At 29.8% G+C, this 60,011-nt stretch overlaps 3 protein-coding genes across 4 annotated transcripts; all 3 read right to left on the minus strand.

Annotated features, from left to right (window-relative positions):
* Positions 1–8,762: 8,762 nt before the first annotated feature.
* Positions 8,763–10,826, minus strand: LOC137806412 (Arabinanase/levansucrase/invertase). The gene has a single exon (XM_068606526.2). The coding sequence runs from the start codon at positions 10,378–10,380 to the stop codon at positions 8,917–8,919; it is 1,464 nt and encodes a 487-aa protein (XP_068462627.1). The 5' UTR covers positions 10,381–10,826; the 3' UTR covers positions 8,763–8,916.
* A 3,720-nt stretch (positions 10,827–14,546) lies between these two features.
* Positions 14,547–18,711, minus strand: LOC137806413 (uncharacterized). 2 transcript variants are annotated; one of them, XR_011080341.2, is made up of 5 exons: positions 18,503–18,711; positions 18,160–18,282; positions 17,858–17,960; positions 17,419–17,762; positions 14,547–14,770 (listed from the first exon to the last, which is right to left on the minus strand). XR_011080341.2 is itself a non-coding variant. In XM_068606528.1 (4 exons), exons 1-4 carry the CDS (start codon positions 18,595–18,597, stop codon positions 17,520–17,522), a joined length of 564 nt encoding a protein of 187 aa, XP_068462629.1. In that variant the 5' UTR covers positions 18,598–18,711; the 3' UTR covers positions 17,315–17,519. The 2 variants fall into 2 exon arrangements, 1 of the variants encoding a protein (XP_068462629.1); XM_068606528.1 differs by lacking the exon at positions 14,547–14,770 and having other exon boundaries at positions 17,315–17,762.
* Positions 18,712–41,125: 22,414 nt separating this feature from the next.
* On the minus strand, positions 41,126–46,429 carry AGO7 (Argonaute family protein). The gene is made up of 3 exons (XM_068606529.2): positions 45,677–46,429; positions 42,885–44,121; positions 41,126–42,755 (listed from the first exon to the last, which is right to left on the minus strand). Exons 1-3 carry the CDS (start codon positions 46,062–46,064, stop codon positions 41,297–41,299), a joined length of 3,084 nt encoding a protein of 1,027 aa, XP_068462630.1. The 5' UTR covers positions 46,065–46,429; the 3' UTR covers positions 41,126–41,296.
* Positions 46,430–60,011: the final 13,582 nt, after the last annotated feature.

Consider the following 60,011-nt stretch of genomic DNA (forward strand, 5'->3'; position numbering starts at 1 on the left):
TTAATATGAGTATTTTAAATTATATTTAATTAAATTTTTTTTCCTATTCTTTTAATGTTGAACAAGATGAAATTCTTTGATTTTGTTAAATAGTATTCATTTATATTTTGATCTCAAAAAAAATAACTTGAAAAATCCACCAATATTCATTGGGTTTTGTCACTATCCTTAAAATAGAAATTTACTAAGGTCATCTCTGTTTGTGGGTAACATTGTAGTAGGATATGATTACAGATTGAAACATGCAAAAATATGCACACAAAAAAAAAAAAAACTTCAAAATTCATTAAAGTGTTTTGATAGAAAAGAAAATCGCATAACTGTAGCAGGGTTTGATGTCGTGGACTTCCGACATAAATGGAAAACCCTAAATTAACTACTTAGCCTAAATAGAAACCCTAAATTCACATAGAATCAATGCTTATTTCAGTGTTTCAAACAAATTAATCTAACCCAAAATTGGGAAGAGACTAGGGATAGACTTGCCAAAACTAAGTCCAATAGGCGACACTGAAAGAAATCAATTATCAAGTGACGAAAAAAATGAGGAAGAAGAATTTATGAAATTTAAAGTTTAATCATAAAATTCGTAAAAGTGAACAAATTTAGAAGTGAAATTTTTCATTAATAAAAAATTAAATGAATGATCAATTTTTTATATATTTAATAGCTCAATTTTATTTTGTGTTCTTCATGATGAATTGAATGTGTGGTAAGGAATTCCCTAATTGTTAAATGCGACATCATGAATCTGTGTTGGTTGGTATTGTGGCACACCTAATCATATTTAACACAAGAGTAAATATATGATGGGAAAACTACACAAAAATGTAAAAATTGCAATTATGTATGAGGACAAAAACTTTAAAGAATCTGTGAGAAGAAAGAACACAACTATATTAAGAGCACATAATTTTAATTATAGCAAACTATCACACTATAATATTAAAAATTGAAAATTAGATTTAAGGGTAACTCAATTTTATAAAACTGACTTGAGCTATAAAGTGAGGTTTGCATATACTATGAAATAGTCTTATTTTTAGTTAATGTGAGATCTTCAACACGAGATCACAATAAATTCTAAAATGGATATTAAGAAGTGAACTTTTAAGTTTAATTCAACCTTACAAAACTAACTTATAAAGTAAAGTTTGTATTCACTTATATATTATAAAATATCGTTATCCGTAATTGATGTGGAATCTCCAACACACCCTCCTCCCGAGATCTGACAACTCGTGAGTGAGACTATATAATGGATAGTTTGATAGCCGCGATAGTGGGTGGTTTGATAAACACAACAAACTCTCACTAGAATATACTAAATGTTGATATCATATTAAAAAATGTACTTGTATATAGATTTGAATACCCTTGAAGTGTCATTTTTTTATTTATTTTATTTTTTACTGATAAAAATGAACTTTAAACTAAATCTATCTTATAAAATCGACTTATAAGATAAAATTTGCACATAAAAAATATACTAATAACTAGAGGGGTGAGTGCAAATATTAACTAATGAAACAAATTAAAAAAGAAATTGTAAAAGATAAACAAGATGAGAAGAACTCTATAAATAGAACTGTTGTGGAATGACGTATCTCATAATTCAAACTTCTTCTCTATCATCCAACACGTACAAATAAATAATCAGACATTCCTAAACTATTATCCAAAAATAAGATTAAAAATAACTTCTTATTTTACCAAATTTCAATCAGTATAGTATTGTCCTTTAGATTATGTTTCTCTTCATCTAATAACTGATAAATCCAAATATTCTTTAATGGTTAGTTCATGGCTTTTACGGAATTTGACACTAATATAATGAGAATGTGCAATTTTAAAACAAATTTACAGATTTGATCAAACAATTAAACGTGATTAACTTTTTTTTATACTGAAGTCTTCGTTTCCCTGTGAGAACTTCAGTTTATATATTTTTATAAAATGATAAATATATTTTTTTAAATGAGAATACTTTATGTAATAATAATAATTTTTTCACATATAATTTTCATTTTATGGTATATAATTCCAAATTTCAGTTTTAATTCATTTTTAATTTGGAATTTTATTTTAAATATTAATTAATTTTGTTATAAAGTTATTTTTTTAGTTTTTTTTATAAGGTTAAACTATTCATGTTTCAAGATAATTAGACATATTTAGTCGTATTTTAAAAAATATATACATAAACTATTTTAATTATAAACATTTTTATTATTATTTTATTTAAATTATTAATAATAAAATCCAATAATTAAAAATAAAAAAAATAGAGAAAAACAAACTTACCTTAAATCAAATTTTGATCGAAATACTAAAAAAAGTATATCTTAAGTATTATAATTATTTTTAAATAAATTATATTAAAAATAATTTGTGAGATAAATTAAATACATTTTATTATTTTATAAATGTTATAAAATAAAAAATATTTGAGTTTTTTTTTTAAATTAAATAATGCGATTGAAGTAAAATTTAGATTTATAGAATTGTAAATATATAAGATAGGATTTATATAATTATAAATAAAAATATAAGTATGACTTTAACATTGATTAAAAAATACAAACCTAGCCAAATATTCTCATTCATTTAAATAAAGTATTTATCATTTTGTAAAAAGAAAAATTCTGAAATTTAATTATAAAATAAATAATTATATTTAACTATTTAATCAAAATTGTATCTATAATGAAACGACATTTACAAAAATTTATTAAAATCAGTTTAACAACTTCAAAATAAATATTATATATATATATATATATATATTAATTAGTCTTAGTTATATCTATGTATAAAATGAAGTCCTGTCAAATCTGTGAATAGTTTTTGGAATTATCATTCTCGTGACATTGATGTCAAATTATCCTATTTATGTGTGAATTTTCCAACTTTTACTTACTCCAAGTTTCAATACATGTCTTCTACCCCTCTTGTCCCCCACTTCTTTAGTTAGATATCTCTTTTTTTTTATATATAAAACTTTCATCTTTATTATTATTATTATTATACAAACTTAACATTTTAATTATGCTGAGATTTTAAATAATAATAAGTATCTGTCATTAATTTTTTTTATTAAAAAAGAATACAAAAATAATTAAACTAAAACTTATAAATTAATAAAAATAATACATAAATAAATTATATTTATTTATAAAAAATTCTAAAAACAAACTAAAAGAAAGCTTATTATATAAAGGAAATAATTTTTTACAGATAAATCCTATATTAGAATAATCAGACATCTCTTTTGCATGAAAAAAAAATGCTTCAAACATGTTTTACAAATTACACCAATTTTCATTTATTATCAAAGTTCTAAATATTATAATGCACATAATGTGAGTATACTTACATTTAAAATATTATTTAAAACCCAAATCAAATTTTAAACTAACCTTATTTTTTAAAATTAACATTTTAAATAATGCGTGAATAAATAAATAAACTATCAAGTTTTCTTGTCAGAAATTATCATAAGAAGACGAAATAAAAAAAAATTATTCAGTGACAAGATAGTAGTTGTTAATATGCATAATCATTGAATTATAATCCCTAAAAAATTAGATATGTATGGTCTTTAAAAATGAACATTGCTAAAAAAATATATAGCTTGTCCTAAAATGATTTGAATTCTTTGAAATAGAAATATTTAGATTTCATTATTCTAAGGGGTTGAATATGCTTATGAGAATTCTCTTAATAATAATTATATATAATTATAACCATTTTGTAGCATTCAGAACTGTTCCAATTTAACGTAGAGAACAGAATATAGGTAAGAAATAAATATCATCCTCTGACTCACTGCTAGCTCTCTCAGATCTCTGTTGCTGCCCTTCTGCTTCAGGTCCCATCCTAAGAATAGGTTATATATATAGGTAACAATTAAGAAAACAAAATAACATTCATCGGAACCACCTTTTTTTATCAACATCAACCACTTCACAATTGTTATTTATCATCAAATATTATAATAAAATTATAATTTAAATGTAAAGAAAGATAGAAATGTTGTTATCATTCATAAGAAAAACATTATTAATAGATTTCTTTTTCAAAAATAATATTTAAAAAATAAAAATAGTTAGATTAGAATCCAAAGTACACTTTAAGTTTTTTTTTTTACAAAACTTCATATTGTTCTGAATTTTTTATAAAACTTCATATTAGCCGTTCTTATGTTACATAAAAGTTATAACAAAACTCATACATAAAAAAAATCATAGATAATCAAAATATATTTTATCACCTTCTAGAACTTAAAAAAAAATCTAAACAAAACCAAAACATTACGGAGATTAAAAAAAAACAAAAACTCATTTTTTATTAGCGGACATTTCAAAATTTATTTTAGGACGTTAAAATCTCTTATTAATTTTAAAATCATCATATCAATTTCATTATTCAAATATTTAACAATAATTTTATATTGTTTCATTAATAAAGCACTCTGCAAAGCATCACATAACTTATTATTATAAAGAAATAAATTTTGAGTTTAACTCAATTTTACCATATATAAATAAATGTAAAAAAATATTTACATTTATTTATATATTATGAAATATTCTTTTTTATCTATTACTTTATATAAAACATACAACGTTTCAAATACAGAAATGGAACCAACTCTTCAAAAAAAAAACTAAGAAACATAATCGTGATAAATGTGGAAACAAAATTCGAGAATTCTAGAAAATTGAAAACTGAGAAATTGTTAACAAAATATAAAACACAATATTTTTTCAAGATCTTTGGAATAGAAAAACCTATAAAATGATACAAGTTTCAAGGAAAAATCATCAAGCTTCAGAGTTTGACAATGGCAGTAGAAAAATATAGCATTAAGGTTTTCTTAGTTTTCTACTTTCTTCGTTGTACTGATTTCATTTTTTCCTCCATATGGAAGGCTAAACTTCTTAGGGTTTATTCTCTTGTGATTTTGATGTGAGTTGATTTTAGATGGTTCTATTTTAGAGGTGACACTTTACTTATGATTGAGATTTTAACAAGTATATGGTGAGACCTAAGGAAGATCTCCACTGGACACGAACTTAACCAAGTGGTTAAGTAAGTGTGAGGGTTCACTTCCAAAGGCCAAAAAGAAAATTACATAATAAGGTGAACATGATGTATGGTGCGGAATGTAAAGACATGAAAGGAAACACAAGATATGGAAGGAAATCGAAATGGAAATGAAGCAAACAAGAAATACTAACACAGAGATAAAAGTGTAATGGAAAATGGAAGAAAAGATGAAGAAAGCTTATGGAGATGAAATGAGAGTGGACACGCCACTTGGAGTGTAGAGGGTCGCCACTTGAGAGCTCTAAACTCATTCAAGATAAGACCTAATGCTTAGAGCTAACAAGCCTCACACAATTTGTGCAGAGTTTTCCTTCTTCTATAAAATTTAACATGAAAATAGTAAGACGCCCTATTTATAGGAATGGGTGTCTTGGTGGGCAAGAAGGGCAAGGGTAGAGTGGTAAATGTTTGAGGGGCTGCCTTTAGGGTTTGACTAAGTCAAAACCGCACCCTAGGTTTGTCCTTCTAGAAACTAGGTCAAATTTCCTTCCTAAAGGATTAGGCACAAGCTAAAATGATAACTACACCCCCTATTATGCTATAGGCACCTATTCTAGCCTATCTTGCTATTTTGGACCCCCAAAGTGAGCCCAATTTATTTACATAACTTTTCTCTTGTGGAAAAGATCATTTCTCTTGTGGAAAAGATCAGAAAGAAGAACTTGTGATATTCTGGTTTATGGTTTTCTCGAGGTTTAGTGGTGTCCGACTTTGTATACAAAGATGACTGACCTTTTTATGAAGTGCTTGATGTTTCCTTAGTCATTTGCTGGTTGCTTTGGTTTGTATTAGATTTCACAATGATTTTTGAGTTTTCTGTTTAATAAAATCTTATTCTTAAATTCTTTGTAGCAAATTGTGTTTTATCGTTGGTCTTTTTGAAATATGGTTTCTGTCAAAAGAATTGTTTTAAATCCTTGTTGAGAATTCAATTCTTTTTTTTTAATTGGAGTTCTTAGTTAATTTGCTTAGACTTAATCAAAAATTTGTTTGCTTAATTCAAGACGTAGAAGATAAACATCTCATGAGTAGACCTTGGAACTAGTGAAATGTTGAATACATCCGAGGACGATTGTTTTGCCAATAAGATTCTATTGAATTTAATTGACATTTTTTTGTTGACATTGTGTGAGGATTGATAGAGTGAAAATCTTAAGAAAAACAATTATGAATTCCTTGTTTGAAATTCAACTTGCCTCTTTTACTGTTTTCAATTATCTACTTTATTTTTTTTTTTTGCAAAACAATCTCAATCCCCAATTTATTTTCATTGTTATTTCTAACCCTTTTGACTACAGATAAGTTTTAAGTACTGATTTAACTGAATTTACTATTTGATTCGTTGAGAGATAACTTTGGGTCATCTGATAACAATTATGTTATAATATCTATTGTGTTAGACGGTCTAACGCCTTTTTCGACGGTCTATGATGAATATCATTTTAATTTGAAAATAAAACGGAAACTATCAAATTTGACGGTATTGCCTGAAAATCCAATTTAAATTTAGTTATCAGTTTTCTTCTTTATCTGCATTAGTAAAAAAAAACATCATTTAAGACATCTTTTGTAGTAGTGAAAATATATGTTTTTTGTATTCCTTGGTACGACACTTAACATACTCTTTGAAGAATAATTGTCTTTACATAATTTAATAATTATTTAGTAACAACATATAAACAGAACTTTCCACAAGATAAAGAAATAGTATTCTTGTTCATCAAGGAAAGGAGCACAAAACATGAGCCAATCTTTAGTTTTCCTTCATGCCCTTTTTGGACCACTTTATTCACTGGAGCACATCTCCAGGCTTGTTTTCTCACCCACATAAAAATATTCATTTCTTTTGAGAAACTTGATCCTTTTTTTCAAATTTTATTTTTCTTCTTCAATCTTTAAATGTATAGTATCATTGATTCCAAAGAATTATAAACTAATGACTCATCAAAATGGTGGTTCATTTTTTTATTCTATCTACAGATTTGGTTTTGATTTAATACCTCCCTTAGTTTACTGGATTCAATACCCAAAAGTTTATTTACTTTTACTCAGTCATTTTGTAAGTCCAAATTAATCCAATTGAAGGCAATTTTTTTCATATTATTTTGATTTGGCCTAAGTGTCAAAATTGATCCAGTAAAAAAAATTAACCGACAACATTTTATTTTCCTATTACCTTTTGAATCATATATTACTTTTTTTTATTTATTTCCATGTGGCTGAACTAGTCAATGAAAATGGAAAAAGAGAAAAGAGATGTTAGAAATAATGTACATCTGAGATAAATAAAGAAGAAAAGATAAACAAAGTTAATATGAAAAAACTATTCAGACAAAAATTCACATCACAGGAAAAGCTAAACTCAAAAATGAAAGTTGATACAATTGTATACCAAGAAAAAGGTTACTATAATATTAGTGCACATAAATAGTAAAAGAATAAAGGTCAAACAAATCTCATAAAAAACTATTCACCAGCAAGAAAAATCTCTATCACTGAGAATAAGAATTCACAGTTAAAAAAAGATCAGTGATTATTATTGGGAACACCAGTAAAATTATGCAGAATTTAAAATCTTCTACAATGACATAACCATAATATGATTAACTTGGTGATTTAAGTGCATGTTAGAAACACAACTGATTTAGAAAAATGACAGAACACAAGATAAAATGTTTACCTGAATTTGCCACAAAATAAAATAAGCTCTTTATTGCTACTACACTAGAATCAAGTGCTGGTGCATAAAACTTTCATTCATGATCATGCGAGTGAATCTATAAAATCAAACCCAAAAAATAGCAAATCAAACGTACTGAAGGGTGTAGACCAAAGACTGCAAAAATGAATATGATAAACATCTCATATCCTTGGTGCATTTCAAATTATTCAAAAAATGCAATGCACATGTGCTACTTAAACGGGTGTTGAAACAAAAGTAAAAAACTGTTGCTGCTTCTTAAACAACATGTGCTACTGGGTGCACAAACGATCTAAGACTTAAACGAATTAACGAACATCCAGAAAGATAGCATGTTGGGTGAAATTGGCCTCACTAAATATAAACCCAGAAAAGAATTCCAAAATGTCTCAAGCAAAAACAAGAAATCAACTTGAAATGACAATAACATGGGACAATGAAGCTAACACACTTTGTTAACATAAACCCAAATTGAGGGATACTGAACGAGGAAAAGAGACCAACTGTTACTTTGATTATGTAATCAAGAAACAACCAAGTTTACAAGGTAGGTGCAACGGAATCAACATGAAGAATTACATGGGAATTTGATGTAGAGTCCAAACATTAGTTACAATCAACCATTAAATTATATTTAGTATCAAAAGAAACATTTCACTGATAAAGTGGCAAACATAGATGCAATTCTTGCAGGAGCTCGCTTAAGAGACAAGGATTATAGATTTAGTGACCATTCATTGAGGTGATTACTACAGCACAGTTACTAAACAGAGTCAATTCTCAAGCATGGCACCCCTTTAGGAAGTTCTTGAGGAGAAGAGATTTTGTTAGATCAAAAACCAAAATACCAATCAGAGGACAATTAAACAAAAATAGAATGTAATAGGTGAGAAGTTAATTTTATGCTTGGAGATTCCTGCTGCTGTTCGGACAATAAATCGATATCATATTCACAAAAATTAGGACAAATTCACAACTTATTGTACAATGACAAGGCTGAATACAAAACTACTCAATACAAACTCAGCAAAAAAATCCAATTCACAAAGAATAGAGACCATGTTTAAATAATTGAAAACGAAACATTGCATACACCTAGCTTATTATACCCGGAAACCTTTCCATCTTCTAAAACTTCCAATGTTCTTCCCTTCTGAAACAGCCATTCCTATTCCAATTCTTCCTCCTTTGGAAACACCTCTATAATACAACCTCCACTCATTTCCTTCATTATCCATTTCAACCATACATGGGGATCCAACATCCTTATCATCCCAGCAACCTTGGTCTGAAGGCCATAAAATTGCCTCATCCTGAAGCCTCTTCCATTCCTTCAATCCATCAGGAGATACAGCCATGCCAATGCTCCTCCTTCCATCAGCAGCAACACCTTCATATGCCATCACATAGTTCCCGCCACTCCGGTTCCTTGTCACACACGGATTCATTGCCCCAAACTCATCAAAGGACCCATCTCTCCCTCCCCCCATTATTTTCCCCAACTTCACCCACCTAATTCCATCCCTTGACCTGGCAATGCCAATACCAAAATGTCCCTTTTCCACATCAAATGAGTGATAATACATCCTGAGGTCACCATTCCCATGGTAAACAACTTGTGGGGAAGAAATAAACAAAGAATCCCACTCTTTTTCAGACCCAACATCAATCAATGCTCCACTGTGATGCTCCCCCTCAATCCTAGCCCAATGCCTCCCATCCTGACTAATAGCCAAACCAGGCAAGGACTTCAAAACCTTCCCATTACCACAACTCACATCACCATTGACTCCATCCGGGTTTTCCACATTGAACTCCAAAGATTGATCAGAAAACTCCACCCTATCAGAAACATAGCCAGTGTAGTAAAGCCAGTAAACAGCACTGGAAGCTCTAACCCTGGAACTAGACATGATAACCATCTCAGAAGGCCTAATGCCACCAGTGTCAAAACCCCACCAATCCTTACCACAACTCATCACAAACCCCACATCAGAACTTGACCTAGCAGGCCCTCCCCCACGCTCCCAATGAACCCCGTTTTTTGAAATCGACAACCCTATCAAATCAGAAGAAGGGTGCCCTTTGGCTCTCCCATGGTACCACATGTACCATCTCTCTTCTTCGTCACTCAGAAACCTCTTCACCACTGGGGACCCAATATCTGCACTGTCCCAAGCGTTTGAAGGACCCAAATCCAACACCAACCCTCTGGAGGAAGAGTAATGTGATGATTCTAAAGGTGGTGAAGGAGAAAAGGCTTCACTTGCTGCTAAGTCTGATTGTGATACACTTTGGGAGCTGGAAATTGAATTAGGTTCATTGTTTGGCTTGTTGTGTTGCGTCTCGCTATTGGCGCTGGTGTCTGGTTGTGTGGAGCAACGAACGAAAAACGGGACCTTTGAGGACACCGGAGAGAGGGTGGTGCTGGGTTTGGTGGAACATGCCCATGATGGAATTAAGGTTGTCGGAGGGGTTAAACGTTGGAAGATTGAAACTTTTGAAAGGGTGCTATGGGGTTGCAATGAAGGAAGTACCATTGATGATGACGATGATGCTATATCCATGGTTGTGAAACAAGCAATGTGGGGCTGTTGAATAGTATTGCACGGACGGAACACTTTGAGGAGCAATTGAATGGATGATGACAGGGGAAGAGCAATTGAATGAATGATGACAGGGGAAGAAGTTGAGGAAGGGAATTTGAATGAGACAGAAAAGGATGTGTGTTTGTGTGGTGCAAGTTTAACAAAAAAGGGTGGAAAAGAAATGCAGTGAATGAGAGGGTGTTCTTTAGTTTGATGTTAATGACAACTCATTGGTGCTGAGTTTGTAATCTCTGAAAAAAATTGAGTTTGTGCTATTGGCAAAGGACTCAAAAGCGTGGTGATGGTGGTGGTGTGCATTTACCCGAAGAAAATGAGGATTTATTTTGGATGATGGTTCAGACTTTGTTCCACTTTCCACGCATCAGGGAGGTAAACTTACTGGTGCGGATGATTGTGGATATGTAAACGTGAAAATAGCCTCAAATAGATTTTCTTTATCTTCATATGTGCATAAGGATTTAAAAAAAACATATAAATTATAATATTTAATCATATTTCCCCAAAAAGAAAATTTAAACTGTCAGTATAAAAAAATTAAAACAAAAATTAACTAAAAAAAATTAATTATATTATATATAATTAACTATATTAATATATAATCAATTATATATATAATATGTATTATTATATAATCGATTGTTAAAAATAAAAATATTAGATATTATATGAATTTATGTTATAAAAATATTTATTAATGTTCTTAATAATTAATTATAATTTTAAAATAAAAATAATAAATTTCACTTTTATATATATTTTTTTTCAAATCACTACTAATTGACTCTTTCGAATCTTACACATCTTCTCTCTTGCCCGAACACTACATAGTAAAGGAAAGGAAAATGGTATTGTCTGAAATATGATCCAATTTTGCACATCACAAATTCAAAGCAGGGTTGGAAATGACTTTATTGGGTCTCACTTCTTTTGGAATTGGATGCAAATTTGTGTGGTGTAGTTTGCAGTACCAATAAAATTGTGAAGAATTGCGTACTTAATTTAAGTATCATTTTCAATCAGTTTATCCTCCCATTTTAAAAACATAAGGATCAATGTTTTGTCCTGATATTATTGAATTTATGATGATAAGTTTGAAGAAAGTGACGTATGTGCACAGAAGCCGCAAGGTTTTTCCTTGGGGAGAGGATATAAATCCAATCATTTCTGTGAGCTTCTTTTCGTTTGATTTTGCTGCAGTCCAGACATTTTGTAAAACCAGAACTGTGAAAGTGTCCACTAATAAAAGAATATCTTTACGTACAATAATATTTCTTTTATATTCTTTAGCTCATATAATAGTTCTTTTGAGCAGCAGAATAAACAATGCTTGGAAAGAGATAAAGGAATGGCATCACTTTCCTTCCAAGAAATGTTTGTAGAAACGAACAGTAACCAATCTTTTAGTGCTGTTATGTCTTTCTCCCTTCACACTTCACACTTTGCATAGCACCTGCATATTATATTAGTATTGTACATTTGTTTTGACCTTCTAATAACACTTCATTTTCTATGAGTGCCCTGCATAGTTGATGCGGTTTCACCCACACTCACATCTGCATATTGATTCTTTTGAAGATCTTTGTAGTTGAAGACTTTGACTGAGTTTTATTTTTTCGGTTTTGGTCTTCATTACTTTCCTTTTTCAAGTACAATTTGTTTGATAGACTGATGCATTAGGCCGAAAGGTTCCACCGACCAACCCAACTTATATCATCTTCGATATCATAAACTAATCAAATGGTTTATTTTTTAGTTTTATCTTATATATGTATTTTTTAACTTAGAATCTACTTGTAATATCTCCAAAAATTATTGCTTAGAAGGGTATATGTTATAATTCAAATGGAATCAATCCTACGAAGTAGTATTGTAAAGAATGGTCCATGAAACTTTTGTCTTTAAGGTTTATAGACCGTCTAATATTATTAGATTGTTTCATTAAATTATCCAGAGTGTTACAGTGTCTATTAAGATTTGAACTTTTTGATGAAATCGTTTAGTGGTTGTTCAATTTTGAAAAAAGAAGCATTGTTCATCGTGTCTTTATCATTCGTCTTGGGCATGTTTCATGTGTGTTAGCTATAATGATATTTTTTTCTATAAATTGGACCTTGTATCTTCCGTAGAAATTAAGAAGTTAGTTCAGAGTTACAATATTAAAGTTATATTCGGAGTGAAAGTTTGTTGAAAGAGAATGTGTTAAGTTGTAATATCTATGTTAGAGTAAATCCTCTCGTGACATAGGTTGAAGTCCATTAATACTTTAATTGAACCACATTAATTTTTTGTGTAATTCCCTAACAAACTGGTGTGATCAACATGAATTCAACCATCATAATTTTTGCAAAGTATTAAGTTGAAAAATTCACTAGTCTAAATTATAGGTGTAGTTCACTCCAGAAGGAGGAGGGTCTAAATGGAGCATTAGACTCTCTTTTTGCAATAAATAATTATATTGTCAAGTTAGATTGTTTAATGAATCATATAATGAAATTGTCTAACATATTGTTTAGTAAGATCGTCTGGTAGATAATCCAATACTGAGAGTTAAAACAAAACAAAGAGTAAAGAGATATCAACACAAAAGATTTATATTGGTTCACCCAAATTTGAGCTACATCAAGTTTCCCTTAAGCAACTGCTTAAGAGCTTCCACTAACTAACTGGTTATCATAAAGTATTCTCACCACTACAAATTTACAACCAAATAGTCTTACCTCTTCAGTTGACACCTTCTTAACCGTCCCTTGAGATTAAGAACTCTAGAAAAAAAAAAAAACAAAGCTCACATGTATAAATTCACAATGTGAAAATTAGAATGATTTCACTCATCACCCAAAAAACTAAAAGTGTTTTGCAAAATAACTCATGGATTTTGTTGTTAGCTTGTGTCGTTATGCTCCTTCAATCTCTATATATCTCTTTTAATTTGACATTGATCTTGAATTGATTAATGTTTAATTTTGCATTATCTTGTATTTTTATCTTTCTTGTACACGATCCTAGAAAATAATAAAAGTTTGGATTTGCAATCTTTCCATTTTTATTTTTATTTTGCTTTGAATATATTTAACAAAACTAATTTGAATGTATGGGTTAGTAAAATACAAATCAAAACTTAAATTGATAATCTCCTCATTCCAGATTTTTTGCGACATTATATATTTTAAGTTGTTTAAAATATTTATGTGTTAGTAAAATACAAATACAAATCAAAACTTAAATTGATAATCTTCTCATTCCAGATTTTTTGCAACATTAAATATTTTAAGTTGTTTAAAATATTTATGTTTAGAAAATATTCAGATATATGCGAAAACATGATAAAAGATAATTGTAAACATTAATTTGATCAAATTTGTTTAAAAAAAATAAACCTTAGAGATATCAGTAAAACATGGATGATCAAAGTGATTTTGTGATTTCAAATTTTAATGTTTTTTTTAGTACAAAATCTCTTTGAACACATATATAATAGATATGTATGGTACACAAAAATAAGTATAGTATAGAATGATCCATCCATCAATTAGGCCCAAAAGCTCACCAAGGTTGACTATATCACAAGATTCTGATTGTAGTGATTCAAAAACCAACCTTATTTAGTATTTATCAATGAATTTAAGTCACATAAATCAAGAAACCAACTATTTAAGAATAATGACATTTCCAATAATTAAAAGAAATTCTAAATTATCACAGTTGTAGATAGTTTATAAGAAATTTAAATCAGATCCTAGATCATCTACTGCAAGGATTGAGTCCTAGACCGTCTATACTACATGTACCTAGTCCTAGATTGTCTATAATGCATGAACATGTCCTAGACTGTCTACTGTAACAGAAAAATGCAATAACAATAACCTTTAATTATCCTTCGATAAAAGTCATGCCCCAAACGTCTCTTAGACAATTAAATCTCTCTTCAACAAAAGGTTTTGTAGAAATATCAGCAAATTGATCCTCTGAAGATGCAAATGCAAATTGTAAATCAACATGACCCATTTGCACATGATCTCTTAAAAAGTGGTGTTTTATTTCAATGTGCTTAGCCTTATAATGCAAAATAGAATTTTTGGATAAACTTATTGCAGCATTATTATCACAGAATATAGGGATTTTGCTTTCTTGGACACTGTAATATTCTAACTGATTCCACAACAATTGTGTACAATAATGAGTATCTGATATGTATTCAACAATAAGGCTATTGCTCCTTGTTTCTTACTCATCCACAAAATCAGAATACTTCCAATTAAATGACAACCATCACTCGTTCTTTTCCTTTCCGACTTGTCTCCAACATAATTCGCATGACAAACCTTGCAAATGACAACTTTATCTACCTCTGTAACATAGTTCAACATTAGTAGTACCTTTCAAATATCTAAATATTCCAGTATTTAAATGATCTTCCTTTGGGTCAGATTGAAAGTGAGCACACAAGCAGAGACACTGAACATATCCCAAGATTAGTAGTACCTTTCAAATATCTGAATATTCATTTAACAACCATTAAATGATCATCCTTTGGGTCAGATTGAAAATAAGCACACAAGTAGAAGCTAAACATTATGTTGGGTCTAGACGTTGTAAGATAAAGTAAGGAATCAATCATTTGTGTATATAGAGAGTTATCCATTAGTTTTGACTCCTTCTTAAGTCCAAGAGATGTAGTTGGATGCATTGGAGTGTTTATCTCTTTGATAGAGTTTAGCTTGAATTTCTTCAGCAACTCTCCTATCATACTCATTTCAAATTCATTCTACATAAGCTTAGAAAATTCTCCACATAGACGTTTACCAGTTGCTCCAAAAATAATATCATCAACATATATTTGAACAATGATAGTTTTTTAAGAATAGTCTTTGCGAAACAATGTAGTATCTACCACATTTAAAGTCATTTTTAATTAAAAATGTGCTTGGACACTCATACAATGCTCTAGGAACTTGTTTAAGTCCATACAAAGCTTTGTTCAATTTAAAAACATGATTTGGAGAAGCATAAATTGGTGAGGCAATTAGAGGCAAAATTGAATTCAAAATGTGGTGCCACTTATAACTCAAACTTGCCATGTGAGTAGGCATGCGTGACTTAAGCTTGGTACGCAAGGAGCATCTAGAATCGGCCTAGGGTTTCTCTTGGGCTAAGATAAACCCAATTGAAACTATATGTAGGTTTAGAAACTCTCTCTTAGTCTATCATAGGCCCAAATACAAGCCCAAAAACCTATACTACTTGGCTCAAACACAAAGCCCAAATTATTTAACAAATACAAACTCAAATAAATCATATTCTACTCTATACATTTGCATAAATTAAAGCTTGGCTCAAAATGAAAAGAGTTTGACCCTGTTTAGCTCATTTGAGTGCCACTCTTCATGTATTCTTCTAGTCATAGCTCTAGTGGTTGATCATTTGCTTAGGGTTCTTCCATCACTCCATGAACAGTCTCAACGACTCTTTTTTCTCTTGTCATATGTTTACCAACGGGATGGAAATTAAATGGTGAGGTCAGCTTGTCACAAACTACTTCCCGACTTTGGTCACTAGCGTGTTGAAAGAGTCAATCAAGAAAGGGGGAAGTCATTTAAACCAACTTAGCATCATCCCCTTCACGTATGTGGGGAACACGCAACACATCATGATGTCCTCTAGGTAACATAGACGTCAATGTGTTCATCTAAGGCAGTTGTACCATCATATCGATCAATCATTAAGCCCTTCTAGCTGGGTGGGAGAATGGCCTCCATTATGTCATCAACGAATGTGTCGTCAAGTGCCTCTTATTGTCACTAAGGTGTTGGTCAATGTGTGCAGTTGGGTTTCAAGTTTGTGGCTTTCAACTTTCAATGCTCATGTTACTATCATGGGAGGCAATCTCAAATAAGGTGAAATTGTCATATCTTTTGTAGAGGAATTGGTGTACATGTATAAGGTACTTCAATACTCAAGTTTGTTGAATAGAATCATGAATAATAAATGATATTAAAAACGTAACTTGCATGTCCAATGTCAATTATATTTACTGAGTTGTACTGAACTTTCACATGAATGGTCTAGATTAGTACAAACGAGGGTGTTTAACCTCGTTTTAACATAATAGTTTAGATAGTTTATTATGTTTATGAGTTAATATCATATTTGATTAAAAGTTGATCTCGTATTTTTGTCATATATTGCATCAATTTTTCGACATGTCAACGACATTCATTCCTAGATTGTTTCGGTTGAAAGGTGAGTGCAGTTATGTAGTCAGGCAAGTAATCAAAGTGTGTTTATCAAGGTGCAGAGATGGTCTATGACTTAAATTAAATAGTAAGGCAAGTAATCAAAGTGTGTTTATCAAGGAAGCACATTCCAGTGATGACAAGTGCAAAGACACTCCAAGAAGAACTGATTAATAATCAAATTCAACGAAAGAGAGATCTTAACACAAGACTTAGCTACCAACAAAACTTGGGTAGCCTTGAAGAAATGACCTTCACGTGAATTTTTGTAAAACTTATTGTTCCGATATCTTTTTCCTCTTTTCTTTCTTGGAGACACACTATTATCTCCCTATTCGAACCTAAGAGCAGTTTTCCTGTCTTTGCCATTCTCCGTTTAAAGACAGGTAGGATTTCCATTTCTTCAAGGTATCTAGCCAATGCCTTCATGGCAGCAATACGCCTCAAGAGGAAGACATTGTAACTATTACTTGACACATTCTTAAAAAACAAAAGGATGAAGTAACCATGATAAATAATTATTTCAGTTCACTTATGAAATCTATGTATGTGTTTATGAAGGAAACACATTTTAGTGATAGCATGTACAAAGACAATCCAGGAAAAAGTGGATAAGGTTCAAATTCAACAAAAGAGAGAGCTCAAAGACAAGGCAAGTATTTGCTGCTAACAAAACTTGGTAGCCTGGAAGAAATGAGCTTCAAATTAAATTTTGTAAAACTTTCTATTGCAGTTTATCTATTACAACAAATAAATATTTCACCTCATGAGGAAAGATGTAGGCAGTTTTGAGAGGATGAATGAAAAATATTATTGTCAGTCAGAGGCAAACATTGAATGCAGTGTAACTTTCCCCCATAAAAGTCACCAATCACCACCACCACGCCCACTGAATCTCTCCATAGCCTCGGCTTTCTGTTGCTTCACAATTTCGAGTATCTTGGGATTGAAGAAACGATCACGAACATATTTCCTCTCCTCAGCTTGTATCTCCTTGATAACACAAGGATATGGGTTTGGAGGAAGTCTCTTTCCTTGAAGACGTGCAATTTCCTTCAAACGGATATATGCTTTCTTCTTTGCCTTCTTCTCTGACAGATATTCCATCTAGAAAGGTGGAATCAAAGAAAAACAATACAACTCATTGTTAGAGGAGCAAATTGCATAGATAACTTATTCAGTAACCAAATTAGGTTGCATACATCAGCTATAGCCATTGCTCGCTCCTCACTAACACCATGCTCTTTCAATTCAAGAACCCTCAACCCAAAGATACGAGATGGAGGGGGGTCAATAGCATTAAACCTGTCGAAACATTAATCATGTATCTGAATCAGTTATTAATGCATTTGATGCTTCAACTGCATTATCTCCATCAATAGGTAGACATGGGTATGCAAATGGAGGCAACATAGGAAAAAAATTAATCCAGAAACACAGAAACAAGAACAGGCTCGAACATAGCAAATGGAAAAAAACTAGAGACGAGGAAAAAGGACAATACTTGATGGCGTCATCAGATTTGGATTCCGGATACTTTTTATAGAACTTCTTCACATAAACATCCTCAGGAAGAGTGATGGTCGGAATTTTTTCTGCAACTGCAGGAAATGTTGCAGGTGGCGCCCTGGTAACAGAGTAAAAAATAAAATCTTAGACAAATTTGAAGCCTTATAGAAAAAAGAAAAATTGATTGAATCCGCAAAATGATTAACATAGATAACAGGGAGAGAGTGTATAAAGGTAGGGTTTTGGAGAAAAAGAGGGGTGGGTGAGAAAAACCCAGAAGAGGGATTTTGAAATGGAAAAGGGAAAAGGAAAAGATGAATCTGAATTAGGAGACTAACTGTTCCATGGCTTTCAGCCATACGGGTTCTGCCTTCGCCAAACCCTTCACCACCTTCCTCGTTCGACGAAGCAAATCTCCGCGCATAAACGACATCGTTTAGGTTCTGCTCTTGGGTGTTGCAGTGAGGAGGAATATGAATATCGACCAAGAAGGAGTTTAGAAATGTTTAGGTCACTGAGTATCTGCTCCAGCAGTTCAACTGGGGTTGAATTTTATATTTATTTAAGATTTAAATATGTTTTTATTCTCTGAAAAAATTACGATTTTTTCATTTACTTTCTAATATTTTTTATTTATTTTAACTTTGAAATATTTACAAATTTTGTATTTTTGGTCTTTAAAAAATACGTATTTATATTTTATTTTATTAATTTTTAGATAATTTTTTAATTATTTTGTTTTAACAATCAATATATATTTTTAAAATATAATGACATATCACGTTGATAAATATAATATACTAAAGAGGACTAAATACAAAAAAGAATTAGAATAAAAATCAATAAAATATTTATTAGACATTAAATACACAATTTTTAAATTTTACAGGAGTGACAAACATATTTAAGTTTTCATTTAACATATTACTAAATATAATTAATTAATTAAACATAAAAATAAAAAATTAAATATATGGAAAATTAAAAGTTAGACTAAAATTATTATTTTTGAAAATCACAATGCAAAAAAAAAATCTAAATCACAAATTAGAAATTAGAAATAAAAAAAATAAAGATCAAGATTATAATTTAGCACTAATGCAAAAATATATTCTTAAAATTATTCAAACGGTTGTTTTGATGGTATGGTTAGAAATTCCTTTAATGTATGAATAAATTCTGATTGAGGGTTTCAGTATGGAGAAAGTATGTCTTTTTTGGGGTCTAATGAAGTTAATTGAGTCGAGAATAAAGCTATTAATAGTGCAGGTGGGGTTCTAACGATGTGGAGTAATAAGTCGTTCCAGATGTCTAATTCGGTAAATGGAAGAAATTATTTTGTGATTGAAGGATTGTGGAAGTTAGGTAAAGGGGTATCCGTAACAATCGTGAACGTTTACTGTTTTGGCTCTTTGCGAGAAAAGAAGGAAGTATGGAAAGAGATTAATGTTGTAAGGCTTCGTGTGTTCTTGGAGATTTCAATTCTATTAGGCGTCAAGAGGAGAGGAAAAGTTTGATATCAGCGTCAGATTACTCTAGAGAAATAAAAGGCTTTAATGATTTCATTGAAAGTTCAGAACTGGTTGATATCCCGCTGGTTGGTAGGAAGTTTACTTGGTATAAGCCCAACGGTTTGGTAAAAAGCATAATTGACAGGGTGTTGGTTTCAAAGGAATGGATTGGCTTTTGGCCTAATTGTCAGCAGTTTGTGTTTAGCATATCAATATCAGATCATTGTGCAGTTATACTTAAAGAGGTGTCTGTGGACTGGGGACCGAAGCCTTTTAGGTGTTTGGATGTGTGGCAAAGAGACAGTAGGTTTAAGGAGTTTGTGAGTTCAAGTTGGTCTTCCTATGTGGTAGTAGGAGGTGGGATACATACCTTCAAAGAAAAGCTGAAAAAGCTAAAAGCGGACCTAAAAGTTTGGAATAAAGAAGTTTTCGGCAATGCGAATCTTGCTTGTAAGGAAGCGCAAAAGAGGATTGAGGAACTCGACGAACGAGATGATGACCGTGGGTTAGCTGAGCTCGAAAGGGAAGAAAGAAAGGCTCTCCTTGCTGAACTAAATAAAGCTAAGTATAAGCAAGAGGCAATATTGTTTCAGAAAGCAAGGCATAGATGGTTAAAACAAGGAGATACTAATTCAAAGTTTTTTCATTCATATGTTAAATGGAGAAGGGATAGGAATCAGTTGCATGGAGTTTTTGTTGGCGGTAAGTGGTACGAGGATAAGGACATGATCAAGAACAGGGTTCGTGAGTTCTTTGAAGAAAGGTTTGCTAGGAATAATGCTTGTCAGGTACGTCTGGATAATGTCAGGTTTAGCTCTATTTCGGACTCGGAAAATGCTATGCTGACTAGTGATTTTTCTGAATATGAGGTTAGGGCAGCGGTCTGGAGCTGTGACAGCTATAAGAGCCCTGGCCCTGACCGGTTCAATTTTGGTTTTCTAAAATTTTCTTGGGATATTATTAAAAATGATGTGATGGCGACAGTGAAGGATTTTGCGGTCAACGGCCACTGGCTTAGGGGTTCAAACGCTTCGTTCCTCTGCTTAATTCCAAAAGTTGAAAATCCCCAGCAACTCGGTGAATTTAGACCTATTTCTTTAGTTGGCTGCTTGTATAAAATTATTTCTAAAGCTCTGTCCCTTTGTTTGAAGAAGGTGATTAGTAAGGTTATTGACGATAGGCAATCGGCTTTTCTTGAAGATAGAGGATTGATGGACAATGTGCTGGTAGCTAATGAAGTTTTGGATGAGTATAAAAGAAAGAGAAGGAGTTGCGCTTTCTTCAAAGTTGACTATGAGAAGGCGTACGACTCGGTCAGTTGAGAGTTCATTTATTACATGCTTTGGAGGTTGGGTTTTTGTGATAAGTGGATTCACTGGATAAAGGGATGTTTAGAATCAGTGTCTGTTTCAGTTCTTGTGAACGACAGCCCTACTAAGGAGTTTCTCCATATGAAGGGACTACGTCAGGGTGATCTGCTAGCTCCGTTTCTTTTTCTTATAGTGGCAGAGGGGTTGGTTGGGGTGTCAAGGATGGCTGAAGAAAAATCTTTGATTGACAGGTTGGAGGTCGGCAGGGATAAAGTGAAGGTTAGTATGTTACAGTATGCAGACGATACTTTGTTCTTCTGTGAGGCTAATACCAAAAGCATCTTCAATATTAAGGCGATTTTGCAATGTTTTGAGCTATCTTTTTGGCTTAAGGTTAATTTTGTGAAGAGTAGAATTGGCGGTATGGGGTTGAGTCAACTTTCGCTTCGGCGCTTCACAGCTATCCTTAATTGTGACGTGATGGTTTCTCCCTTTGTATACTTGGGGCTGCCGGTTGGTGGGTGCAATAGGCGTTGTGACTTTTGGAATGGGGTGATTGAGAAAGTTCAGGCTAGGTTAAGCAAGTGGAAAGGGAAGTGTCTGTCGCTAGCTGGGAGGATTTGTCTGATCAAATCAGTCTTATCCGCTATCCCATTATTCTTTTTGTCTCTTTTTAAAATGTCGTTCAGGGTGGCAGATAAGTTAGTAAAGATTCAAAGAAATTTCCTCTAGGGGTGGGGCGTTGAAGGAAGGAAGATTGCTTGGGCCTCTTGGAATAAGGTTTGTAAGCCTCGTGATTTCGGGGGCCTGGGTATCATTGATTTAAAGGTGTTTAACCTAGCACTACTGGGTAAGTGGATTTGGAGGTTGGGTTCAGATAAAAGTGGTCTTTGGAAGGAGATTCTAATGTCCAAATATGGCAACTGGAGAAGTCTGAGATAGAGGATGGAAAAAGTTGTAAGAGCTCTCTCTGGTGGAAAGATCTAAAAGAGGAGTGGGCTTCAAAGGGGTGGGGTAGAAACTTTGAAGATAGGGTCGAGTGGAAAGTTGGTAATGGTAAGGATATCTATTTTTGGGAGGACAAGTGGCTTGGGAGCGACGCGTTTCGTGATTGTTTTCTTTGTGTTTGGTTAAAGGTGCAAATGTGGTTGAGCTTGGGTCATGGTCAGTTGGCATGTGGGTTTGGCATCTTGCTTGGCGTAGACCTTTGTTCTTCAAGGAGAAGCTTTTGGTAGAACAACTGTGTAAGGCTTTACTTTTGGTTAGGATGATTTCGGGAGAGGAGGATAAGTGGGTGTGGAAAGGTGAGGGTCTCTTTTTCTCTGTCAGCTCTGCTTACTCTCTTGTAAGGAGAGATTGTGAAGCGGATTCCTCTCTAGTTTTCGGTAAGTTATGGAGTTGTAAAGCCGCACCCTTTGCCTTACTTACTGCTTGGAGGGTGTTGGAGAATAAGGTCGCTACTAGGGCCAATTTGGTAAGGCGTGGGGTGGTGGTGGATAGCTCTTTGTGTTGCTTGTGTGGGAAGGAGGAAGAGCACTATCGTCACCTGTTTTTCAAGTGTAGTTTTGCATGGCGGGTTTGGTGTTTGTGCTTTAAGTGACTGGGTGTGTTGTTTGTGTACCACAGAGATCCTTTGTCAAATTTTGTTCAGTTCAGGATGAGTCAGTCTTCTGAGCTGATTAATGAGATGTGGAGATCTATCTGGGTTGGGGTGGTGGGAGAAATTTGGAAACACAGGAATTGTATAATTTTCAACAGGGGAGTGGTTGACGCGTCTGAAGTGTGCGCTATGATGCAAGCTAAGGTGTGGTCTTGGATTTCTGCAAAATCTTGTTCTGCTTCGTTCCCTTTTTCCAGTTGATGTTTGGAACCTTTGGAATGTATGAGGTTGGTCGTCTGTCTGAGACTGGGCGTTTGTTGCGACGTTTGGTTTTCTTGTATGTTAGCAATAAGGGGTGTTAGGCTGGGTTTGAGCTAGTTTCTGTTATTGTTTTATTGCTATTGTTATTATGTATAATGGTTGAACCACCCCCTCAAGTAGTTCGCATTTTATATTTAATTGTCATTGTCGATAAAAAAAATATTTTGATTTTGATAAACTAAATAATTATATATATATATATATATATATATATATTAATGATTTCATACCTAATTAAAATCAAAATCCTAATAACATCAAATCCTAATAAACTCAACCCCATATATATATATATATATATATATATATATATATATATATATATATATATATATATATATATATATGCCTTGGATATAGAAAAAAAAAATGGAGTAAGAAATAGAAAAGAAGAATATATTAATGGTTTAATTTTAGAAGGAAATTATTTGGCGAGGAAATATTTGTAAAATATGTAGTAAATTTAATTTTTATATATTTTAGTTATTATTTCCATAATTTTTGTATATTTAATTAAGAAATTAATTATAGTTTATTTTAAGGACATAATTAATTATATTATATATTTGATTCTGTTGTATTTGTTTTGTATGGTAAAAGAAATATTTGATATTTATTGTATTTAATTTTTTTTGTTGGCGGTGTTTTGTTATTATTGTTGTTAGTGTGGAGTTATGTTAATGTAAAATTATTGTTACTGCTAAAATAAATTATTGTTGTTGTGGTTAATATATATAAAGTTGAGGTTAAAATATATATAAAATTGTTGTGATTAATATATATTAATTTGCTGTGGTTAATATATATTTAGAATTTTGGGAGCTGATATTTTAAGGATGAAAATTTTATTATTGGAGAGAATTCATAATTTTTATGTAAGAAGTCCATATGTTGTGTATGACTCGATTTGATTAGAGAAATATTGTGTGGAAGATCTTTCAAATTAATATAGTGAGAGAAGAAGTAGAATGAATAAATTTTATATAGGATTTTACTTAAACCTTGGTTTTCTTAAAATCAATAAATTAATTAATTTATTAAATAGTTATATTGATTGAAAATTATATGTGTATGGTGATTTTTCATATATTTTTTGTGTTTGATTTTGGACTTGTCTTTATTTTCATTGTTAGAGATTATTGTAATGATCTCGTAAATAAATTACGTGAAAAACATGTTAAATTATAGATGGAGAAGAATAAAGTTTGTACTGTAAAAAAAATTATAAGAAAATCTTAAGAAGCTTAGTGTTTGATAAAAAAAATATAATAATTAATTAATAGAAATAGTTGATATGTTCACATTTTGTTCTGAAATTTATATTTGACATTTTGAAAACCTTTTAGACATTAAATAAATGATTTCGTGTGCATGTTTGTGAAACATTTGGATGTCAAACTGAAATATGGTGGTTATATACAAATTGCAGACAGGTCTATTTATTGTTATATATAGGTTAAGTTATGAACATTATTTTATATTGGTGAGATGTAAGTATTTTCACAATTATTAGGACATGTATATAAGCAACAAATTATGGAGTAACAATATTAAGCGTTACATTTAAAAAAAAATATTTATTATTTGTATTTACTTGACAAAAGTAAAACATTTTCATAATCAATTAATGGAAAGAAATGAAAACTTTTATTACACTAATGTAACAATCCTTAACTTATGTAAAATAATTGAATAATCAATTATTCTAAAGGTAACTAAAATCATGTCATGCACTTACTACTTTGTCCATGAGGCTTTTCATGTACAACACGTGGTCATCTAGTGTATAATACTTCTTCTTTGTCACCCCCACAAAGCTAGTTGAACTATAGCATGAGTTTCTTTCCATGCAAAATTTCATTTGGAGATTTGGCTATAGTTAATTCTCTAAAGTGTTTGAACGATCTATTTGAATATACTTTATAGTGATTACAAACAAAAGTGTTAAAACAACAATTAAAAACCAACATTTAAATGCAATATAATAACTTATCGGAAAAATATGTGCTTGTTGTGAGATCGATTGTGTGTTTGAACGATCCAAAATATAACGGTGACAACGAGGTATTAGACTAGGTCGATCTTTCTCTGCCATATGAAGTAGGTATGGCTATGATACAGACCGATACCACTCCATGTATTATCCACCCATGCAACAACATACAATCTCTGTCAAGGTCCATAACCAAGGGGGTCTACAAAGTGCAACCACTTGTTATCCCAAGTGGTTGTGGGTCCATCTTTCACCGTAGTCGGGGTTCGATGAATGGTCTGAATGTACCCATCCAATGACAAGTCACGTTGCGAAAGATGAAGACATCTACAAGTACCTAGGCAGATGTACCCAGAAAGCATTAGGATCCTCCAAATGGTCTTATGCCGTAGTGCTCTTCATAAGGTGTCCAATTGACCCCAACATGGGTCAAACCATCAAGCTAGACCAACATTATGCCAATTATACAAATAACTTGTCCAATAACATGTCGCGAAGTCCATGAATGCTCTTCCTCATAACTGGAATTCAAATTCATAGGATTCATGTTTGGGAAATGTTCGTATATCCATGTTTGTTGCAATTTTAAAACAACATTATTTGCAAATTAATATAAAAATCTATGTAACTTTCATATATGCTTAATTTAGTTACCTATAAAAGCGTGACATAACTTATTAGCTACTTCATCTAGGCAAATCTACCATTTGGAACTTGCTCACAGATGTGTGTTAGTGTTACAACTCCCTAAGAAAATATCCTGAATACATCTACAAGTCAATGAAGAGGCCTAAGTACAACACATTGATCATTGTCACACTTTTGTCTGCAAATATTGTGTTTACAATAGAGAACAAAGGATCTTTAGAGCAAAACTGAACTTACTACCCAATTAGAGTTTAGAATCTGAAGGGTCACATTGTAGTTGAGGAATTAAGGATTGTGGCTCGATCAGATAGAATGTTCCTTAACTCCTTAACTACAACGTGGCTCGATCAGATTCTAAACTCTGATCGGGTAGTAAGTTCATTTTTGCTCTATTGTTCTCTATTTTTCCTTAGGATTTAGTCATCATTTTTGGTGGGGTCAGTTGAGAAGAGTAATCCTCTCAACTTATTCTACTACGTACTGAATTTTTGTTTTGTTTGGATAACTTGCATTAGGCCCTTAAATCTTGAAGCTTATCCAGACTAAAGGATAAAATTCTAGAGGTTGCTTGGAAAGCAAACAATTAAGATAAGGGAAGTTAAATTTAATTTTTAATAACACCCTAGGCTAGAAGATCTAAATGTGGAAGGGACGTGGTCCCAATATTCAATTTTTCTTGCAAGGATGTTGTGTGTTTATATATTGTGTTGTTTGTTTATATATTATTTAAACTTGTAGAAATATTAGATTTTGATATTTTAGTATTTAAGTGTGTTTTTTTTTATGTTAAATAGGATTTTGAATATTGTGGATTGCGTTTTGAATGATATTGTATGATGAAATGCTATGGAATTAAATTCATACATTTGAGATAATGTATGGACTGATGTTTGTTGTGTATTAAGTATTGATGTCTATGTGGTAACAAAGATCTCCGAGCTTTACTAATGATCTAAGTCACATAGACTAAAACATCAGGTGGTGAGAAGCTGATGGGGAAGGTTCATGCACACCGTGACATATGAGATGCACGCCTTGGGTTGTATTGAACTTACCCTGATCTTTGGATTAGGTGTTGGTCTCTGGTAGGACTTACTTAATACAAGTCTTCTTGAAGGCGTTGTTTGTTTAATATCCTAGATGTGTAGATTCATGTGTGATCTATCTGATTGTTTACTTAATACAAGTTTTCTTTTTTTATTTAATTGTGTATATTATAAAATTTTATTTTCACTAGCTTACCCTTATTTTTCTTGTTGTATTTGAACTGCGATGACTGTACTACATACACAAGAAGATAATCTTACAGATGTTTGAGGGTCTGGAAAGCTTTAGGGTGTTGATTTCAAACTTATATTGTAAATATTTGTATTTCTATATGTCATAATCACGTATTAGGAATGTTTTGAAAAATTCTAAACTTGTATAGAAATATGTAGAACCAGTTTTATAATAGTTACATGTATTTTTGAGGTGTTACATAGTTAATTAGAAAAATAAAGCAATAAAAATAAGGATTTTTGCATTAGTTTCTCATAAGAGATATTCCCCCAACTTATTTTTCCTTGCATTTTACGAAAATTTGAAAGATTGAGTGCATGTTTATTGAAAATATGTTCAACGACTGTGGGAATCTACAATTATCTACGTGGAGGGAAGATATCTTTGACAATTATATGAAAGAGTATATAGTATATACTCATGGCTTTTGCAGCATTTATTGACTGGTATTTGCTTCTTTTTTCTTTAAGATAAAACTTTCAATAAAATTCTATCAATTTTTCCAGAAAAAAATTAAAACATGCGAAAAATGGTTTAGATGCTTTAGAGGGAAAATATGTGAAGCATTTTCAAAGCACCAAATGTATGTTTTCCATTATTTTTTATATTCTAGATTGTAAATTATACAAATACAAATTTAATATTTTAGATTGTAAAATTTAGAATATAAAAAATTATAGATTTTAATTTTTGAATATATAAGTTGGGAGTCTCTGAATTTCATATTTTAAAATTAAAAAAGACATTCAATAAAAAATATCAAAAGATAATTTTACATTTTTCAATGGAAGTGGAAGAAAAATGCATGAAAATGTTGAAAGAATTTCCCGTCTTATTATCCATGCATAGGTTAGCCCATTTGAAAAGTGAGCTATTGTTTGCCAGTTTCTTCCTGCACCCCTACATTTTTCTTCCTGCACCCCACAATGTTATGCAAAGATTAAATTGTGCTTATTATTTTTTAAAAACCCTAAAATGCACTTGAATTGGGTTTATTTTTTGCATTATGGATTATGAAATCCGGAAAAATTTCGGATTGGCACTTCCGGTAAAATTTCGGATCCACCAATCCGTAATTCAAAATATGCATTTCACATTTAAAAATCCATCATTCAAAAAAACTTTCCGGATCCACCAATCCATAACAAAAATATGCATTCCGGATTTAAAAATTCATAATTTAAAAAAAAAGCATTCCGGATCCATGAATCCATAATAGAATTAGGCTTCCGGATTCAGCAATCTGGAAATCAATAATTTATGTAAATATTGCTTCTGGAACACCCCCTCATCCAGAAAAAAAATATTCAGTTCCGGATTGCTGAATCCGTAGCATACTTCCAGATCCCTATTTCCAGTAACCACGATGTCCTTTTTTCAAATAAAAGATTAAGGCCAGTTTTGGGATTTAGAAAATTGTGGGGTGCAGGAAGAAAAATGTAGGGGTGCAGGAAGAAGAAGCCTAATGGACTGGCCTCAACCTAGTTGGGCCTAAAATGCTGGTAGTGTTTAAGATTTGGAAATTACTTCCTGCACCATGCACCCAATTTTAATATGAAAAGACGAAAATGCCCTTAAGTAAAATGGACGTTTTTTTTTTTTTGGAATGTTTCCAGATTTTCTTTTCCATAATGGATTTTTAGTATTGTGGATCTTTTTATAATAAGATTTTGATTTATTTTTCTGGATTTTTATTTTCAAAACAAAATAATTTCTTCCAGAATGTATTAATTTTAATTCTGAATTTTTATTTTTAAAATAAAAAACATTTTCATAAATTTAAAATTATATAAGGTACAGGTTAAAAAAATTAGGTGTAGGAAGAATTTGTCTTGAGACTATTCATACTAACCAAGGATTGAATTTTGAAAAATTCTTCTTACACCCAATTTTGTTTTAACTTGCATTGAACCTGCACCTTATGTATTTTTAAATTTTTAAAAATTCATTCATTTTATAAATAAAAATTCGAATAAGAAAAAATGCATTGGAAAAAAGGAAAATTAAAATAGATTATTGTGTTTTAGAATGTATTTTTTTAACTATATTTCTTTTATATTCCTTTTATTTAAAGATATTTTTATTATTTCATATTATAATCGAGTGTGGATTAAAATTTGATAAGTTAGAGAAAGTAATTGCCTTGAATTTTCCATCAAGATATTTCAGGAAAATTGTTATCTACTTCTATCCAAATAAAAAATATTTTACTCTAAAAATCCATGAACTATAAAGTGTTACAATGTAGGTTTGTGTAGGGATTTGAGAACTACTTAAACTTTCAGCTGAGAAATCTTTATCAGAGCGGATATTTTGATATTTACTAAATAGAAAAGATTTATTTTACATCACATACAATAAATATATATAGTTGACATCACATTATAATAATATAATAATATTTTAAATTAAAAAATATATTAAATATGATTAAAATATTATTTTATTGATTTGTTAAGTGAATGTTGTTTACTTTGTGGTATATCACCACCTTGGTAAATATATACACCATGTTGCTAATATCTTTCGCCATGATTCAACCATGTAAAGAAGAAATGCACGTGAACAAAAACAGTTATATTTATCCACCCAAAATATTAAATCTCTTTCTGTAACCTTGTACCTAAGTACATGAAGATATATATAAAATGATATATATTAGGTCATAAATATTGTTTAGTATGATAGTTATAGACGTTGTCTTGCTAGACAATTTTTTTTACACGTGGGTGATTAAAAAAAATTAAGTTTTTATTTAACTTTTATTAAAAATTTATTATTAGTGTTTCACTAGTCTAATAATCTCACATAGTTTAAAAGTTGAAGTTAATAATATTTTAAATATTTTTTTCTTAACTAAGTCTTTTAAAGATAAAATTGTGACGGAGTCCAATAGTCTCACATCAATTCAGAGTTGAGGTTAAGAACACTTTAAATACACTCTTTTCCCTTAATCTTTTGAGGCGCTCCGAACTCTAAAGTGAACAACACCTCACATGACACCTCCATACCTTCCCCCTGCCTCCATATTTTTTTTTAATTCCAATAATACTTTTTTGAATATGGTGAAGAGTTTGATGTCTTCTTCTTTGTTTTCAAGTGATAATGGTTGGTAATGAATGTTGTTGATTGAGGTAAGTTTTATGGTGATTTTATTGATGATTCTGTTGTTGTTCTTTTATTTTTATTTTTATTTTTATTTTTGAAACCATAAAACCTAAAAAAACAACGAAGTTCAAAAATAGAATACAAAATAAATAAAAAAATATTTGCACACTGGAAAATGTTAAATATAACAAATTTTTTCGTCAAACCTCTCATTTACGCTCAAAAAATGAAATTGTTCTCTTTAAATGTTACGGTTAGAGAAGAATAAAAATATTGTAGTTGAAAGGGAGTTATGGGATATGGAATGCAAAGATGCATTATACTTTATGTATTTAAATTTTTAAGAAAAAATAAAATTAATTTTTCATGATTAATATAAAAGTGCAAGGAGAAGAAGGGTAGGGAGTTGCATCAAGAATTTGTCTTTATATAACTTTGTTTGAAGAAAGAGGCAAGCCATATTACCATAATGTGTTTGTGGTAAAATCATGGACAACTTTTTGTATCCATTCATTGAATTGTGAATTCATGGTAAGCAAAGGAGAGATAGTATCATATTGCAAACTGCAACAAATGGAAGAATATCTGATTACTACTTACTTAATAAGGGTTATGAGAAAGAAAGTAATGAGATGGTTGTGATTGATGGCATCATGATTGGTGATTGATCATAAGGCTGTTACTATTTTTATCGGTTGGTGTGTTGTGACATGAAATGCATCTGATTTAACACAACCATCAACGTAGGTTCCATCACTGACAATGCTTTATATTCCTCTCACATGCATACATCCAACACTTTCTCACTTTTCTTTTCACTCTTTCTTCTTTCTTTTTTTCTGCTACTTCCTTTCTTTTCGCACCTTCCAACCTTTTTCTAATCATAATATCTATGCATCAAATGTCAAGGCCAATGGGAAATTACACCCCCAAAAAATGGGATGGATGTAAGAGATTTCATAAAAACAGTGAAAGAAATAACCAAATAAAGGATAAATTAGATACAAAATAATGAAAGCAAAAATTAATATATATTAATCATATCTTGGTGACCAAGATGATATAGATTGTGTTTATTTTTTTTTTTTATAAAAGAGAGGAAATTTTTTTTTATCAGCAATAAAAAATAAATAAATGGGAATTATTTCAGGGGTAGTCCAACCCTTATACATAAAGAGTTAGCGTCTTACCAACCTCCAACCAAGGAACACCTTCAAACTTGAATAAGGAACAACCAAACCAACTCAAGAAAACATTAAACAACCAGCCTCATACAATCCACTGGGTTCAAAACCCAGTTGGGGTACGTAAAAGAATTACAACAGGATTTTGCACAGATCCAAGACCAAACATTTACCTGTACCAATGCAAATACCTCGAGCGCATCTACCAAGCCCCTGTCGAAGGTCACCGAGTTTCTATGTCTCCAAATTCCACTCACAACACCAACCCAGATCGTCCCCCAAACGTCATTAACCACATCAGAAGCCGAACACAACCTGAATTATTGGAAGTTTACCAAAGAGTCCTTATGAATAACAAACGACACTCCAAACCACTCAAAACAAAGACATACAAAATCATCTTACAGTTATGCTTTTAATCTGAAGATTGTTTTTAAAATATTGGGTATGAAGAGTCTTTTACCTACAAATTTATAAGAAACTAAATTTGTTGTTAATAATTTTATTTATTAAATTTATAACAACAATTAAGTATATTTTTTTAAAGGATAAATTATATATATATTAAAAGATAAAAATAACTATATATATATATAATTATTATTTTTAAAAAGAGAAGTTATTTAATTATTTTAAAATAAAAATGATTATTCACTTATTTATTCTATTAAATAAATTAGTGAATTAATTCTTTTAAAAGATGAACAATTACATTTTTTGTTTTGACAAATTATTATTATTATTATTATTATTATAACTATTGAAATAGAAATATATTATTAAATTATAAAATAATTTTATTAAAAATTATTATGAAATAAATAATATTTTTAATTTTTTTATGTAAAAATTGTAAGAAATTAGATTTTTTGTTTTTTTTTTCAAATTAAAAAATTTTCTAAATTTTTTAAATTTAAATTTTTAATTTAAAATAAATAATTATTATATTTTAATATTATTAAAGTTAAAATTAAAAAAATATGTGTAAGAAAAGGAATATATTGTTATAGATTAATAATATATATTAAATTATATATATATATAATCTTTGTGTCCTTATAATTTCATTCTCTTTTTTTTTTACTTTTTTTTCTCATATTTCATCTATTTCAAAATCTGATCACACTATAGTTGTAAAGTATATTTTTACTCGATTAGATTTTCAAACAGAGTAAATTCATTTTTATTCTAAATATCCTTTATATATATATTCTTTTATTTTGCATCTATATTACATAAGTCAAAACAAATACAACGTAAATAAAGAATATAATTTTATTTTTTTTAATAAATTATTCCTTTTTCACTATCTTTTCAGTTTCACTTTAAATTCCTCCTTTCCCTCATTAATGATACGGATTTTTGTACGAATAATATCTTCCCTACATCGATATTTAGAATAAAAATGAATTTACTCTGTTTGAAAATCTAATCGAGTAAAAATATACTTTACAACTATATATATTCTTTTATTTTGCATCTATATTACATAAGTCAAAACAAATACAACGTAAATAAAGAATATAATTTTATTTTTTTTAATAAATTATTCCTTTTTCACTATCTTTTCAGTTTCACTTTAAATTCCTCCTTTCCCTCATTAATGATACGGATTTTTGTACGAATAATATCTTCCCTACATCAAAATTCATTGATTCGTAAATTCACCATCACTTTCAAATTGTTACATGGAGAAGTGAAACAAAGAAAGGTGTTCAAACATCATTAAAAACATAAATAGTTACATTATTGAAAAAAAGTTGAAAAGTGATTTAAAAAGAAAATAGTGATAATCATAGACAGCTAATAAAATTGACTTGACATGAAATAAAAGTGAGAGGAATTAAAGAGACATAAAAAGGGCATAAATTTAACTTATACAACTTTAAAACTTCAAATTAAAAAAGGGTTACTATCTCACTTTCAACTTCTACAAATTATAATAATAATGCACCAAAAAATACACAATAATAATGAAAAAGAAAATAAAATAAAATTTTCAAATACAAGTGAAAAACAAAACGTATTTTTCATTGAGTTTTAGTTATACGTAATTATAAATAAAAATCAAGTTCAAACATTATAAGTCAACCCTCAGTAGATGATTTGAATTTGCAAGATAATATAGTTGTTATTACAAATGAACTTTAAGTCTAACTCAACCCCATAAAACTAGTTTATGGGGTGAGGTTTGCACCAACTTGTATACAATGAAATGTCCTAATCTCTAGTCAATATGGGATTTCCAACACACCTCTCACGTCGAGAGCGACAACTCGTGCATGGGATAACATATTATGGGTGGTCCGATAACGGTCCGATAGCGGGTGACCTGATAAGCCCAACAAATACTCGTTAGGATAAGCTCGAAATGACTCTGATATCATATTAAGAAGTGGACTTTAAGCCTAACTCAACCCCATAAAACCGGCTCACGGGGTGAGGTTTGCACCCACTTATATACTATGAAAGACTAATCATACTTCTACTTCTGCTGCAAAATTGTAATAAATATAATGTCTTATCAAAATATTATATTCCTATCTACAACGATGACGATGATTGAAATGTAATGCGTTAGACATTATAACTCAATATTGCCAAATACTCAATAAGTTATTTTTTTTCTTATTTATTGCTATTTATTGTAATTTTTTTTTCAAAAATTTTATGTAATAATTATTAAATTAAAATAGTTAATTCAATTATTTATTTTTAATTTGTTAATTAAATAATATAATGAGCTTTAAAGTAAAAATGGAACATATATAACTATACGACTATATTTAAATCTTACGTGAAATATTATTGTTTCATCTAACTTTCACTTTTATTTTTTATTTATTGTTGCATTTAATTTTAATTTTTTATTTATTTATTACATGAGTACTTGCAAGAATGATGTTAGATTGCATAATCTATTTAATTTATTAATATTATAATAAATATAATATTATAATTTTTTATTATTGTCTTTCTTTTATATAAAATACTCGTGTTGTATACTAGTACATATATAAATGCATTTTATTTGTAAGACAATTGATAGTTAAACTTTTTTCAGTTGACTTTTTCACATCTTCATACATTATATCTTATCTACTTATTTTTACTATCAAAGTTATGAAAACACAAGATGTTTAAATAGAAAAAAATATTTTTGGGAAAGTATTTGTAAATTAGTCTATGTATAAATTAATTTTAACTTATAAAAAATCATTTATATTCTTTATTATTTTTTATTAAAATTTTATAAAGAGAAATTTATCCAAATATACTCATTATAACAAATAATCAAAAGTAACATTACACTACAAGAAAATCATGAAATAGAAACCAATTTTTAGAGATCAAAATAATTAGTTGCAATAGTAACTAAATTAGAAACAATTTTAGAAACTAAAAAAAATTGGTTTCTAAATTAGTTTATATTATTGTTAAATAGTTTCTAAATTTGTATCTAATTAGCAACAAAGGTTTTAGAGACCAAATTTAGAAATTAAATAATTGGTAGTTAAAACCTTGGTTGCTAATTAAATACCAATTTAGAAACTATTTAACAATAATAGAAATTCATTTAGAAACCAATTTTTTATTTAGTTTTTAAAATGGTCTCTAATTTAGTTACTATTGCAACTAATTATTTTGATCTCTAAAATTTAGTTTCTATTTCATAATTTTCTTGTAGTGTTATTTGAATTCACATCACTATTTTTTTTCCTTTTTTTCATACTGTTCCTTTTTAAAGAGCTGTAAAATAAAAAATCAAGGCATATATGTAATGATTTGTATTGTATTTGTAAATTTTTATGTATTTAATATTTATAGAAAAAAAAAAAAAAACCTTTTTCATCATGTCAATGATTGGTTCTATCTATCCACACATTAATTATAGTGTGCAACAATTGTCCCAGATCTAGTAGAAGAAGAGAACGTGACCACAAATGCATTTACACTTCGATTACAAGTTTTATAACATAGTATTGGTTGAATGAATCATTGCATTTAATTGGTGCCTATCACAAATTTGTTTTTATAAATGTCCTATTATGTTAAGGGAAATTATTATTGATTTTGACTTTTAACATATAGAAGATTTTAGGTGTATTACAGAAGACACATAGAAAATGAAAGATAAATATAAGAGAAAATAATAATGAAAATGAAAATAGAAAATAAATTTAATATTTATTTTAAATATTAAAAAGTGCACTTTAAGTGATTTTAATCAATTAAAACGATGAGACTATATGAGTATGAAATATTTGAGTGATTTGAATTGATTAATTTGTATTTTTTAATCCATTAAAATATTCTTCCTTATAAATCCAACACATCTAAAAATATTTTAACATATTAAAACAACTTTTAATAATTAAAACATAACTTAACATTTTAAAAAGACTAAAACTCTTACAAATAAATTAGTTCTTAATCAAAATAAGATCAAGAATAAAAAGTCACTTACAACACATTTAAATGATAGACTACAACCAAAATCATATTAAACACAAGATTAACTTCTGCTACACTTTTCAACATCTTTCACACAACTTATCATATTGTGGTTGAAAACATAAAATCTTCAAGTTTGGAGCATCAAATCTTTAAACTTCAAATTTCTATATGAACAAACTTTCTTTATTTGACTATGACAACCATTGCACCTCTCCATGCAATATACATTTATTTTGATCTTTATAATGATTGTAATTATTTGAAAACAAACACAATATCTCTTTCCCCCTCTCTTTATCATATGTTATAAAAACTTAAGGTAAAATAATTGTCGTAGATTTACATATTTAATATTGAATACATTGCAAACAAACATTGAACATATTCAAACACACTTAAAAAACAAAATAAGAATTATAAGAAGACAAAATCAATGAAATAAGTCAACAACAACATACTCCTTCTAAGTATCAACTTTAACACAAAAAAAATACAATGAGAAAGCATGTTACCTTAAAAGACTTTTCTGAAGCAACTATAATATCGTAGAACCATGTTAAATGCAACGACAACAACAATTAGATTCCCTTTTCTACACCATAATCTCATCAAGCCACTATTAAATCTTAAGAAAAAAAAAGAACTATGGATATATAGGCTAACTCATTCGTACTCAAGCAAAACACAACAATACAAGCAAAAGAAAAGTGAAAGTAAGAAACAAGTTCTATAGGGATTATAATTGAATAAGATGTTTTTAATTTGATAAAGCACAGAAAATTGATTTCATTTTGAAAACAAATTAAAAGACTAGTGGAAGTGGTTCTTAATGATGAACAATATAAAAGGATATATAAAGACAAAAGCTAAAAAATATTTGAGTGAAGTCAAGAAACTCATGAAATAGAAACCAATTTTAGAGACAAAAAATAATTAGTTGGTATAGTGACTAAATTAGAGACCATTTTAGAGACTAAAAAAATTTTGGTTTCTAAATTAGTTTCTATTATTGTTAAGTGGTTTCTAAATTGGTATCTAATTAGCAACCAATGTTTTTGCTACCAAATTTAGAATCTAAATAATTGGTAGTTAAAACCTTGGTAGTTAATTAGATACCAATTTATAAACTATTTAACAATAATATAAACTAATTTAGAAATCAATTTCTTTTTAGTTTCTAAAATGATATCTAATTTAATCACTATAAGAACTAATTATTTTTGTTTCTAAAATTAGTTTCAATTTCATGATTTTCTTCTAGTTTTGTCCATTAAAACTAGAAAAAATTACTTAAAACTCAAACTAATAGTTTTAATCAATTAAAATTACAAAACAATCAATTAAGAGAAATAAAATCATTTTCGGCTAGTGTATTTTAATAAATTAAAATAATTATTTAATTATTTAAAATCACTAAAATACCTATTTTAAGTTATTTTAATGAATTGAAATAATATTTTATTAAACTAAATCAGAAAAGAAATCTACTGCATAAAAAAACACATATTATGCAATATTTAAAGATCATTAACTTTAAATCAAAATCATCACATAAATTAAAATCAAATCAACATAACATCATATTAAAATTTATAATGATTCAAAATTTAAATGAATAATCAATAACTAATTTTTCAATTAAAATAGAACCATTATTAAAAAAATTATTAAATAGCAACTAATTTTAAAAATAAAAAAATATTAATGATTATATTGACTAAATTAGATATTATTTTATAAACTACAAATTTTTTATAAAAAAATTATTAAATAACAACTAATTTTAAAGATAAAAAATAATTAATAATTATATTGACTAAGTTAAGAATTATTTTATAAACTACAAAACTATTAGTATATAAAGTAGTTTTTATTATTAATAAAAATTTATAAACTAGTCTCTACATTGTTATCTAATATATCAAGGTTTTAACTATTAACTACTTTAGAATCTAAATAAATTAATGACTATAAAAACTAATTTAGAATAAAAAGTAGTTAGTATCTAAAATCTTGATAAGTAATGTTAGATACTAATGTAACACGGAAGCTTTTATTTTTTTTTAAAAATATAAATTAGTTTATAAATTTTTATTAATAATAAAATATATTTTAAATACTAATAGTTTTTTATTTATAAAATAGTTGCGCTAATTCTCAATCTTCTCTTAATAGAAATATCATATCAACACGTAGATAGATGATAATTACGAGAAGAAAGATATGTCGATTGATGGATGTAGTTCATTCTAGAAGTAGTTTGTGAACCGAATTAAATTGTTCGGTCGTGGTACTTTTGCTTGCTATTCAAACACATTGTCGAAAGGGAAAGATCAAATTAGCTCTGGTTCAAGAAGCCTAGCTTTTTTTTTTCAAAATTCTAGTGAACGAGTTCGATCCACTTTACTTTACTATAAGTAAGTAAAATCGAAAGGCATTTAAATACATAAACAAAAATTTCATAATTTAGTCAATATATTAACTAATTATTTAGTCTATAATATTAATGTTTATTTAATAAATTTTTTTAGTGATTTACACAATCAAATCAACACTTAATAATACACTCAATAATATATATATATATATATATATTTATAAAAAAAACACATTCAAATTAAATTTTTATTGAAAATCAATTTAAATAAAATAACACAACAAGTATTCCTGAATTTGTACTTCACTGTTATCAATCTCTAAAATTAAGAAACTCTCACATAAAATTTTAAAATTCCATTTAAAATTGTTATTACTACCACTTAAATATTTCACTGTCAAATTAATATCCAAAACTAAGAAAAAACTCAAATAAATTTTAAAAAATTTCATTAAAATCTCTAAACTGTGATCTTTAAATATACATTACTACTATTATCACTTAAAAATTCACACCAGGATTTTAAATAAAAAGGATATTCTTAAAAATTAAAATAATTCTAAAAAGCTTGAAACCTTTATTAATCATTTAAAAATCACTATGAAGTGAGATGTATTTTACATTGAGTGAAAAATTGTGCATGAAATTTGATATATGATAAAGAAAGAGAAAATGAAATGGGGTAACATAATTAAAGAATCTAAGGTGTACTATAGGTGGGACCCTAAAGGGAGAGTGAAGTTGTATGTGGTAGGATCTTAGTAAGGGCAGGCCACTATCAGTTGCAGAAGCCATATTCATTTATCAGTCTTTCTGTCCCTTCCCTTCCCATGGACGTGCAGTTCTGAAAAGCATCTCATCCACATGCAAAAGTAAGAGAGATACTGCATGTCTCTATGCTTCCTCTCACAACAACAAAACCTTCTTTGTTTTTACTTTAATCTCTTCTTAATTCACATCTTTGGAAACAGGTAAAAATAATAATTTCAGGAAGAAAAGAAAAACATTGGACAAAGTTTAGAAAAAGTAGAAACTAATTGAAGAAAATAATAATTGAAGAAAATAATAAAAGGTAAAAGATTGTAGAAACTGATTAAATTGTAAAATATTGCGAAATTGCTGAATTTGATTTACTTCAATAATATATATAATAAAATTATAAGACTTATAAAAGATTTAAGACTAACAAAATTTGAATTAATAATCAATCGATACAAAGATATAAAAGTGATGTAATTTTGTTTATAATTGTAATTTTGTTTATAATTGTAGTTGTAAATTCACTTTTATTTTGATAATTGATGTAATAGATATGTATGTGAATTATCTAAGAAAAATATTCGTATTCAATGAAGAATAACAAAAAAATATTTAAAATATTACATTTAGGTTTTCTTTAAGAATAAATGAGAAAATAAGTAATTATAGTATAAAGTAGTTTAATTGCATAAGGCATGTAGAAGAACTGCAAGAAGAAAACTTCAAAAATTAATCAAGAATTTCTAATCGGTTTACTGTGTAATATCAATGTTTAATATGAAAATTAAGAAATTATTATTGTTTTTATTTTAAGTGTATTGGGAAGATATAACTAGGATTAATCGCATGGTCAATTAAAATATTGTTTAGTTTAAAATTTGAAATTTTGTTATAAAAAATTATATTTAAATTACGAGTTTTCAACTTGAACTTACTAAAAAACCCTCAATAGTATTTTGAGTGTAAGGATACAAGAGACTATCTTTTGTAAGACATGTGATTATATTTTTGGCAAATTAAAAATATTGACTTTTTTTTTATAAGGTAAATATTGATTGAAAGTATGAATCGATGATGGTTGAAAAGAATGAAATAATTTTTTATGAAAGTAAAATGAAAGAGAAAGTGAAAGTTGAATATAATAAGCATAAATTATAAAGGACAAAAGGGGAACTTCAAAACACTAACTTTACTTCCTTTTCAAACCCCTTCTTTTCTTGGCTTTTGTTTTGTCTCTTCATCTCTCTCTGCATCTCTAATAATGCAATTGGGCTGGCATTTGCCGTGCAGTGTGATTCTGTAACTGAGCTTCTGTACCATTCCCTGTGGGTCCAATAACAGTCTTTTACACCTTTGATTTTTAGTATACCCATAAACTTCCTTGTCTTTTGCTTTCAAATTTGGATTCTTTACTCTGCCACATACACTTTCATGGTTGCATTGCATGCCAAAATAAAAAATGCAACACTTTTCTATGTTTTTTTACCTCTTCATTAACAACGTGTACAAATTATTGTTTGGCAACTTTTTTCCAGTGTATATTGTTGAAGAAGTGAGAGGAGTAATAGGAAAAGAAGATATCAAAACAGAAAAGAGATATTCAAAGCTATGGTTGTGTAAATAGCATGCCAAAACAATGGTCCAGTTGTATCTTTATTTACAACCTTGCTCAATCACATGTATTCCCTGTATGTAATAGAGTTTTCAACAACCTTTTATACTGTGTTGAAGAAGTGAGAGATGCAATGAGAAAGGATTAATAGATGAAAACAGTTATGTTCTAGTTTCTTTGAGTTGGCTTCATTTCTTTACTATTGTGCTTAGATGAAGTCATGTTTACAGTTATATAAATAGGTGCTATTAGTCTAGTTTTTGTACCACCAGTAGTTCACGTTTGTCAGGGTAACAAGTTAAAGCTGCATGCACAGATTGGATGCACAACTACCTATACCTGAAAATTGAAGATTATAGATTGTATGAGGATCTGACAACCATTTTGTCCTTCGGTTGAAGCTATTTTTTTGTCTCTGCCGAATCAGTATGAATTTGTTAGCATTCATCCAAAACATGCATAACATTTTAACATTTAAAAGAGATATTACATAGAACTAGGGAACATAAAGTGGAGTTCTGGTAAACAAATACTAACATATCGACCTATAACATTTGTCTGTAAGAAAAAATTACATGGAATCAGTGGATTAAGATAAGCATGCTGGTGTAGCAACCATTTGCTCACAAGCCAATAAAATGTTTTTTACTTGTCAATATGTTTAAAAGCAAACTTAAAACCTTCAGAAGTTACTAAACTTTTACAAGAATTGTAAAATTATACTAATATATTTATGAATGTCTCAGTTAAACTAGAAAAGAAATATACAGTTAGAAAAAGCCTTCTAATCAGCCTGCAGTTTGAATTTTGAGAGGAGAATTTTTTAGTTAGATAAAATGCAAATCTTACAGGTCTTCAATTTGTTTCTGCATCACTGATATTTATCCTGCACATGCTATATCAACTGATTGATTACATGTCATTTAAATAATCTATCTAGAAATCGAATGGCATTGGCCAAGAGTTATCACTAGCAGTAGAACATGAGCTTCTTGATGTTTTCACTAAGTTTGGGAAGAGGTGCTGTCTTTGGAGGAGCAGCTCTGGACAGTGTAGATGTACTTCTGAACAAACCTAAGGACTCTGATCTCTCGAGGTAGAGTCTGCCTCTGTATGCAGCTAAATGGGCGTAATAGGCAGGAGGAACCAAAGAAATTGGCTTGGTACACCTGACAAAAGTGTAGCATAAGTTGTAAACCAGTTTCTGCAGTTCATCAGAAGTAAACTGGTTTTCATCCCACAGGACATGGTAGTGAGTTGGCCTACTTGTTCCTTTCACACCCCAATGGCTACAAAGGTAGAAATCAAATTCATTTGGATGAGTGATCACAGAATCAACCACAGTCCCTGGAGGAATGTTTTCATACAGAAAATGGTTTTGAGTTGAAGACTGGTCAGTTTCAAAGGGAAACAACCTTGTGTGGTGCCTCTTTTGCACAACTGCAAAAGTAATGGAAGGCTTGTAACCAGGAAACCTTGTGCATGCACACCTGATTGACTGAAGTTCGTCCTCCAACACTTTGTAAAACTGAGTTTCACTAACCCCATCTCTGAAGAAAATGATTCTGCTGGGGAGTTTCTCTACCTCCTGGTAAAAATCATCAAGCAATTCCCCCACCATTGCACCAAGATCCTGAATGATTTCTTGTCTGTGTGTTTGAGACCTTATTCTTGAAATGTACTTGTTTGCTGTCGGCCAATTCATGCTACCGACAACAGCAGCAACAGATGGACTGAAATCATCAAGAGGGTGAGGATGTGTCACATCTGCACCCATGAATATCACCGGCTCATCAATATGAAAGAGACGTGGTAACTGCGAAGGCAATGAGTTGTACAAAGCAACTGTGCATCCACCGACTTTGGCATTGATTTTGAGAGCCAGATTAGCCAAAAATTGTGAACTCAATTTGCTGAGATTGGGGTACAGGCAGCATTGGCTCACTACACCAATACTAGTCTCGGCAATTCGTTTCAAGTCTGCATACCCTTTGTGTTTTCTCTCCATTATGCAAATAAGAAGCTGGAGATTGTTTGAGGCGGTCCTCTGGATCCTCTTGAGCTTAGATTCCAAAAGGGTGACATTATTAAGAATCTGGCTTGATTCAAACTGGGGACTAATAACTGTGTTCTTATTGAGAAAAATGCCCAATTGTTCACACCTTTGAGATAACTGGTTTATGAATCTGGGGACATTGGACTTCTGCTCAGGTGTGCCCCCAAAACTAATTAATGCCCACCTTTCGATAGTACTTCCTTCAGAGACATGGCCATCAAGAAGGTTCCATTGCCGGTCGTGGCGCGAGGGTGTCAGGTTTCTAACATGGCCTCCATCTCCAAGCTTTAGCTTGGGAGGGAAAAGAATTCTGCCAGTCAACTTTGTCATTTCTCTTGAGACTTGGAGTTTGAATTCTTTTTCCTGATTACCACTGCCAAAATAGTTACATATTTAGACATTAGAAACTACTACAAAAAGCAGTATGAATATCTAAAAGTAAACAAACAAAGGATCCATAGAAAGAAAAAAATGGTACTACAGTAACTTGTAATTAAACTACCTGGTAGGCCCAACATTTCCTCTCATGACTCCTTCAATAGTGGTTTTTCGTTCTCCAGGTCTTTGGCAGCCCATTTTGAGTATTCTTGCTGTTTGATCATCAGTCAGCTTTCCAAGGAACTTTTGGCCTTCACAGATCACACAAAGCTCCATAGGGAGATAACAAGGTTTACTCCTACTAATCTGCAAGCACGGCAATTTTCTGAATTGTATGTCATAGTTATAGTGATCTTTAAAGTAATTCACCAGCCTCAGATTCTTCCCATCTCTGTCAGCAAACCAAAGGTTTTCAGTAGCCTCCTCGGTTAAGCCATAGACACGGTATCTCTGAACAGTTTCCCTATGGCAAACAAAGACCCTAAGGTTCTTCAATGCTTTCTCCACTTCCTTCCTCTCTTCACTAGTTAATTGAGCTGTCTTCCTCTGAGAAAGGTCCCGAAGGAACTCAAGGCGTTTCTGCAGGTATGCAATCACTCCTATGCTCTCATGGAAAGCAGTTACTGAGAAATCCACATTGAGAGCTAGTCCTTGTTGTGTTGGTCTAAGACTCTGAAAGAAGCCTCTCAATCCAACAGCTCCTCCACCAATGTCTTTGCTTCTTCCCATTGAACTTGAATAGAATGACCTTCCAACAGGTATGCATTTCTCAGTGGGGTTCTCCCTAAGAACTACATCCAAAGCATGCAGATAATCCTGTGGAAGTGGAATCCAGTCATCATCCTCTTTGCTCAAGTAGTTAGTCAACTCCTTTCCATTGATTTTTGAGACCAATTTAATATTTATCCTGAAAAGTTTAAGTTGCTCATGCTTCTCTTTCAAGTCAGACATTTCTTCATAGGGTGATGCCAGCTTCCTAGTGGGGATAGGGAGGCTTATGTAGAACTCTAGCTTATCATTTTGGAACTCAACTGGACTGTAGAGATTCTTTCTCCCATCATATGCTGGAATAGCACCTGAGAGGACAGCAGAATTGTTATTTACCAAATTCTGCTTGATTGCTCTGGCAATATCCTTGGAGGGATGAGGAGTGATTTCAACATTGTAATGATATATCTTTTGTGATGGATCAAATTGTACCAAAAAGTGGTTGGCAAGAAGAGAGATCACAGTTCCTTCTTGGCCACCAGAGTCTGGCCTCCTTGCAACAATTAATGCCTGCTGCTTCCTTGCTGGAATGAGTTTCTTCCCATCATCTCCTTTAAGGGATGCCTTAGATTGCTGCTGAAGTTCCTTTGGAGCTGAGTCAGGGTAAGAAACAAGATGGTTCATCATTTTTCCAATTTATTTTGCAGCCTATGGATTGGTTCAAAGGAGGGGAAGAGGTAAAGGAGAAATAAACCCTTCCATTATAGACACAGACAAAAGTCTGGCCTTTCATTTTCCCTCTCCTTTAAACATTTGAACCAAACAATAATTTTTATCAGAATTCCTTCCTTCTCTCCAGTTCCTTCCAACCAAACAGTATGGTGAGCTCAAGTTACAAGTCCTTATGCTCATTAGATGTTCATTTCTTTCCACATGAAAATTCAAATTTTCTACATAAGTACATTAGATTTATATATCTAAGTAAATATTTTTATTGTAAAATATTATATTGGTTGTTTCTTTTATAACAATTTTTTTATATTAAAAATCCTTATTTTCGATAATATAAAAAAAAAGATTATCATGCACTCCTTTTAAAAGTAACTAAATACAAACTAATAAATACCTATATATATATATATATATATATATATATACCTATGTACCTATATAATTACAATAGCACAGAGAAGTGTTAAGCAAGCCATGATGTAAATGAGAGCAAAGCAAGTATTGACAAGTTTTTTAAATAGATTCAGTGATTTTGAAAATACCATTATTGCAGTCCCTAAGAATTCCAGCTTCAAATTTTGGTGGCATGAATGAATAGAAAAAGGAAATAAATTAAAGAATCAAAATTACTAACATATTTAGGCCTTCACTTTGCTAAGGAAACAATTTATCCCCAACCCAAATTCACCAATACTGGAACAACCCTTGCACTTTTTTTTCTGAGATAGCCTGACAGACTCACCAGATAAAAGAAAGAAAAAGAAAAGTAAAAGGGTCCCATGAGCTGGGACAGCATAGTGAATAGGAAAATCCAGCGTACTTCAGAATATGCTAATATTGGCTTCCAACAACTGGCACCAAAAAAAAGGGAAAAAGAAGGAAGACTTTCAACCTCGCTAGCTTGCAGATAATATTAACAAAAAAGATGTTGAGTGAATAAAATTCAATCGTGAAATACTATGATGGAGAGAAAGAGTTGGAACATTTTTTTTCCCACAACTGTTCAACTGTTTAATGAAAGAGAATACACTGGAGTACTACTTTTGACAAAATCAACATTGAGACAGAAAGCATCAATTGCAGCAAGTGGCGCACTGATCTGAAACTGGTTTTCCCCAGCAAGACCTTATACTTTCACATGAAAACCACCAAACTAATGCAAAACATGGGCCAAGCCCTTCGTGATTGAACTTTAAAAATGTAACAATATATATATTGCAACCCCAAATGAAATGTTTCAAAAATATATACGCAACATGCAAAAGAACTTGGCAGTAGTGTTTTCTTCATGGTATTGCCATGGTGGGTTTTTTTTTTCTTTTGTGAGAGAAGTTAAAGGAAAATTGTTTTTTTCTTTCAAGAAAACCAAACAAGCTGGCCAAAAGAGCAATGCTTTGGGTAGTGAATTAACAAAACAAGAAGGCAAGCAAAAGGGTTAGTTTGAAAGGGAGGGAACAAAACAATGCTAGAGCTTACCAGGAGAAGGAGGGGGTGGAGCGAGCTTAAAATCTGAGGGAGAGCTATTGAGTTTGCATGGAGGTTTGTGCAAATGGGTTTTTGATTTGATGATGTGGTTTTGAGGGAAGGGTGGAGTAAAAGGAAGCTGTTGTAGAGGAATAAGAGAAGGTAGAGGAAGAAGAGCTGGGTAGTATCTCTGATACTTGTTCTGGTTGTTGCAGAAACCAAGCTGAGTAGAGTATTGTAGCAGCTGATGATGGTGTTGAAAGTGATGATGATGATGGTGGTGGTGGTGGTGGTGGTGGTGATAGCGGTGATGCTCATGAGAGTTGGCTCCATTCCTGAAGGTCCTTCTTTTGGTGGTGAATTTCTGGTTAGCATTGGTGCACTCCTCTGCCTCTTCCATGGTTTGGTTAAGAGAATAGAAGAAAAGAAATGAAGTGAGAGATATATGAGAGAGATGGGTTTTGAGTTTTCACTAGAGGTTTGAAGATGTGACAAGAGAAACTACATAAAGGGGTGAGAGAGAAGAAGAAGAAGAAGACAGAGGAGAAGAAGGGAAGGAGAAGTTTGGGTTTAAGCTTGTGGAGGTTTTTTTTATGCAGTAGGCTTGGAGATTGGTGTGGTGGCAATGTTTTAATAATGGAAAAAAAAGGAGGAAAAAGAGAGAGAGAAAAGTGGCAGGTAGGCTTGAGTTGCATTAAATGAGAGGGTAAAGGTAAAATTGCAGTGACCAAAGGGGTATTGTCTTTATGCAGTTTGCAATCTGTCTGTGTAAGAGTGTATGAGATGTTAGGGGCATTTATACCATCTTACATGCTCCTTCACTCACTGTCAAACACACAACACTTTTCCTTTGAATATGCAATGGGAAGTCAAATTAAAAGGGAATTACCAAACCAACCCTCTCTCTACTTTACATCCATTTGTGCTTATGGGGATTGGGTTTTCATCTTCCACTTGGATCATTTTTAGTTCACATTTTGTCTCTCCTTTCACTCTGCTCTAAAACATCATCATCTCTACGCTATGTCACTGTTGTTGTCTGTTTTCTGCAGGCTTAAACCATATTCACGCATTCAATTTCCAGCTTCCTCTCCTCTGCTCATTTCGTCATCACCACACCACCCTCCTCTCCTTCATTTTCCACCTTCCAATTCTTTTCTTTCTCACAAATTCACAAAAATAAATACACAATTTTAAAACATTATAAATTGTTTACCTTACAAACCCCATCAAATCATTTTTACTATGATTTACAAATTTACTGTAAATAATTTATTATAATGTAATTTTATAGTATATAAATAGATATAAATATAATTTTTAAAGTCTATTTCTAAGAATTATTTAGAATTTATTATAATTTGTTCTTATCAAATTACTTATTAGATATAATAGTATAATATTCTTTAAATATATTGAATGTAAGTGACTTAATCTATAGTTTTTGTTATTTTATTATATATTTCTGTTGTTAATTTTATTTATAAATAAACAATTGTATGTATATTTTACATAAAATAAATTATCCTATATTTTTTTTTAATTTTTAATATGTTATCTAGAAATTAGGGTTCAATCTATATTTGTTCTTTTTATTCTTAATAAAATTATTCATTGTATTTATTATTTTATTATATATTAAAGTAAACATGTTAAAAATGCATAATCTTTATTAAGTTAGTATTTGATTAGTCAAATATAAGTTCCAAACTGAAGAATTAAGCATGAAGATACATGCAGGTAGTAAATAAATAAAAAGCTAATTCTAAAAATAAATATGTTGGAGATCTTACATCGATCGATGAGAACAATTCATATATGAAATGAGATAATTCATATATAAATGAATACAAATTTTACATCATAAATTGATCGATTTTATAGTATTGAGTTAGTTAGTTATCTATCGGAATAATACTCATCAATTAACAATAAGTAGATCTACTTCAGGAGAATTAGTAATATGTCAGGAGAAATTGGTACAAAAAGCCGTGGATACACTTCTTGATAATGGAATCCGCGGACAGCCGATGAGGGACGGTCATAATAAGGTTTACAAATCATTTTCTGATATAATTGAGGACAAAGAGAAAAGATTTCGCGAGATCCTACTTAAAAAACGAGTTGATTATTCAGGTTGTTCTATCATTATCGTATTATGATCGATTTTATAGTATTGAGTTAGTTCAAATGTTGTCATAAGAAGATGAAGCCCATATACCTCATGTTCTGATCCTTTTCATTCAACTCCCCTGGAAGTGTTTAGATTCATTTCACAGCTATGAAAAGAAGATTTAAGCTCCTAAGTAAGGACTAGTAATCATAAACTATCTTATATATGCTTATCTCTTCCTAATTTTCTTTTACTTCATTTCAGTATAATCTTAAATCCTTTCATTTGCCTCATCTTTAGTGTACATGAACAGTGGTGGTGGGTCTGTTGAGACAAACATAAGTTGAATGTGATGATGGGAAATGTTGTGTGTGTGGAGCATTAAGATCATTTTAGTTTGAATATATACCACATAACTCCACTACTCTCTATTGGCTTTAATGCTGTTTACAATATCTTTTTCCCATAATTTTGTCTATACTTACTCATCTAACTCTCAATTTAATTATACTCTACTTTCCTTCTTTCATGACATGACATCATTCCTTCTTTCTTTTATGGCTTATTAGGTTTTAGTTTAATTCAGTCTTATTTCTAAATTATCCAAACCATATATTAACATCAACTAACAATAATTGACCACACATATTTATGCTTAGTCCTTTTCCCTTATCCTCAGTTGGCATTGGGCAAAATCAACTTCAAACTGTATCAAACCTTGACATGTGAAATGATTTCATTTTAGAGATTTTATTAATATGATACAATTTTATTTTTTAATTATTAAAATTGATAAATTTTTTAAAAATTATCAAAATAGATAAATCGTATCAAGACAACATAATTTTATTATATAGAAATTATGTTAAAGTGGTAGCATTTTACCATGAATATCAAATTTTAACTAAAATAATGTCAAAGTGACATAATTTATTTGTTTTATTAATTTTTTTAAAATTTACCTATTTTAATAATTAAGAGATAAAATTATACTATACTAATAAAAATTTCTTCATTTTAAATAAAAAAAGTCCCTATAAAAAATATTGATGTTAGTCTACTTAAAAAAAACTCACACAAAGATTAAAAGGAATACTAAACTAACTCTAATTATCATCTAATTATTATTTAATGTATTTTTTTTAGTATTTGTGTGGATTTTTTTGGAAGACTAATATTAATATTCATTGTAGTAGTGAGATGTTATAAAAGTGAAAATATTTATATAATATTCCATTAGTTGTGTAGGGGCTAATGTCACTAAAACCAACATTCCAAAGCCATTTTGTTAACTGGGTCCATTTAATTTTTGATTCATTAATAACTAAAGAGGTAAAAAATATAACTTAATGCTTAGAATTGAGAAGTGGCAGAATGATACTTACTGAAGTGAGAGTGTAAGTTATGATAGGCTTTAATCCCTAGCCAACCCTAAATTTGTGATGATTCCTATATATCTACACTTGCTTTCTGTCCACTTTACTGTTTGAACAATAACACATTTTAAAGTTCAGTTAGTTTATTTTAATAAAAATATTCATAAGCATGTTTATTAATTGAAAAGTGATTTTCCATGGAGACTTTATTTACAGATTGAACTGTGACAGTTATTGCTAACTTTTGTACATTGTATGCAAGATGGATATAAGATATGGTTGTAAAAAGTGAAATCAGACTACACTTGCTTTACCTAACAAAATTAAAAAACTTTAATTTATTATTGATGTACGTGAGATATGCCTGCCATGAAAGATACAGCATGAGGAATCACACCCTTTTCATGGTTTTGTGCCTGCCATATTTCTGTGCTTATTATTGCCAATTCCCAGAATCACCACACCACATACAAGATTCCTTTCGTAGTTTGGAACTATGATCAATTTTCAGTAATAGGGATGCAATTTAATAACACTGCTGCTAACAAACATCTTCTTTCAATATAATTATTTAATGCCACTAAGCCTACCTAAGCATTCAAATTTCACATCAATTTCTTAAGCACCTATACTCTTGTTTCAAAATCTGTATGAGTATCAGTACTAAAAATATTAAATAGAAATCAAATTTAATATGATAGAAATAATTAATTATTATATTAATTAAATTAATTATAATATTTTAGAAATTAAAAAATTATTAATATCTAAATTAATTATTATTATTATAAATAGTTTTTAAATTGATATCTAATTAGTTAAAAAAATTAAATACCAATTATTTAGATGTTAAAATTAATAGCTAATTGGATATTAATTTAAAAATTATTTATAATAATAAAATTTAATTTATATATCAGACATAAAAATGTGTTTGGTTTGGTTAGAAGTATCATAAATTTTTGTATTTAAATTTTGGTTAGAAGGGCTAAATTGAAAATTTTACATTATCTTTTGCAACTATAACTTGCTTTTAGAAGTGTTTATTAGAAAGAAAATATGTAATGTATGAGAACTTGAAGTTAGAAAATGTATGTTCTTTAAAAAAAATATTATTATTCCTAACAAATTATATTTCTTGATAATGGGTTTTTATTAGATTTAACAAAAAAAAAAAACATTTCTACAGAAGAAGAATAAATCTAACTTTCTCAAACTGATGTGAAAATTTCATTGAAAAAAATATCATTACCATTCTTAATCACAGAAACTCAAATTAAATTAATGAAGCAAATAATTGATTTTAATGGAGAAAGCTAACAGATATTAAAATTTGATGATGTTAGTGAATGTCATGTGAGTTATATTATATGATAAGAATACTGTGCTCAGTTAACATTTTCTTCCAAGAAAACAAAAGAAAATGATTTCATCTTACTGTCCTGTTTTCTTTCCCTTTAAACACATCTAACCAAACATAGAAAAGGGTGTCTCCATCAAGGAAAACGTTAATAGGAAAGTTGAAAAACAAATGCAAGATGATAAGATTTGAATGTAAAAATATTAATTCTAAGGTGGATTTTCACTTTCTGTTCTGCTGTTTTAGTATGAAGTAGTTTATATCTGAAATGCTTAATTTATATATCTGAGAAGGAAATTTGAAGACTCTGTTTGCATAGGACATTTTGATGAGATTTTAGTGCAATGGTGTGCATATAGAGATAAGAACAAATATTTCCAGATTGGCATCAAAGTGATTGAGAGCTCATTTTTGTTTTTACTTGTCACCTTTTGTTCATTGCTTATGACATGTTTGAATTCATTGCGCATAATTTTGCTTTGAAAAGGAGTCTAGGGAATCATAAACTTCCCTTGTATTTTTTGTCGGTAAATGAATTCCAAAGAGGGGCAATTGTACAAACATCAATGTCAATAATTGATAGGAGTGGTTCTCATACGTTTCACTTCACTAGCTTATTTGTCGAGTGCTCTTCAAAACTATTTTATCAAACATCTCACTCATTTATTTTATTTTACATGATATGGTTAATTATTTTATAATTAATTACTATTATTACGGAAAAAGAGTGTGGTTCTCATAAGGTGGAAAGAGAAAGAGAGATATTGTTTGGAAAAGTCGGATTTCACTATAAGAAAATTATTTAAAAAAATTATTTTATAGAAAAAAATAATTAGTTGATATAATGACTAAATTAGATACCATTTTAGAGATTAAAAAAATTATTAGTTTTTAAATTTGGTAGCAAAAATCTTGGTAGCTAATTAGCTACCAATTTGAAAACTGTTTATCGATAATAGAAACTAATTTAGAAACCAATAACTTTTTTAGTCTCTAAAATGGTCTATAATTTAGTCACTATAGCAACTAATTATTTTTTGTCTCTAACATTAGTTTATATTTAATGATTTTCTTGTAGTGTTTAACCTTCTAACGAATTGATCGTCGAGTTGTTGGTGAAAATTTAGGGAGGATTCACATGTAAAAGATTCTTTGACGCTTAAGTAACTAAGAACAAAAAAATATTATAGGTAGATAAGTGAGTATGACAATTGAGTGAGTAATCCCTATGAGATTGATCTGTATTCACAGAACTTTTCGGGTTTGGGTTGAAGTATTCAAAATAAATAAGAGATACAATTGATTATTGAATATTTGTCATTCAAATAATTATTACTATATAAATTTCCAAGTTATATGGTTGGATTTAATTTGATTGAGTTGCATCCGATTTGATTAGGTTTTATATTATTATGCATATCTTTGTATATCTTTATATAGACAATACATAAGTCCCCTAAGTTCGGAATCCATAAATGAGAAACATGTGGACTGATTTGATGGATGAACAAGTTTCAATGTTCTACAAGTGTTCATCGATTGTTTTGATACGATGATATTTTATTTGTAGTTGGTTGGATTACTTTGAGATGATTGTTTATTTTCAAATAACTTGCCAAATTGTGTTGATCTGATGTGATGGTCGTTTATTTTCAAACAACTTCAAATTATTGTTATGTTCATCTATTTTCAAATGAATTTGGATTACTATGTATGTATTTTATTTTTAGACGACTTCACAGATGATGGTTGCTTATTTTCAAACGACTCGTGTTGTGATCCAATGTGATGGTTGTTTATTTTCAAATAATCTCAAATTTTGATAGTCACTTGTTTTCAAACGACTTCGTATTATGTTATGATGTGGTGACTATTTATTTTCAAACGATATCTGATTGTTATGGTCATTTTGTTTTTCAAATGATTGTATTCTTTTAAAGTTGAGGTAGTGGCCGTTTATTTCCAAATGATCTCGGGTTGTGATGTTAGTTTTGTTTTTCAAATGAATTGCTTTGGTTTAATGTAGTGACTATTTATTTTTCAAATAATCTTTGATGACTTTGGATTTTTTTTTTCATATGATGTGATGCTCATTTACTTTCAAATGACCTTGGATGACTTCAAATCTAATTTCTTTGAAAAGAAAATTGTATTTCGGGAATGGGCCTCATAAAAACATTGCTAAAAAAAACCCTTCTTATGGACAAAAATTGAGTTAAGAAAAAGGAGTACATAATTCTTTTTCATTATGCAACTGTAATACATTTTCAAATGACTTGTGTTCTAAGTCCTTGGTAAAAGTCTATCATTTAATTCTTTGAACTTGTAAGCCTCATTTTGCAGTGAATCAACTACTCTGTATGAGCCTTCCCAGTTGGATTAAGTTTTAATTCATCATTGGTAACAAGAATAAGAGGTGTATCCTCAATATTGTAACACTATTGTACATTGACATTTTTCTGGTTAAACATTGTTATGTTCCTCTGGAAAATTTAGTATCTCATTAGTCGAAGTTGTGTTGTTGGTAGGGACTTTTACTAAATAAAGAGCGACTATGATAATCGTTTCATTTTTGCTAGGAAATTCCATTGCTATATGCAGTGTAGAAACAATGGCTTTGAGCTTATTAAGAGTTTTCTGAGCAATCAAAGCATTGTACGAAGTGTTATCCTCTACTAGAATGTACTGAACTAGCAATAAGTTTTCGATACACTTCACTCATTTAGAACGTCATAAGAAAATCTACATATCCCCTGGTATGCACTCATGCCCCCTACGAACCCCAAAAACAGGTTCAGGTATGAATAGATGAGGGTGGTAGATATGTCGAGCTTTTAGAATGTCGATTGACAAAGAACATTTTCCAAGCTTTCTTAGTCAATGAGGACCTTTCTTACTGACCAATTTTCTATGGTGGCGGTGACAACGTTTGGGTCATCTTGTGTAGGGTCGTTGATGCAGAAATCTTCATTCGTGAATGTGATGGATGAAAGGGAACATGGTGATAACAAACTTACTGAATTTATACTTTGAAGATGTCTTTTCCTTGTTGAACTTAAATTGCCTCCCCCTACAAATTCTCTTGTTATAGTATTGATCTTGCCTTTAAATAATTAAGATTTTGAAGAGATTGTTCTCTCTATTTCTGCTCGGGGTTCTGGTGTCACTCGATCCTTGTGATTTCCTCGTCCTCGGCCTTAGAAAGCATCGCAAAGACCTTTGCCCAAACCTCCTCTCCAACCCCATCGGCTCCATTTGGGTTGACCATGTTCGTCGTGTTGCACAAAGCATCCTAGTGCCCCTTATCAGGTCTTGTACTTTATGACATTCTTTTGTAGAGTGTGCCCTAATTTTGGTGATAACTACAACTCTTAGTTGGATCAATAAATGGAGGGAGAGTGCAGGTTGTGGGAGTCATACTAATTCGAGATTAAACGCTTTTTGAATGATGGCAAATTGACTATCATTCAATGAGTTTATCTTTCATACTTACTCACATATCTTGTGTGGTATTTGTAGTAAGGGCAAGAGAAACTTTCATCATTTTCTTTCTTGCGTTTGAGTTCTCTAAAATGTTATCGTACTTCTCGATTGTGAATTTCGTCCATGTTGGCAGGATGAGCTTAGAAATGGATGCTCTAATAAAAGTTCCACCTTCTTCAATCTTTTTAATCCAAAGTTGTGTTGGCTTGATTGGTGGTCCTCCATCAATATATTAAAAGCTGCATCATAAACCTACAAGTGAAAGAAGTACTACTTCTTAACACAAAAACAATAATGTATTATAAAACATGTATACCAAAGTAAAGATAAGCTAAATCTTTGATCTTACTAGAGTATTAAGGTGAATATACTTATTTATTGTTACATTAAATTAATTTCTCATAAGGATATACAAAGACAAAATCAAGTTGTGAAAGCATATAAACTTATATGATTGCAACAATTATTTGTTAGGAAGACTATACAAACAATAATTAGTCTTTTTAAACATATTTTCAATAATTAAAGCTAGTCATACGTATCCATTAAGACCTTTCTTTTTTTTCCTTACAATAGTGATCTATCCCAAGATCACAAAAGCTCCAAGTATTATTTAATCATAAAATATCTCTATATGTTCTTAAAATAAGTTTTTTGATACAAGATAATCAAGTGACAAAGTGAGATGAGTTAAACATATAGATAATAACCAATCAAGTGACAAAGTGAGATGAGTTAAACATAAATAATAACCAATCCTTATAAACTTAGAGCATATAAAATAAATATTGGATTCTTATATGCAAGTATTTGAAAATGTAAATATATACTATTATAAACAAAATGGAAATGTAATTTCATTAAAATGATACATTTTATTTTAAAAAAATGTGAGATTAAGCTAAAACAAGAGGTGTGAATTGGTTTTGAATTTTTTTGGAATGATTGATCCCTTTTTAAGTGCTTTTGAAAAATTGTTCTTTTTAGAAAATTGAATGCAATTCATTTAAGAATCAATATTGATAAAGACTAGCAAAAATAATATAAAAGAGATAGATCACATAGAAAATTTATACTAGTTTATATCACAACTAATCCTACAATATTAAACCTTAAAATAACTGGAATTCACTATCTTTATATGTTTATCCAAGCACTGAGCACAAACATAACATACACAAGACAAGAAATAACAGAAGTTCAATGTTTGAATATAATTCAAAATGATGTGTTTTACCCTTAGATCACACCAAAAGGAAACCAACTCTTTAACAATCTTGAAAACACTCTTTTAGCAATTGAAAATAGTTCAGAAAGATCTCAAATGAACATTGTACTATTGATTTTATAAAGTATATTATATGTATGAAAGAATGAATAAATTTTTTTATTTATAAAGTTATGAAAACATTGATTAAAAAACTGATTTAGACACATTTAATCAATTATCTTAAGTGTGTACACTACAAAAAATAATGACGGTAGAGTCATAAAAAAAGTAACGCAAAGAGCAAAAAAGAGACGTTATATGGGGTTAGTGTGGGCTTAGTGTTCCTATAGAAATTGAAGCTAATCTTTTGGTGACTATGCATTAAAGACGACCTCCAATGAGACACAAATTTACAAGATAGTGTTAGTTAAGTCTACATAAAGAAAAATATATTATTTAATTATAGCGTAGGTTTTAGGGACATTAAAATGACTATAATGATGAAAAATTGTTCATTGTTAATTATTACAAAGAGGGATATCCTAGTGTCATTTGGTTTGCAATTTAATACACTCATAAAGAGTCTAACAATTTCAAATTGTCAATTACAATAATAATTTTAAAAAAAAGTACCCTTAATTACCTTACCTTCTTTTAGTCAATAAACAAAAAAAAAATTACAAATTAATTAGAACAACTTTTTCTGTCTTGTAAATTAACAGCAAGAATGAATTTAGGACATATGGCTAACCAAAAACAATCAATAACTTTAACATCATTTCTGTTAACGTTTTTTCAAACTTTTGCTTTTAGGCTCTAAACAGTTTTTAGATATTTTTTTGGTATTGAATTATTTTGTTAACAATTTTAGTTGCTCTGATCGAATAATGCGTTAGCTTACATCATCAAAAAATTTGACTGAGAAATAAAAGATAATATAACTATCACTAAGATAAAATTATTAAATAAAAAATAATTTTAAAAATAAAAAATAATTGATTAAGTTAATACTATTTTAAAAAAATTATTAATATCTAAAATAGTTTATATAATTAATAAATTATTTTTATATTAATATTTAATTAGTTATCAAAGATTTTAACTTTATTGATAAAAAAAAAAAATCAAAGATTTTAACTATAACTATCTAGATTTCAAAGTTGGTAACTAAAATCTAATAACTAAAAGATATCAATTTAAAAATTATTTATTAATGATAAAAATTAATTTAAATATTAATAATTATTTTAGTATCTAAAACACTATTAATTTACTTAATATAATAATAAATTATTTTTATCTTTAAAATTAATTTTTATGTAATAATTTTTTGTAAGTATGTTTTCAATCCGTGATTTATTCATATGAAATAAATATAAAATATTTGATCTATTATTAATTACTTTTTGCACTAACTTGTTATTTTGACGAGATAAAGCAACCTATCATCCTTCTGTAATGTAACTATCCTACGACAGAAAATTTACTTGCAGAAACAACTTTTGAAGCGAACAATGAATTATCTTAGTTTTCCTTTTGATTTTTTAACATGCTTCTAGACAACTTTAAACATGAACAATTTTGTTGTTCGATACAATCTAATATAAAAATGTATTTTTTCAGTTTTTTTTTTTCATTTAAATTTCTAATGAAAGAAAGGATTCCCAGTGTGAAGAACCCTAGCTAGGGACATAATCAGCATTGCAACCAGAAATATCAAGTTTAATGATAAAGTTAATGTAGTAACTTTTTTGCACCATAGGTCACAAAGATTATGGGAATATATATATCATAATGTTGACCCTTATGTCCTACACTAAGACTACCAAACAATTTGGTACTATATTTTATGAGCCTAGGAGGCAGACATTAATGATGATTTGGACCAAGAAAATGTAAAGAATAATGATTCCAATGAATAATAACTCAAGGTGTGTATGTATATATGTGTCCCCATGAATAAAATAAAATTAACACCTACAGTTATTATTTCATAGTAGAACTTAATATTTTAAAAGAACTTGCATTGGTATTGGTGCCTTAGAATTTGTTTAAGTGTTAATCAATTTGATTGAATTGAGGAAGTTGGTTGGAATAAAATAAAATTGAAATGCTCGATGCATTAAACAGTTTAAATTCTAGTTGGCTATTTGCTTGTTGGTGATGTTATATCAAAACCATGGTGCACTGAAGAGAAAGAAGCATATTTTCAAGAAACCAAATATTCATTCTTCTTAAAAACACTATTATTTTTTGAGTCCACTATATTTATATTAAGAATTCTACATTTTTCTTAATCTACTATATTTATATTTATGTCAAGTGTAAGTTGGAATTAATTCATAGATTGGTATAAATACAAAAGAAAAATAATATATAAGAAAAAATATATAGTATTAAAAAGTGTACTTTAAACTTATATCAATTTAATAAAAGTGACTTACAAAATCAGTTTATAAGGTGAAGTTTGCACTCATTCAGATATTATAAAATATTTTTAACTCGTGTGTGAGACTATATAATGAGTGGTGCAATATCTGTCTGATCAGTCCAACAAACTCTTATTATGATAGATTATATATGACTCTGATATCATTATATCAAAAAATAAATTTTAAGTCTAACTCAACATTACAAAACCTAAAATGAAGTTTGTACTCAATTATATATTATATATATTTTTGTCTTTAGTCGATGGAGTATATCAAATAAATAAGTATATTATTTTAAAATTTTGTATTGAAAATTGTGTCTTATATATTATGAGATTGTTTATGTTTCATAGTAGCTTTTTTAAGTGTGAGCTTTTTTAAGTGTCTTTTATCAAAAGGAAAAAAAAACACTCAATAAATGGTGTCATAACTATTCATTCATCTTTAATCACTTCTGACTTTTTTTTAGTAGTTCTTATTTGTGTATTTTTATTTTATACTCAATCAAAGTATGGAAATGGTTGATGAACCCTATGCTTGTTTTGAAGCAAAGATGATATTGAAATGAATCGAAGTCCTAGTAGTATACAAAGAGTAATTAAGGGCATTTTCTTAAAAATGAATGGAATTATTATTGGAGGTAGGAAGGCACTAGTTGTGGATATGGTGGTGATAGGGGGAGTAACAACTTGTCCTTGCCATTTGCCTTGTTGAGTTCAATCTTCCATTTGACCCTACTTTCATCTCATTTGTTGTTTGGTAGCATAATCATTGGTGCACTTAAGTGTAGTGTTGTGTTCTTTGTGCATTGATTATTGTCCTTGTCATTTTGAAGATCTTAGGAGAAAGAAGAGTATGTGGTAGGACATGCTCATCGGTTGTTGGTCGCGTGTTAAGTTATGATGTTGCCTTTCGGGAATATGTACCCCACACCCTTCACTTATGTCTTCTCAATGTGTTACTTTTTTTTTTATTATATATACAAAAGTTCTATGTCAAGAGAACTAAAACCATATATTTTTACTATTAATATATAAACAATATAATTAGAAAGACTAAGTAAACCATTTTTATACTTTTTAATACTATTTTTCGATTACAACTTATCACTCCATATTAAATATAATTTTTTTTAATAAAACTATGTTGTTTAGTTTAATTTTTTATTTTTATATTTTAGTGATGGAAGGTATTATTATTATTGATGTAATATATTTTTTACATGTAATTATTTAAAAAAAAAATATAATTATACTTTTGTAATCAATTAAGTCTCACAATCATTTTTATTTAACACAAAAACTATACCATACAACATAAAATATATATATATAAATTACTACAAAATAATTAACTTATAATTAAGATAAATAATACTAGAACACTTCATACATTTCACCTTTCAAAACTCTTGTCCATTGAAAAGTTTTTCATTGGCAGCTTCCTACAGATCAACATATTCAAAATAAAGGTCTACATATTTGTTCTATGTCTACGCTTTGTGAAAAACACAAGGAATCTATTCAACATTTATTTTTTGAATGTGCTAATGCTTTGCGTATTTGGAGTTGAGTTGGACATATTTTTCCTAGTTATGATTTCTCTAATAAGGATGATTTTCTTTCTTTTATTAATAGTGATGGTAGTTTGTTGGTTAAATTGGTTAAGCTAGCTGTGATAACTTTTTCTATTTGGATGATATGGTGTATGAGGAATTATGCTTGTTTTCAGGATAAGATTGAAGTTTCTAGGATTATTTTGGTTATTAAAGATTTAACTTGTCTAGTGGGTAATTCGTCTAAAGCTTCAATGAAGAATGATATGTTTGATTTCAATGTGCTCAAGTTTTTTGATATTAACACTCGTACTGGTAAAGTTCTACGTCCTCTTCTTGTCAGATGGGAGTTTCCTTCACCAGGCTGGGTTAAAATTAACACTGATGGGGCTGCTAGGGGTTATCCAGGTCTTGCCGCTTGTGGAAGTATTTTTCGTGGGAATATAGGGGAGTTTATTGAAACTTTCTCTGCATTTCTTGACGTTCATATTGTTTTTGTTGCTGAATTTTATGGAGTTATATATGTTTTGGAGGAAGCTCAAAAGTTTGGTTTTACTAATGTCTGACTGGAATGTGAGTCTGCCTTGGTTTGTGTTGCATTTACTGCTAGGACAAATGTTCCTTGGATGTTTTGTAATCGATGGAATACTTGTCTTAATTACTGTGGAAAAATCAGGTTTAGGGTTACTCATATTTTTTGTGAAGGAAATGCGTGTGTTGATAAGTTGGCTAATTTAGGAATTATTCATAGAGAATCCTTTCATTGGTATAATAGGCTTCCATCTAGTCTGTTATTAGAATTCTTTATTAATAGGTAT

The sequence above is a fragment of the Phaseolus vulgaris genome, chromosome 3 (assembly GCF_051622355.1).
Source record: "Phaseolus vulgaris cultivar YP4 chromosome 3, ASM5162235v1, whole genome shotgun sequence".
Classification (NCBI taxonomy): Eukaryota; Viridiplantae; Streptophyta; class Magnoliopsida; order Fabales; family Fabaceae; genus Phaseolus; species Phaseolus vulgaris.

Coding starts and splice junctions, on each gene's coding strand:
- LOC137806412 (XM_068606526.2), bottom strand. CDS start 10,380: ATGGATATAGCATCATCGTCATCATCAATGGTACTTCCTTCATTGCAA.
- LOC137806413 (XM_068606528.1), bottom strand. CDS start 18,597: ATGTCGTTTATGCGCGGAGATTTGCTTCGTCGAACGAGGAAGGTGGTG. Junction 17,961..18,159: donor AAATCTGATGACGCCATCAA/GTATTGTCCTTT, acceptor ATGTTTCGACAG/GTTTAATGCTATTGACCCCC. Junction 17,763..17,857: donor GAGCAATGGCTATAGCTGAT/GTATGCAACCTA, acceptor CCACCTTTCTAG/ATGGAATATCTGTCAGAGAA.
- AGO7 (XM_068606529.2), bottom strand. CDS start 46,064: ATGGAAGAGGCAGAGGAGTGCACCAATGCTAACCAGAAATTCACCACC. Junction 44,122..45,676: donor TCCACCCCCTCCTTCTCCTG/GTAAGCTCTAGC, acceptor ACCCTGACTCAG/CTCCAAAGGAACTTCAGCAG. Junction 42,756..42,884: donor GGAAATGTTGGGCCTACCAG/GTAGTTTAATTA, acceptor CTATTTTGGCAG/TGGTAATCAGGAAAAAGAAT.